The sequence below is a fragment of the Pongo abelii genome, chromosome 9 (genome assembly GCF_028885655.2).
Source record: "Pongo abelii isolate AG06213 chromosome 9, NHGRI_mPonAbe1-v2.0_pri, whole genome shotgun sequence".
Lineage (NCBI taxonomy): Eukaryota > Metazoa > Chordata > Mammalia > Primates > Hominidae > Pongo > Pongo abelii.
The window spans coordinates 69,034,804-69,105,120 of NC_071994.2; the positions used below are offsets into that span (position 1 = coordinate 69,034,804).

The 70,317-nt window shown below is 51.4% G+C and overlaps 1 protein-coding gene and 1 long non-coding RNA gene across 4 annotated transcripts; one reads left to right on the forward strand and one right to left on the reverse strand.

The window, feature by feature from the left end:
- Positions 1–4,380: 4,380 nt before the first annotated feature.
- On the forward strand, positions 4,381–50,720 carry LMO1 (LIM domain only 1). 2 transcript variants are annotated; one of them, XM_009246671.2, is made up of 4 exons: positions 4,381–4,741; positions 42,396–42,609; positions 45,835–45,960; positions 48,234–50,720. In XM_009246671.2, exons 1-4 carry the CDS (start codon positions 4,720–4,722, stop codon positions 48,337–48,339), a joined length of 468 nt encoding a protein of 155 aa, XP_009244946.1. In that variant the 5' UTR covers positions 4,381–4,719; the 3' UTR covers positions 48,340–50,720. The 2 variants fall into 2 exon arrangements, with proteins under 2 accessions (XP_009244946.1, XP_002822108.1); XM_002822062.4 differs by lacking the exon at positions 4,381–4,741 and adding an exon at positions 8,558–9,855.
- On the reverse strand, positions 23,423–43,315 carry LOC129048697 (uncharacterized). Of its 2 annotated transcripts, XR_010135483.1 has the most exons (6): positions 42,937–43,315; positions 41,816–42,284; positions 40,782–40,909; positions 35,231–35,480; positions 25,010–33,801; positions 23,423–23,688 (listed from the first exon to the last, which is right to left on the reverse strand). It is a non-coding gene; the product is annotated as an uncharacterized LOC129048697 (long non-coding RNA). The 2 variants fall into 2 exon arrangements; XR_008511254.1 differs by having other exon boundaries at positions 25,010–35,480.
- Positions 50,721–70,317: the final 19,597 nt, after the last annotated feature.

A 70,317-nucleotide genomic window follows, 5' to 3' on the forward strand; every position in this document is an offset into this window, starting at 1 on the left:
TGTGATAAAATACACATAACATAAAATTTACCATCCTTACCATTTTTAAGTGTACAGTTTAGTAGCGTTAAGCACATTCACATTGTTGGGTAACCAATCTCCAGAACTCTTTATCTTGCAAATCTGAAAATGCTATACCCATTAAATTCCCCATTCTCCCCTCCCCTGAACCCCTGCCAACCACCATTCCACTTTTTGTCCCTATGAATTTGACTACTCTAGGTACCTCATATAAATGAAGTCAAGCAATATTTGTCTTTTTGTGACTGGCTTATTTCACTTGGTATAACATCCTCAAGGTTCATCCATGTTGTAGCATGTGTCAGAAATTCCTTCCTTTGAAAGGCTGAATAATATTCTTCTGTATGTATCTATCACATTTTGTTTATCTATTCACCCATTGGGGAACACTTGGGTTGCTTCCACCTTTTGATTATTGTGAATAATGCTGCTATGGACATTGTGTACAAATATCTCTTTGAGAACCTGCTTTCAATTCTTTTGGGTATATTTCCAGAAGTAGAATTGTTGGAGCATATGGTGCCTTGTGATATTTTAATGGCATAGTTTTAATATCTTTTTAAATGTATTCTGTTTATTGGCTTATTTGGGATTTCAACATCTTCTATGCTCAGTTTTGATAATTTTCTACTTTGCTTGAAGTCATCCATTTCTTCTAGGTTTTCACATTTATTTTCATAGGCTTACTCATTGTTATAATTCTTTAACATTCTCTGTACCTGTGATATATCTCTTTTCTTATATCTAATATCATATATTCGTACTTTATTTTCTTAACTAGGTTTTCATGGAAGTTTTTTTTTTTCCATTTTGTTAGTCTTTTCAAATAACCAAGTGTTGGTTCTAATTTTCCCTTTTAATTACCTTTTCTATTACTGGTTTATTTTCTACTTCATTGTTTTCTGACTTCATTAATTTTCTTCTACTTTTTTGGTTCAGTTTGTTCTTTTCTAATTTCTTAGATTGAATATCTAGTTCATTTGCTTCCAGTCTTTTTAAAAAATATTTCAAGCATGTGAGGCTGTATTTCTTCCTCTGAGTACAGCCGTGTTCCATAAGTTCTGTATGATATGCTGTGTTTTCTATTTTCATTACTAGATTGGTAATTTCTGTTTTGATCTTACTTTGATCCAGCACTAATTTAATAGGATGTTTCTTAATTTTCAAGCAGTTTATGCTTTTAGCTTTGAAACTGGCTTTGTCTGACATTACTATTGCTGTTTCTACTCCCTCTCTGCTTGCATTTTCTTGGTATATCTTTGCCCATTGCTTTATTTTCAGTCTCTTTGTCACCTTGTTTTGGGAGTATTTCTTGTAAACAGCATTTGGCTGTATTTTATTTTTAACTTACTCAGACAATCTGTTTTTTGATAGGGAAATTCACTCTCTTCATGTTTAGTGTAACATACTGATATACTGACCTCCACTGCCATTGGGAAAAGCTGGCAGTTGCACCAGGGACAGCTCCCCTATTACTGTTCTGGTCCATTCTTGCTCACAGAGCCTTTCCCTTCATGCCAGTCATGCAGCTAAGACAGGTTGGAACATAAAGGCATAAAAAATGCCAAATACCAGATCCCACAATTTTACAGTAATTAGCCCCAAATTCTGATGTTCCAATTCTCCTCTCCAGGATCTTCCTCTCCAAATAGCTGTGAGACCTAGGAATGCTTACCCATGTGACCCAAGTGCCCTCTGGACACCACTAGATTTTGAGTTCTGGATAGTCATTTTCTCTCTAGCAATCCCAGGGTTGGGAGATGGGTGTTGATGGATTATGAGAAGAGACGCCGTCTGTATAATTAGAGCTGCTGCCTGATGCTCTTGCCATCTTGCCCGAGCTGCTGTTAATGCCACCAAGTTGCTGATCCCAGCTGCTCTTTTCCTCTTGGCCCAGCAAGGTGACACCTCAGCTTCTAATGACCAGCTGTTTCAGAGGGGGCTCCCATAGCCAAGCTGCAGGGCTCCTAGTGACCCAGTTTCTCATTTGCACCGCTGCCCTCTTCTTCTCAGAGTGCTGGTCAGGGGTGAGTTAGGCCCCACCTTGCACCATACTTGGAACTGTTGTTCCTCTAAAGTCCTGGCCTTGCTTCTCAGTCTAGTCCACCCATGAGGATCTCTTGTCAGGAACCTCATTGTCTCTCTGCCAGCAGGCCCCCGTTGAAGATCTCAGTCCTCATGATAGGTCTGTCCCTTCAACTTTAGCTTTGAAGTTGGCTTTGTTTGACACTACTATTGCTGTTTCTACTCCCTCTCTGCTTGCATTTTCTTGGTATACCTTTGCCCATTGCTTTATTTTCAGTCTCTTTCTCACCTTGTTTTGGGAGTATTTCTTGGAAACAGCATTTGGCTGTATTTTATTTTTAACTTACTCAGACAATCTGTTTTTTGATAGGGAAATTCACCCAGCTGTGGACTGAGTTCAGTGTCTTTCACCAGGAGTTGGGGCCCCATATAAATGCAGAGATAGGGTGGGGCATCTGCTTCATTATCCCTGATCACTCCATGATGTTTACACTCTCTGAAATTTCTCTTTCTCTCTATGAAAACCAGGAGGCTGGTCTTTTAAGAGCTCACACAGGCCCTTGCTGCAGGTGATGGTGGGAACAGGGAGTCTGGGTGCTTATGCCTCAGGCTGGCTTCTCTGAGTGTGAACTCTGGCCAAGCAGAGATACCCAACTGCAGAACCCCGCTAGTCTGTATGGTGCCTTTGTGCGAAGTAGCAAAAGGTGCCCTCTCTGGGTAGGTGCAGTCTGTGCCAGCTACATGGCTTGGAGGGTGGAGGGGTGCAGAATTTCAGGCCCTACTTGCTCTTTGACCAGATGCCTTAGTACATGGAATAGCCAACACCCATCTAGGCAGTCACTCCTGGGGAATTGAGAGCAGCTGATTTGGGAGATCATTCTGAAGAATCTCTCTGCACAGTCCTCTTTTCTTCACCAAATTGAATATAATTCATGCAGTCATTTCACAAACTTTCCCAGACACTATGTGGGTCTGTTTGGGAGGATAGAAGAGAGTGGGAGGAATCAGGATGAGCTCCCTCCCTTCTCTCTACCCCTCAATCAGAATGTGTTTTGATAAGTGGGGGCTTGGGGACAGTATAAAGGTGACTAACTGCACCTCCCTTACCAATTAAATTTTTTAAAAAGCTGCTATGGAAGGAGCGAATATTAGTTTCCTGATTTATAAAGCCAAATGGATTAAGCTCATTCATTGCCCGAGGAAACAAAAAGGAAATCTTCAATACCTCTGTGCACATTGAGAATAGGAACAATGCCGGTCTTTAGAAAGGAGAAACCTAATTTGGGGGAATCAATTACCCTCTGTGTCCTGCCTCTGTGGGCTCTCTCACTGGTTCTCTCAATAGATTTCCTGGGAGGTAAAATGTGGAGAAGTTGATCAACCACAGGCACACCCTCGGTACAGCCTTGAGACAGGAGGTGAAGAACTAGGCCTAGGGTGGGTGGAGTTGGGGGTTCCTGGGCACAAGGGTGGGGTGGGGAGGGTTTTGGGATAAAAGTTGAGAGTGGGGGCGGTATTGAGAGGGGCAGTGAGAGGGCAAAGTGGGTGGTGGTGGTGGGAACCTGGGGTTTATAACTGGGGGAAAGCAAAGCCCAGCTGATGCCTGAACAGGTGGCCGGGTGGAGAACACTGTGGCCGAGCCTGGGTCCAGAGTCACCACCGCCTCCTGATCCTCTCGGATTTCTCCTCTGTGATCTGCACTTTCACCCGTGGGGCTGAGCATGCCGCGGGGAATGGCTGGGCAATAATGAAAAAAGAAAGGGGATGGGGCACCTGCCACGGTAACCACGGAGTCACATTCACAAAGTCACACACAGAAGCACTCTCGCGATCTCATATACATTCCTGTGCCGGGTCCCAGCCCAGGCCCACAGTCCCCAGACCCAGAGTCACGCCCAGCCTGGCGCACTCATTCAGAATCACAGGCACGGAGCCCACACTCCCACCCGCACACACCCACCCGCAATCGCACGCGTCCCACCCCCACCCTTGTCTTGAGCTCACACAGTGGCTCACCACCCCACACAGACCTCACTCTGGCATGGGGACACACACACACACACACACACACACACACACAGCCCCTCACACGCACACACTCTGGCTGTGCTTTTGTGTTTTGTCAGAATTAATGAGAAAAGTTCCCGTGCCCTGCGGGTAATTAGTGTCCTTGGAGTTAAATAAGCTAATGGCGGGCACCTCTGGCCCAAGCAATTATGTTTGTGTATTGAATAATTGATTCAAAGGGGGGGAAGGGCCGCTAATCAGATCTGAGCATAATGAATTGATTTAATTAACAGGGGAATCTGAGGGGCCCTGGGAAATGCAGCCTTCACTCTGCTGAGGCGAGCGCGGCCGGCACGGAGGAAGGACGCGAGCGCAGCTCAAGCTCTGGCTGCGGCCCGGCCCGGGCAGCTGCTGCTCGCGAGGCTCCCGCGATCCCGGCCTGGCCGTCTCGCCCCCGCGCCCGCCCCCCAGTCCCTCCTCCTGCGCTCCCTGCCCGCGGGGCTGCGCTCCGGACCCCGGTCCGTCCGCCCCCGTCGGCGGTCGCGGCTCTCCGGACTCGGCGCCCGCGCGGGGCCGGCGGGAGCAGCGCAGGCGGCCGGCGGCGGGAGTCGGAGCCACGCGCCCCTCCGTATCCTCGGCGCTAGTCCGGCTGGAGCCGCCGGGACCATGGTGTTGGACCAGGAGGACGGTAGGTGCCCGGCGCGCGGTGCCGGTGCCCGGGGGCACGCGGGACGTGGGGCGGAGACTGCGGCGCTGGCCCTGCGGAGTCCACCCGCTAGCGGCGGCAGCGCCCTCAGCACCCGCGGGCCGCCTCCGGCTGATGGGTGGCTTCCCGGAAGCGCGGCGGCTGATGTGTGCGCCGGTGCCGGGGTCCGCGGTGCCAGCCAGGCTCAGCGCCCGGGCTTCGGTGGCGGGATTAGGAAGTCTCCCGGTCCCAACGAGGCCGCCAGCCCTGCGCGCTCCGGCCGAGAACTTTCTCACGGACTCTTGCCGCCTTGCGGGCATCCGGAGCGCCTCTGCGACCCGCATCACGGGCTTCCCGGCAGTGCCCACTGCCAGCCAGTCTCCCAGCCTCTCTGGGTGTCTGCACGATCCCCTTCCGCACCCTACTGCGGAACGGACCCCCGCGGGGTGGTGGGGGTGCCCACAGATCCTGCAGGTGCAGGGCTGAGGGTGCCGTCAAACCAGCACTGTCTCTGCGGTCTGGCACTCCGTAGCTGCGGGATGGGTGACACTGCCTCCGCCCCTGGCAGGGCTGAGGAAGGAACTGCCATCAGTTCACCCAGCCTGGCATGTTGGGAGGTGCCAGGCTGGCTGGGGTAGGTGGGTGGGCCACCTAGTCCAAAATATCAGGTCCAACTAGAGGCTGTTTTACCTTGAAGCTAATGAAGTTTAGGGTCCTTCAGGTTCCTTCAGCTGCCAGGTCCTTGGTGGTAATTTGGTATTAGTAGTCTTGTAGTCCTTTTCTTAAAGAGCCCCACGCCCAAACTACAGTAAGCTTTGGACCTCACAAAATTTCCATCCATCCCTGGTCCAACTCCTACCCTTTCCACTGCCAGTCTCTTGGAAGAACTCACAGCTCTGACTGACCCAGAGACCATCTGCCGAGGGTGGGACAATCCCTTAGTGCCTGAAGGATGAAGTGCTGGGGCAGGAGGCTGGAAGGTTTGGGGTTGAGAGGCAACTTCTGGGCTGCAGGGAAAGGGTCTGGCTGCCTGGCCTTCCTCTCTGGCCCAGCTGGTTCCTTGACCCATCCTACCACCACTCACTATAGTGATCAACTGTCCTTGTTTGCTCAGGACGATCTCAATTTTAGTACTGAACATCCTGTATCCTAGGAAACCCTTGAGTCACAAGGCAAACTTGGACAGTTGGTCAGTGCACACCCAAAACCTTCTCAGGGCTGTGGTGCAGGGGTAGGGGAGATTTCTTTGCTATGGTGCAGATTTGGCTTAGGCCTCCACAAGGCCTAACAATCTGTAACTGCAGCTTGCAAGAAGGCCTGTCCAGGCTCTCCAGAAACCAAAAGAGGAAAAGTTTGCCGACTGTGCACTTCTTCACTCCAGCGGGTTGCAAATTCCTGTGCGTTGGCTGCTTTTGTGTAAGTAGGGGGAAGGGAAGGGCATCTGAACATGGCCAGCAGGCATCCTGATTGCACTGCGAAGTCTGTAGGTTTACTCTGTCCTGTCAACTGTGGTGGCCACAGAGAAGGGGTCCTCATCACCCCAATACCTCTCTGAGCATCACCTGTGTGGCTAGCTTGTAACTCCATCTTGGAGGCAGCTGCATTGTGTTGGGAGCAGGCCCTCTGGCTGAGGCACATCTGACAGTCCCCACCAAAGAGTTCTGTAATATCTAGTCTGCCTGGGCCCTCAGGCCCTGGGTCCCACTATCTCCCACCCCCACTCCTAATGCAGGAACTCTTCCTCAGGACTTTCCTGCCAGGTGGAGGGGCAAATTGCTGGGACCTGCCCAGATATTTGTAAGACAGCCAGTAGCACCCACTTTCTCCTCAAACTAACCTTGGGGATTGATAGCTGTCCTCTCCCTGCCATTCCCAGAGGCATTTCAAGGGCATTTTGGAGCACTCTTGGCTTGTCGAAGTGAGAGTACATGCTCATCACCTGTGGAATGTGTTGGGTGAAAACTACCTCCCCCAGCCCCAGGGGATCTGAGGATTCCACTCTGGTGCTGTGGGCGTGTCCCTGGACCTAGAAGCAGCTTGGGTGGGGTGAGCATGGGGGTGGGGCGAGTATGGGTGTAGGAGTTACTTGCTTGTGCATTGGGTGGAGAGAGGCCATCAGATGGGATGAGTGATGTTCCTATCTGCCTCTGTCAACCCAGCAAGCCCCTTCCTGGCTGGAAGCTCAAGCCACCCAAATCCTCCAAGACTTGCTGTGAAGGTTCCTCTCCAGATCAGTTTGGGAGCACCATGCTCACAACTGGGGGTGCAGAAAGAGCCACCTGTGGGCACACACAGCACCAGTCCCCTGCTGGCATGCCCTACCTGCTTCTTCAGCCCATTGCTCAGCACCCCAGGCCTGCTCCAGTCCCTGGGTTTGGGGCACAGGGCCCTGACTCCCCAAAGGGATGCCAGTCATGTGGCTGCCAATTAGGTACCTTGGAGGCTGAGGTGAGCTGGTATTCAGACAAACTCGTGGACAAGAGAGTGGAAGAGTCACCACAGCTAGCCCAGTCCTGGTTTGTGGGTCAGGGCCAGCCCCTGAAAGTGAGGAGAATCTGCCCCTGGAGGTCAGTAGTAAGGCTGCATGCAGCCCTGATGGAGTGAATGCCTCCAGTAGCACAGAGGTTTCTACGGCAAGAAGCTGCCCCTTGCCAGCCTGTCAGGCCCTGTGCTTGCTACACTGTCTAGCCCCCAGCTCTGGTGGGTGTGAGGGGCTGCACCAAATATGCCGGTGGCACCGGTGCCAAAGCCTCCCTCAGACCCTGAGGGCATGGGTCTGGCGGCAGTGGCAGGGGAGAGATCAAGCTTGCAGTCCTGAGGCTGGTGAGTCTGAGCAAAATGATATATTTAACATCAAATATACTCAAGGACTATTAGGATTAAGTATTCAAGATGAAGGGGAAAGTGAAACCCTCTGAGCTGCAGATGAGGCATCTCATTAGAAGCAGCGCTTTTCTGTTTTCTCAAAGCCTGACTTCCCTGCCTAGCAGAAAGGAATATGGCTGCAGCCCCCTGCTCCCCACCCCTGTCAAGCATTGGGGCCTCCCAGGGTTTAAGGGGTAAGACCTAGCCTCCAGGTCTCCTTCAAACCAGATAATCTCCCCCTATCCCCCTGCATTGTCTGGAGTGCCACAGTTTACAAAGCACATTAACATGCATTAGCTCATCTGACCCCCACAGCAACCATAGATACAGGAAGAGTAGGTCTCCCACTTCACAACCAAGGAAACTGAGGCCCAGATAGAGAAAGAAACTTGCTAAGGTCCACTGTTGGTAATTGGCAGAGATGAGATGGAATCCCAACTGGTGGCCCTTCAGCCCCTTTCTCTTTCCCTGGGTCAAGTCCTCAGAAGTGATTGCCAGGACCAAGCCTCCAACACATCTGTCTGGAGCCCTCCTTGGGCTGAAGAAAAATCATTATTTGTATCCCACCCTGGAACTCTGTACTGTCTAGGCAAAGAAAAAAGACTTGGGATTTAAAAGTAGGTGGCCTTCCGGCCAGGCGCAGTGGCTCACGCCTGTAATCCCAGCACTGTGGGAGGCTGAGGTGGGTGGATCATGAGGTCAGGAGTTCGAGACCAGCCTGGCCAATATGGTGAAACCCCGTCTCTACTAAAAGATACAAAAATTAGCTGGGCGTGGTGGTGTGTGCCTGTAATCCCAGCTACTCGGAAGGCTGAGGCAGAAGAATCACTGGAACCTGGGAGGTGGAGGTTGCAGTGAGCCGAGATCACACCACTGCACTCCAGCCTGGGCAACAGAGCAAGACTCCAACGTAAAAAAAAAAAAAAAAAAAAAAAAAGAAGAAAGAAAGAAAGAAAGAAGAAAGAAAGAGAGGAAAAAAAGTAGGTGGGTAGGTGGCCTTACTAGGGCAGGCAGCCAGAACATCAGCCCCAGGATTCTGGGGAGAAGCAGGGTCCAGGAGAAGAGATGGGCACTGTCTCTTTTCCTGCCTTATGAGTTACAGAGCAAGAATCGTCAACTCCATAATAGCAGCAGGAATCTTTGTTTTGTTTAGTGCTGTATCCCCAGTACAGTGCCTTAGAACTGTGCTTGGCACATAATATATGCTCAGTAAATATTTGTAGAATGAGAAAAGCTTTCAAGGCCATGCCTGGGCTTGCTTCGAGAGAAGTTGAAATAAGCTGTCCCACTCCATGGAGTCAGGATGCTGTTGGGGGTGCTGCTGGGGTCAGGAGTAGTGCTGTAAGACTCAGGGTAGGATCGTTTGTGCCCTGAAGAGGGTTAACTTTGCCAAACAATCCGGGAAGCAACAAGAAACCCCGGGCAGAGCTGGTAGGAAGGAAAAGGATGTGATCAGAGAAATATTGCTCTGAAGAAGAGACAAAAATCAAGGCTGAGGGCCTGGGAGTAACAGATGGGGTGCGTCCTCCAGACAATCATTGAAGACCACGACCCTGAGATCGGAGCAGAGACGCTCACCGAGCTAGGACCTAGAGGCCTCCAGGTGGCGCTGCGGAGCCGGGCAGCCGTGCGTCTCCACTCCCCATTAACCCGGGAGGGAGGGGGCCTCAGGAAATGTGTGCATTTATTCAGTAGCAGGAGTGCAAACCTCATACATTGAGGGAGAAAGGCAGCGGGAGACGGCCGCGATATTCCCCCATCTCTTTGAATATAATTTTAGATTGAGATTCAGATTAAATCCGAGGGGAAAACACTTTATGAGGCTGAAAGCTGTGTCGTTGCCAGAGACAGGGTTATGAGCTATCAAATGCAATTACATTAAGACAGATTATATTGGGCAAATTGAGCCATTTAGAAGGTGAGAATCAAAGAAACGGCTCTGATTCTCTTTTCCCCCTTCTCTCTCCCTCTCCCTCTCTCTCTAAATTGCAGTTCGTAGTTCCTTGCAATTCTGAGGCACAAAAGTAGGTGAGACTGCTTTCGTATCTGCGAAGTGCTTCACTCCTGAATGTAATTCTAGCTGAGTGCAATCTAGGTTAAGAGCCGGACAAGCGGGTAATTAGAGCCCGCTAGCTGCCCGAGGACCGGCCGCCCCGCCAAAGCGCGCCCCGAGTCGGCGCCCTTCTCCCGGCCGAGCCTAGCTGCGGCTGGACACGGAGCGCCCGAGATGATGGTGCTGGACAAGGAGGACGGTAGGTGGCGGCCGGGGTCTCGACGCCCCTCACCCCCTCGCGCCCCGCAGCGGCGCGCAGGCACACACACGCGGGGACACAGGCGCACACCTGCTGGGCTGTGCGGGGATTGCGGGGCGGGCGGCGCGCTTGGGGCCGGGGCTGGGGCGGGGGGAAGCACCGGGGAACAGCCGGGCGGAACTTGCCGGGGGAGGAGGTGGGCGAGCCCCGGGTTGCACCCGCCCCGGGCCGCACGCCCCCCGGGTCCCGGCCGTGAGCCGAGGAGCTGTGCACGGGCCGTGTGCTGCGCCGCGGGGCCGCGCGGAGGCTCCGGCTCCCCTGCGATCTCCGTGCCGCGAAGGTTCGCTTTGAGCATTTCGTCTCTGCGGCTGCTGCTCTCACCGCAGCCATCACCCTCGCGCCAGCCGCCGCGTAACCCGAGAGGCGCTGAGCGCCGAGGAAATCAGCGGCTTCGGGGAGAATCGGGCTCCAGAGCTCGGGGCAAGCGGGAGCGCGGGAGGACGGCGCGAGCGCCAGGGTGACCTGCAGGCGAGGGGAAGGCGGGTTGGACCCTCCGGGGAACATCTCCATGAGCGTGACTCGGTGAGAAAGAGAGCCGCTCTTGTGCTGGCCCGCTAGCTCCCTGTCTCTCTGAGCGCGGAGGCGGGAGTTTGGCCCAGAGGAAGAAAGTGTCCCGCCGCCGGCCAGTAGCACTCGTGCGGGAGCGGCCTGCGAGAGTGGCACCGACATTCCGTGGTCGAGCCTCAGTGCGCCCTAGAAAACTGCAGGGCACGGGAAAGGTCGGAACAGAGAAGCCCATGGCTGCTGGAAGCCACTAGCAGGTGGTCCCATAGACCCCAAAGCCTTACTGGCAGGGAGTGCCCTGCAGTTAAGTGTCCTAGAAGGCTGGGGATCCCAGCCCCCTTGGGGGGAAAGCCAAGTGGGTGCCCTAAGATGAGTCCCCAGCGTCAGGAGAGAGGCAGTACCTTGGCTGTCCCAGGACCTCCTGCCCTGTAGGTGAGGCCTGTGTGTTGGTGTTGTAGGGGCATTTGTAGGTGACTTTGGTGCCCACGCTGCCGCCGGCGTTCTGCCATTGGTGAGGTACCGAAAGGGTACATTTGCTTTGAGTCAGCGGGAATCTTCTTAAAGTGACTGTAGTGGCCATCCTCTGCCCTTCCACTCAGGAGTCTCTGCTGGGCCCGAGCCCTCTGTCCCTGGGGCAGCATTGTTATTGATGTGGCCAGTTGGTGAAAATGCAAAGCTAAGTGACTTGGTCAGGGTCACACAGGATGTTCGCATTGCTGCTGCCAGGTGCCGATGCCCCCAGGCTGCTACCGCCTTCTGAGACATCCAGCAGGGAGGGGGAATTTGAAGTATCTGGCTTGGGGGTGGCATCTAGGAGGCCCTGTGGCTCTCTGTATGTGTGTAGGAAGAGGGAGGATGGGGGCAACCTCAGTGCTTCTGGGCTAGCTGGGGTGGGACATCATCTTCAATATGTCTTGTCTAATCACAGACCCCTTCCCTGGAGCCCCACATAGGCCATCGGAGAACTTCATATAGAATGAAAAGGAGAAGAAGGGGTCTGGAGTCAGGCCAGACAGGGAGGGAGGAGACCTTGATTTAGTGCCTTTCATCACGAACTCCCGGTGTTCACCGTCCCTCTTGGTAAAAATGAAGGGCTTGGAGAAGCCAGGGGAGAGGGTACTTCCTTGGTACCTGAGGATACTGTAACTATGGGGAGCATGCAAGGTTCATCTTTAGCAGAGGTTATTTGGCATACTTGGCTCCCCAGGCCCAAGCCAGGAATCCAGAAGACTCGGGCTCTGTACATGGGAGGCCTCAGGCTGGGGAGATTGGTCTCATGCCAACAAGATGACACCCCTTACCTGCACCCAGGATCTTGCTTTGCCCAGGCACCACATGATGCCTCTGGCTCTGAGATAATACAAAGAGTTTCAGATGAGCCTTGAGTGGGAATGGGTTTCTCGAAGTCATTTTAGCCAGCTCCCTGCCTCCAAATTGCAGTGTACCTCAAGCACCCTGGGCAGATGTTTCTTCTGGTTTCTGCTAGATCTGTGGAAGAGAGCTCCAGATGTCCCTCCATCCCCAGCCTGTCCAGTCTAAACAATATGGTGCCCACTACCATGGAGCTGCTGGGCTCTGGGGTCCATTACAGCACAAGCACAGCCACTGGGGTCCTAAGCAGCCACCTATTCTTGTCCTACCCAGCCTATAGCTGTCTTTCAAAAGCAACCTTTCTGCTCATGCATCTGCACTCCACTCCCCATTAAGGAGGAGTCTGGCCTCCACTAGTTCCAGGAAACCTTGAAGATGGCATCTTCAATTGGGGGAGGGAGAAAGGTTCTGGATCCACTCATCTGCTCCTCCAAACCAACCACCTAACTTCTTCCTGAACACTTCTGCCCTCTCAGCAGGTAGCTATCTGAACTGGGTGGCAGCATTCCCCCACCCTCCGGGTCCCCCAAAGGGTGCGTTCCCTGCATACGGCACCTTTTGTCTGGCTGCAGCAGGGACTCAGGGCTGCTATTAACCACCCCCAACGCCTTTTCTCCACCTGACAGCATCTTGTCGGGAGAGGCTGGGGCTCCTCTGGTTGAAGTCGGGTCTGCCAGCTGCCGAGGACCAAAGCGCCCGCTCTGCTGGGCTGCAGGGCTTTCATGTTGCACTTCTGAAAGATAATAAAATATCAATCGTTTTGCCGTAGCAACGGGTTTAAGAGACTTTCTGAAGTATTGAATCGTCAGAAAAAAAAAATTTTTTTTGCTTTTAAGCACAGTGCATTATTAATAAAGTAATCCATTAGGTCGAGCAGTGAAGGGTCACCACAGAGATGGAAAGATCTGTTTTGCAAACGGTTAAACTTCGGGTTTTAAGATTAATTGCTTTCATTTGGATGCTTGCTCTTGGCCTAGCCATCTCCACTTTACTGGAACTCAGGGTCCGGGCTTTCTAAATGCTGCTGGGTTTGCCTGTCAGCGAAAGGGAGCTGAGCTCCAACTTTCCAGGAGAAACAGCCCTTCTTCCCCTGGCACCTGCGGCTTGGGCTGGCACCAGGCAGTGGGCTTTTTGGGAGGGTTAAAGTCCCAGGGGAGCAAAGAGAGCTACAGCTCTGAATGCTACCCAAGTCAAATGAGCCCCTGGGCTGTTCGAGAAGAGGCCTTTGAGTAGGAGCAGAGAGCAGAGAATCTGAGAGGGCCCAAGAACAGTGAGAGCTTTGGTCTGTGGGGGACTGGGCAGGAGAGGATGCTGGGGCATCCAGCTGGGGATGCTGGGATGTTCTCAGGTGCTCACAGGAGAAGGGCAGGGCTGGGTATAAACGGCCTTTGCAAAGGCCCAGCAGGAAGGCGGGGGCAACCACAGGAAGCAGCAGGCAGGTTATGGAACTAAACACCAGACATGATTCCTAGAGCATTTTTAATAAGTAAAAATGCCCAAGAGAGTGAAGCTGGACTGAGGAGGACCAGACAGCGGAGTCTTCAATTGTTAATGACTGCTAGGAGCACAAATTCCACAGCTGACTCAGTTAATCCACCAGAGCCGGTGCATGGCTATGCTTGGGTACGAACCAGCCCTTGCTGGGCCACCAGTAGGATTTCCTAGGATAGACCCTCATGTTCTAGACCACAGAGAGTCCCAGAGGCCTCTCCTGGCAGAGTGTACTCAGGACCGTCCCAATCCTGGAGAAGGAGGCAGGCCCTGATGCTGTTCCATGCCAGAGACCCCAGCCCATCAGCAGGAAGGCAGAGCCAAGTGGACACTGCTGCCTGCTGAGGCCTGGTAAAGGCCTTGTGAGTCTGGCAGGGTGGGGACCAAATTGTGTACTTACCCAGTGCCTAGAAGCAGGGGAGCGGGAGGGTTACCATCTGCATCTACCATAACCAGCCCCAGTGGCAGCCCTCCTTTCTGCTGGGAATGAGGCATCACATCCTGAGCTGCACATACAGCCGCTTCCCCTTCCTGCCCAAACTTAGCCAGGCAGAGTGTCTGTAAAGATGGGTAACCCCCTCACACACACACACACACACACACACACACACACACACACACCCCTGAGCCTTGGGTGAAGAAGCAGGTGCTTCTCTCTGTTCCCTGCTCTTCCATTCATTTGCTCACACAGAGCCCCACTAAGGGGGGACAGGGAAACAACATAAATTGGTCTGTCGTCCGGAATCCATGTCTCGCTAATGTACCCAGATTAACTCAACTGTAAATTGTCTCCTTGGATGGTGGTGTCTTGCTAAAAGTTTCCCATATGATTCATGATTTGGATTGCTTTTAACGGCTATTGGCTAAGCAAGCCTGTGACTGTACAAGGTGATGCAATTGGCATTAGCGAGGGGAGGCACGGGAGCGTGTAATGCAGTCAATACTGCATTAACTACTGATGCCCAATTACAGGGAGCAGGAGAGGGCCTTTCAGGAGCATTAGGACTGGGGGAAGCTGAGATCACTGGCCACTGCTCGCCTAAAAGCTTCACCCTTTGGATGCCGGGGCTCAGTGCTGGCATGACCACTCACTTGGCCTCTGTGGCTGTGGGAACTGCCTTTTTCTCTTGCTGTCCGTTTCTGAACATGTCCCTCAAAGATGCCTTTAGCACATGAAAATGTATGTTTCCCTAGAGCTGGGACCCGCCTCTCATCCCTCCCGAGTAATTGATTCCTTACCCCCACCCTGTGTCACCCTGTGTCTCAGAGTCAGACCAGGCAGCTGCCCCATGAGCTTCCATTTAAGGAACTTCACAGCAGGCCCTACTTGTGGGCAGGACCAAGAGGAGGTCTATTTTGGTCTCTCACCCTTGGAACAGATGGATGATTGCCAGTGAGCACCGGCAGTTGACTCCCTGTGGTCATGGGCAAAGGAAACATGAGGTTCAGCCATGGCCCAGGGCGAAGCTGCCAGAGTTGGGAAGTGGCCATGGCTAGACGGGCTGGGCTGTCTGAACAGAAGACAGAGCTGTGATGGTGCAGCTAGGGAAGGCTGGGGGCGAGTGCCTTGAGCCATGTTGGGGTCTAGAGCAGATGCAGGCCCAGGGAGTTAGGAGCTCCCTCCAGAGCTGTGCCCCCATATAGCAGGGAGGCCAAGGCTGTTGTTGGATCCATCTCCAGGGTCCAGAGGGCCTCCCAGAAAGCCCTGATCAGGGACATTGAGAAGACTGGAAGATGTTAGGGCAGAGAAGGTAGAGGTGTCCCAGTGTGCCAGGTACTGTTTGACTTATTGCCACCTCTATCATTGCACTAAGCTATGTAGGTCCAATATGTCCACTGTGATTTTATGTTCCATGTCCACCCAGTGTAGAGGTTGCTTTGCTTCCAAACCTTTGCCTCTCTACCTTCTCATCTCTACAGTGAGAACAGCCATACCTAATTGGCAGGATTGTACTCAGGATTAAGTGAGATATTGTCCATGTACACATTTGATAAGCCAGAAAGCCTCATGGCTGTGTGGAGCAACATTGCTCCATGCTCAGTTACAGTATGATCTGAAATAACTCTGTGTCCAGTCCAGTGCTTTGTTTGCTGGCAAGCACTGGGTCTGCACCCTCACTCTGCCGGTTTATTTATCATGGCCCTTAATCATTGCTGCCTGGGAGGCAGGCTGACCTCACTACTTGCCCACGTCCAGATCACCAAGACAGGTGGCACCTTGGGAAGAGGTCTCTAAGACCATTCTTTGCAAGTTCGTCCATTTATAGGGGGAAGGTTGAGGTTTAAACAGGGCAAAAGGGCTGCCTAGGGTTCCATGGGGAATTGGAGCCTAGAGCATCAGCATCTTTTTGCCATGCCTTCTACCCTATCCCTGAGGCGTGATGAGGCTGGGTGGTAGAAAACTCTGATTACAGCAAACATCAGCTGGACTGGGACCACGGACCACGTGCTTGGGTGTCCCAGTTATGCCCTTGCCAGCCTACTGACAGCCCAAAAGATGCAGTTCTATCCTCAAATGTAAGGTGAAAGGTGCTGAGGGACACTCACCTGTCCTGGGCCTTCGGAAGTGGAGAAGCCCCAGAGGTTCCTATGGCATGTATCCCATCTTGCTTCCCTGTCCTGTCTGGAGTTGAAGGACACTGAGACATGCAAGGTGTCCTCCCATTTCCAGGCTTAGCTCTTTGTGGTGCTGCTAGAGTGAGTTTTCCTGGCAGGCCCATATTTGGGATTGGACTACACCAGTGGAGTCAACTTGTCCTGGCTTGCAAGAGATTCTGTGCATCTGTTCCCAACTCTGAGTTCAGAGACACTGCAGTGGTAGCTTGAAATCAGCCACAATGGGTATTTGTACCATGGACATTGGCAAACACTACAAATCAGGGCGTTTTCCCAAAGACTTGGTCGTTAAGCATGTATCAGCACGCCACTGGATTGCATTCATCTGGGCCTCTGGACCTACCCTTTTCTCCTCTGCTACCACCATTCTCATCTCACCTGCTATCTTTCTTCTGGTGCTCATTACAACCAGTCTGACCCAACCTCTGCTACCCTGGCATCCTGCCTGAGGCCTACTGCTGCTTTGACCATCACACTAAACTATGCAGGTTTAGTATGTCTACTCTGGTTTTGGGTTCCATGAAGACTCAGCATTTGCCTCTATTCCCTTGTTCCTATGTCCTCCTTGCCTGGCATGCCCTTTCTCCTTTAGTTGGCTGAGGCTTCTCCCAGACCATTCCAGGCCATGCTCAGAGACACATCCACCAAACCTAGCAACAAGCTTGTTTACTACTGGTGGGAGTGTGTTCGTTTTGTGTTCTGTCTAAGGCAGGAGTTCACAGTAGCTGACACAACTGGGGGCAAATTAAAAGCAGGTGGTGTGAGAGGAGTGAGCAGACTGGTCCAGGTTGCAGGGGCAGCTGCCCAGTGTGAAGGCCTATGGGCTCAGGTCACTAGCTCCTCCCTCCTTTCCCTTCCCCTGGAGGTCAAATGGGCTTTCTTGAGTGGCCTCCTGTCTTCAGGTGTAGTCCACTAGCATGATTCAGAAAACCTGGGTTTTGTCCCAGCTGACTGCTATGTGACTTCAATGCACTGGGCCTCAGTTTTCTCATCCCTACGAAGGGTGAAACACCTAACTGGCACTTTATGTCCAAGCACACACTTGATAAACCAGAAAGGTTCATGCTTATATGAATTGACATTGCTCTCTGTACAGTTACAGTATCATCTTTTGGCTTTGGCCTCTCAGTCTTTAGGAGTCATAAAACACAATAGCAATCATTACACTGAGCCCGTACTTAAAAGTGCGGCATTGTGCTATCTGTATGTATCAATTAGTTATTGCTGCATAATCAGTTACCCTAAAATGTAGAGCCTTAACACAATAAGCATTTATTTAACTCAAAAATCTGTGGGTCAGTGATTTAAGCAGGGCTTGGCTGAGCAGTTTTTCTGGTCTCAGCTGGGCTCACTCACATCTGGAGGATGGAAGATGGCTGATCAGTTGGATGCTGGGCGTGACAAGACTGCATGGTCCTCATTAGCCAGAAGGCTTGTCCGACTTGTTCTTATGGCAGAGACCGGTCTGGAAGGTGTGGAAGCACAAAAGGCTTCTCTTTTTTGAGATAGTCTCACTCTGTTGCCCTGGAGTGCAGTGGCACAATCACAGCTTCCTGCAGCCTTGACCTCTTGGGCTCAAGTGATCCTCCCTCTTCAGTCTCCCAAGCTGAGACTATAGGTCCATATCACCATGCCTAGCTAATTTTCATATTTTTTGTAGAGATGAGATTTCACTATGTTGCCCAGACTGGTCTTGAACTCCTGGGATCAAGTGATCCACCTGCCTCAGCCTCCCAAAGTGCTGGGATTACAAGCGTGTGCCATTGCGCACCACCGCACCTGGCCTACACAAGGCTTCTTGAGGCCAAGGTTTGGCACTGGGATCTTGTCACTTCTGCTCCATTCTATTGGCCAAAATAAATCATAAGGCCAGCCCAAGTTCAAAGGGTGGAGAAGCAGATTCTGCTCTTGAAGGTAGGAGGTGAAAAGTCATATAACAAATGGTGTGGCTATGGGGAAGGGTAGAGAATTGGGGCCATTTTGTAATCAGTCCACCAAGCATCTTCCATGTATAATCTCATTTAATACCCATAAGAACCTTAGGAAGAAGCTACTATTACCCTCATTTTACAGATGAGAAAATTATTGTACAAAGAGACTGAGTAATTGGTTCCAGTTCCTACAGCTCAAGAATGCCAGAGCTGGGCTGTGAACTCAAGCAGGCTGACTGCAGAGTCAGTGCGCTCACTCTCTGTGCTCTGTCTGCTCTCTTTTCCAGCTGTCAGACATGGGGATGGAGAGAAAGACACTCAGAGTTCAAGGAAGGGTGATGAATCTGTGAGAAGATGACTTGGGGTGGGAGGAAGGTTGCTGTGGGCAGTTTGAGGGCGGCTGCCATGGGAGCCCAGCTCCATTCCTCCCGGGGCCAGCCTTGGTGGGGAGGGACCATAATGAGGTCAGTCCCTGTTGCCTCTTTCAGGTTTTCCTCTCTGTCCTGCAAAGCCACTAGACAGCTTGAAAGGATGTGATGCTCTGTGTTCCCAGAGCTGACTTAGGCCTGAGCATATATGCAGATGCAGCCAGGTGAGAATCAATTCATTGGTTGGCCCCTAGCCTCAAAATGGGGTGGTAAGTGGGCTGGTGAGAGGCCTGTGTACATTCATAAACCAGCTGATTGAAAAGCAATATTTCAGATAAATACAAGCCAGCGATCTATCAGTGGTTGTAATAAAACCCAGGCTTCAGGCTGTGATTTTATTTTGAAATAATAAGAATTGCTTGATTCTTTTTACTTGAGTTACCATGGTAATTCCGGCGTGGAGCAGTGTTATATTGATTTAGAAAGTGGACAGTAATATTTCTTTTGTGTTATTCTGTTTCTAGGCCTTGATTTCTAATTTCCACTTGGAGATTACTTTTATAAATTTCTTAAGTCCTTCCACTTTTTTTTCCTCTCACAGTATAATTTTCCTCTCATACGCCGCTATGTTCTGAGCTTATTGGTTTGCTCTTATTTTAAATTAAACTTGCTGGTTTCAAATATTGAAATGACATCTTTGTCTGTGTCTGTACTTTGGTTTAGCAAAATATTACAGTCTGACGCTTTCTGCTTAATAATTTAAGGAGGCATTCTGTCGGCCCTCACTGGGTGCTGATAACTTATGACCCAACCAACGCAGGCCTTAAACTCCTGACATTTTAATATTGTGTGGCGGGAGTGGCTGCCCCTCTTCTCTGAGTCTCAGCGGGGAAAAATTCATGGGGTACCCCAGAAAGGAGTTTTAATAATTCAACTTTGCTGGTTGGCACGATGACTTGATAGAGAGCAGGAGGGAGACCCACTCTTGCTAGACAAGTGGGAGCAGCGCTGGCCTGGGCTCCTACAGTCCTGCTCCATCCTGCGTGTCCTCTCCCCTCGATCTTTAAAAACCCTAATCCTGATGACAGTATCCAGGAAGGACTGTGTGGGGCTACCTGTGGGTGCCATCAGAATGTTCAAACTCTCTGATTCTCAGTTTTCCTATTTGTAAAACAAATAGGAAATGGGCTTTGAGTCACACGGGTTCAAATCCTGCCTTTACTGCTAAGTCATTCTGATGAGTAAATTCTAATAATAACTCCAAGTAGTAAAATGGGTATGATCACGGTTACCTTTTAGGTCTGTCGAGACTTGAACAGGCAAAGCTTCTGACAGTCTTGTAGATGACTGGTGCCATTTCCCTGTCCTCCCTGGGGTACTGCAGGGGAGACAGGGGAAGTGGATGTGCTTTGGAAAGCTTGCCCTGCTCCAGACAGGCCTGGAGTTCCCAGCCCTGGGAGGATTGCTCTTTGGAAAGGATCCACGGCTGTGGCTCCTTAAGGACATGAGGCAGCTTCTCCCACTTTCCTCGTCTGCCCAGCTGAGGGCAGGGGGCCTGGGTAGGGCAGCTGGAGACAGGGCTCTGTCCTCTGGGCTCCTCTCCTCGAAACACTCCACATCAAGGCCTGTGCTCTAGGAGGAAGTTCACAACAACACAGGTTGTCAGGCAGAGAGCTGTCTGCAGGGCCCCTCTCAATGGCCTGGGGAGAGGGCCCTTCTCTACGGAGTATATATGCCAGTGTGGCAGTGTATTAATTATCTACAGCTGCGTAACACATTCCAACACACATTCCAAAATTAGCAGCTAGAAACAATACCCACTTATTCTCTCATTGCTGTGGGCCAGGAATCTTTACTGGGTTCTCTGCTCCGGGGTTTCTCTCAGACTGTGATCAAGGTGTCACCTGGGGCTGTGGTTTCATCTCAAGATTCACGTGGGGTTGTTTCAAGCTCAGTCATTTGGTGGCTGGCAGAATGCGGTTCCTCACGGGCTGCTAGACTGAGGGCCTCCACGCCTTGCTGGCCGTGGTGGCCATGCCGTATGGGCCTCTCCAACATGGCTGCCTGCTTCCTGAAAGCCATTGAAAGACAGTGTCTGCTTACAAGAAGGAAGTCTGTCTATGAATCACAGATGTGACATTCCATCACCTTTGCTGTGTTTCCTTCCTAGGGAGCAAGCCACTAGGTCCAGCCCATACTCAAGGAAGTGGGGCAGACGATACAAGGGTGTGAATGCCAGGAGGCAGGATCACTGCGGACCATCTTAGAAGGTGGCCTGCCGTGAGAGGCCAGCCTCTGGAATAGCAGCTGCCTCTAGAGAGAATGCCTCACCAGCTCCATTCCCAGGAGGATTCCTGGGTCACCTCATGCCAGGGAAGGGCACAGATGTCTTGGAGTCTTTCATTTCATCTTCACAACACCTTTGGGAGGCTAAGAGGACAAATACTAGCCCCATTTTGCAGAGGACTAGGTTATGTCCAGAGAGGAAAAGACACTTGGCTGGGATACCCCAGCAAGTTGGCATGTTGAAGCGTTTAGGCGAGAACCAGGCCCCGCCTACCATGAGCCTGGAGAGGTGGCGGTAAAGACACTCACAGGCCCTCCTTGGCTCTAGCTGTGGGAGGGATGGTGCTGAATATGTGTGGACACACACACATGCTCACATACACACTCACACACATTCACACACACACGCACACCCCCCCACACAAAGACGCACTCCCACATACATGCACACACACTACACATCTACCACACACCCACCACACACACCACACACCCCCATACACACCTATACACACACATACACTCACATACACACATTCACACATGCACACCCACCCACATAGGCAGACACATGCACTCTCTCACATACACAGACACTCCACACCCCTATACCCCTCCACACACACCACACACACACCACACCCCTATACTCCCCGATACACACCACACGCACACCTACCCGCACAGGCAGACACATGCACTCTCTCTCTGTCTCTCACACACACACACACCCCTGGACCAGGGCTGGGGGCTGCTGGATTTTGTTCTCACAGATGGTCAGTTTTCCAAGGCTGGGAGGGCCCTACAAAGCCGCCCTAGTGGGGTCTATCACCCCAGGGCCCTTCTCAGTCCGCAGGGATGATACCCGCAGAGGAGGTGAGGGTGGTTCCTTCCTGAGCCAGCCTCCCCGCTGCTGTTGGATTGAGGGCCCCACTTCTTTCCTGGCTGTTACAGGGGCGGTGGAGGCGGCATTTTTGAGGCAGCCTGGGCAAAAGTAGTGTTGGCAGTTCCTCACGTGGGAGCAGGGTGGAGGAGGCTCTCCTGCGGGCTGGAGCACTCCCGTAAACAGGCTGGCGAGCACGGGGCTGGGAGCCAGAACTGCTGCATCCACATCCCAGCTCTGCCATCACCTCACAGTGTGTCCTTAGGCTGGTCCCTTCCCCTTTCTGGGTCTTGGTTTCCCCATTTGCATTCCCAGGGTGGCTGCTGGCTTCATACCTTGTGGTGCCATATATGGAGACGTGACTGTTGGGGAATGGGTGTGGCAGGGCCAGGCCAGCAGAAAGGAACTCCCAGTGAGGTCTCTTTCTCTTTCACTGGTCTCCTGGGGTCAGGACACACAGTTTCCCAGGTGAGAGCATCTGTAGCCCTTAGCCCTCCACACTTGGTCTTGTTACACTCAAATCCAGGTGGAAGGACCTGTCCCCTGCTGTTTCCAGGTAGAGTCTCAATTAGGAGGCAGAGGGGACCCCTGGAGCAGGTTCAAAGCCTGGAGGCCAGTGAGTAGAAGTCATAGCCTAGGGCTGAGAGTACCCCAGTCAATTACATCCTTTTATGGTTGGGGAAACTAAGGCACTGAGAAGCGTCTGCTTCCTTTCTCAGCTGAGTGTTTCTGATATACTTTCTGAGTAGAAATGTCTGTGCCCAGCAGAGGCTGCATCCGACTGGCATGGGGCCTCGGGCTGCACCCCAGCTCTTTGCCTGTCAGTCAGAGGCTGTCTCTTCCAGGCAGCTGCTCTCCCCCGAGCCAGAAGCTGTTTCCCATCTGTGAGGCATCTTCTTGGCAGGGGCCAGGGCTCCGGGGAGCAGTGGGCAGTGGGCAGGGCTCCCTCAGGCACCTGGTTCCAAGCTGGTACTCCACCCAAATGCAGAATTCAATGCTTTGACCTGCCTTTGTGCCCTGAGGATGTTTTCATGCTATTCTTTGATCCTCAGAGTGCTTATCAGATCACTGCTAAAATATGCCTTCTATACGAGCATAAGATCTCATTAGTATTATTGAGATGGTATTCTAAAAAAAAAACTAGGAAAAAATTAAAATTGGTTGAAATAATTAACACAAAGTAAAACTGGCAACAACTAAGACTGCACCTGGTAAAGTATGTTATTGACTAAAAATTGACAGAAGAATCAAATCTTCCTGACAAAGTTTAGATCTGCAGAATTTGGCTCAGGAAACATTTTCTGGTATAAATAATTGCCAGAAAAGAAATCCCAACAACGGCAAAAACTCTAATTTGTGAGATCTATTGTGAGCCAAAAGCTGATCATAAGCCAATAGTCACCTTTAACAATTTAAAAATAATTGATCCTGATGAAAATAATCTCCACAAAATAAAAAAAAATGGGGAAAGGTGAAGAAATGGTTTAACATGAATGAATAGAAAAGTGATCAAGGAATTAAACTGACTTAATGAAACTCATTAAGAGTTACTTTCTTGATGAAAAATCCTCAGTGTTGGTATAATTTTTATCAAAATGTAGATGTTAAGGGCTAGCGCCTACTAGTAGATGCTTAGTAAGTATTTGTTGAGCGGATAATGAATGAATGAGTTTACAGGTGAAGGAGGTCAGGAGAGGATCAGAGAGAATCATAAGGATTCCTTTGTCTCAGAGAGAGGACAAGGAACCCCAAGTTCAAGACTGCAGAGGCCACTGTGACTGGAGCTTGGGGCATCATCAGTGAGGCTGCAGAGTGGTCAGGGTTGGCAGCGCTACATTGTGCAGAGCCTTGCAGGCTGTGGGTAGGAGTTCCGGTTTCGCTACATCCTTGGGGCACATGTGCAGGTTTGTTACATGTTACATGGGTATATTGCATGATGCTGAGGTTCGGGGTATGACAGATCCTGTCACCCATCAGTGTCCGTTGTTCCCATCTTTATGTCCATGTGTACAACAGGACACCTTTGAATGGCTTTAGGTAGAAGCAAGACTCATGCTCAAATTTACATTTTATTAAGACCATTTGGTTTACTCTGTGGCGAGCAAATGGGAGGGGATAAAACTAGAGGCAGAGAAAGCAGCATATGATGGGGAGGGAGGGGTTCTTTTTCAGCTTTACAGATGGACCTCTCCTCATCCCTCCGGCTTCAGATGGCCCCACACTCCTGTCTGCCTCCCTTCAGTTTCCTCCAGAGCTCGCAGTCTGGGTCTGTGCAGGGTGAGGCAGGTGGGGGTCTGGGTTGGTCAGAGGAGGCAGTTGAGGTCTAGGAGAGAAACTGTGCTGAAGCTGTGGCCTTGGGAATGGGAGCTCATCTGAGGTCTCCTGGTGGTTAAGATCCTGGCTGGAGCTGCTCAGCTCCCCGTAGCAGGGCTTGAACTTGTGGCCAGAGCTGGAGTTGAGCTCCAGGGAAGGTAGACCAGAGCCCCTGGCTGCAAGCCTGTCCTTGCCCAGCTTTGTCCCTGAGGCCTTTGCTTGCCCAGCCCAGCTTTGGCCTGAAGGCTTCCCTGACCCTTCACTTCCCCCTCTGCTGCTGTCATGACTGGACCACGATCCTGGCTTTCTAGGCTCTGAGGGAGGGAGCCAAAGACCGTGGGCCTGAGGCAGGTAGGAGGACCCCAGGACTGGGAGGCAGCAAGTCTAGACCTCTCCAGCCACCCGTGGCTGTCCCTGACTCCTCTGGCCTCCTCTGATCTGTCTGTAAAGTGTTTCTTGGCCCTCCCACTCTGGGCCAATGTTCTTTCTCCCGACTGGCTTTCATGAAAGCTGCTGATTCTGGGAAAGAGACGTGGCTCACGGTCTCCCTACCCTTACCTGTTTCTACTCCAGTCCACCCCCAATTATATTCAACTAAGATCAGTCCAGAGAAGAGCAGAACTTGTCTGAGGCTGCAGAGCACCTCCGTGTAGTCTGGGAACTATGCCTAAGGTCTTGCCTCTGCAATGAGCTGTCCCTCAGAGGAGAGGTCTGTATAGTGGTCTGTCTGTAGACTCAGGTGTCTATGTGGTGCATGGGCACCACTCCTGCCTGGCTGCCCAGGGCCTGGAGACCCACCAGCCCACTCCATGCTGTCTCAAGGGCACACACTCTTCTCCATGTGGTCCGTACTACCAGGAATCCTGCCCTCCCTTCCATGGTAAAGGCTTTGGACTTGCTCTCCCAAGGAGAGAGAACCCCCAAGAGCACCAGCTCAGACACATGCAGATGTGAAATCTTTAGAATTCTTTGAAATTGACAGCAGCGGCGTGAGGGCCTGACCACTTGCTGCAGGGGTAGCTGTCTTTTGACTTGGGAGGTAACAAGCATGGGCTGTGGTCCTCTGACTGTGAGATCACGGGCAAGTCTTGCTCTACCACCCACTGCTGTGTGTTATTGGGCAAACCACTTAACTTTTCTGAGCCCTGGTCACATGAGTTAAGACCCAGAACATCCTCCCTGTCCCCTGCACAGAACTCAAATGAGAGAAAATGTTTTCATGTGTTTTGCCAGCCAGGCAGCACTGTGCCCACCTGAGGAGGTGTTGGTGAGAATGCAGTGGCTGCATAAAGGGAAGAGTACTTGCAACATGCACTCCTGCCACCCCTTACCTTGAGAGATCTTCTCAGCCCTGGGCCTCATAGAACTTTGGGAGAGAAATTTAGAGAAGTTCAAGGGTAGTTTCCCTAAGGGGCAGCTTCCCAAGACAGCATTTCATGTTGAATCCGTGTAGACTCAGGGAACTGAACTAATGACTAGAAAATGAGCATGTGTCCACTTGCTTCAAGGCCCAGATAGTCCTTTCAAGTGACCAGAGTTGTCCTGTCCCCTCCATAGGGCTCTCTCCACTGTGGGGGGATTGGAGGCTGGTTGCCTCTGCAGAGATGAGGCCTGAGCTGCTGTGACTACTCTCGGTCTATCCCCGCTCATTCCCAACTCTGGGGCAGGCAAATGCCCCTGCCTCAGTGCGGCCCCAGCTCCCCTTGCTGGCCAGGATGCTTCATCTTTTTGGGTCATCCTCTCAGATTAGCTACAAAGGGTGCTGTCCCTAGTCTGGGCATGGTGCTCTCCCCCTCCAAAGGCAGCCTCGTTGCTTTCCTTCCTAGCCTCGTGGCCTGGATCTAAGCTGGCACATCCCTGTGCCAGGTGGGGCTCACAGGCCCTGGGAGAGGGCAGCATCCCTTACCCAACCCTGCCTGGGGGGAGTCCTCACTATGATGCTATTCATTATGTATGTAGCATTATGCACATACTGTTATGTACTCATGGTTTCCAAGGTAGGACAAGCTCAAGGTCCTGAAAGAGGGACCCCTCTGCCATGGGCATGCTCAGTTTGCAGATAGGGCATAGTCCTTGAAGGATGCAGAAATTTCAACAAAGAGAGACTTGGGAAGACAAAATGATAATGCAGTTGTGGAAGCAGATGGGCCAAGGAGAGTGATGGATCCAGTAAGGTTTGAGTTTCCTGGGGAGCAGGGCTGGAAAAGTGGATGGAGTCAGATTTATGGATGTGGGGATCTGGGGAAGGAGGTAAGGGGGTGCTCTTGAGCCCTTTCATCCCTTTCATCCCAGCAGGGGGATGGGGTGACCAGGGCCTGCCCCCTGTGATGCTGGCCATGGGGCCTCCCAGGTCCCCCCACCTGGCAGCTTCTAGCTGCCACAGGTTATTGCCCCCCCATGCTGACCCCAGGACTGAATATTTTATGAACTGGTTTCTCCTGTTCTCAAAGGAATATTTATTTGTTTTTGTTTGTTTTGTTTTATAATAGCTTTATTGATTTATCATTTGCATACCACAAAATTAACCTTTTTAAAATATATACTTTAGTGGTTTTTGGTATATTCACAGAGTTGTGCAGTCATCACCATTATCTAATTCAAAAACATTTTTATCACCTCAAAAAGAACCTTCAGCCCATTAGCAGTCACTCCCCATTCCTCCCTCCCTGGCAACCACTAAACTACTTTCTGTCTGTATAGCTTTGCCTATTCTGGACATTTCATATAAATGGAATCATGCAATATGTGGTTATTGTATCTGCCTTCTTTCTTGGCATAATGTTCGCAAGGTTCCTTCATGATGTAGCGTATGTCAGTACTTCATTTCTTTTTGTGGCCAAATCATATTCCATTGTATGTATATACAATGTTTTATTATTCATTTGTCAGTTGATGGACATTCGGGTTGTTTCTGTTTTTTGGCTGTTGTGAGTAATGCTGCTAGGAACGTTCATGTACAAGTTTTTGTTAAGACCTATATTTTCATTTTTCTTGGGGATATACTTAGGAGGGGAGTTGCTGGGTGATATGGTTTCGATGTTTGTCCCCTCCAAATCTCATGTTGAAATGAGATTCCCAGTGTTGCAGGTGGGGACTGGTGGGAGGTGATTGGATCACAGGGATGGCTCCCTCATGAATGGCTTAGCACCATCCACTTGGTGATGAGTGAGTTCTTGCTCAGTTCACTCGAAATCTTGTTGTTTAAAAGAGTGTGGCACCTCCCCCATCTCTCTTGCTCCCAGTCTCGCCATGTGACTTGCTTTTTACCCTTCCTCTTCTGTCATGATTGGAAGCTTCCAGAGGCCTCACCGGGAGCAGATGCTGGAACCATGCTTGTACAACCTACAGAACTGTGAGCCAGTTAAACCTCTTTTCTTTACAAATTACCCAGCCTCAGCTATGTCTTTATAGCAATGCAAGAACAGACTAACACACTGGGTCATATGAAAACTCTGCGTTTGGGGATATTTGTTTTTAAATTCAAATGAATAGTACGAGTGTTTAGGAGAGAAGCCATCCTTGGTTGTCTGAACTTCCGGAAGGGAGGCTGCCCTTAGCCTGGTACTTCCCCAGTGAGATCCTGGGGTTCATTGGCACTTTGGATAAATCTTTTGCCTGCTGGCTTCAGTTTTCTGATCTATGAAGTGGAGTTAGTACTGATCTCTGCTCATCTCAAGACTTCTGTAAATAACTACTACTTGCCTAGCATATCAAGGATAGCAAAGGACTTCTGCTTGCTTTAGGTACTTTCATTCTTCAGCCCTGCGAGTTGAATGTTATTGCTCTAGTTTTGCTGATGAGGAAGCTGAAGCTCAGAGAGGCTAAATGACTTGCCTGAGTTCACAGTGTGGGTCGATGGCAGAGCCTGAACTTGAATCCGGGTTCACCAGAGTCCAAGTCCCTGGCCTGAACCCTTGCCTCAGATGTGTCTCTAAGCAAGGCAGGGCCCAGACATGGCCAGTTGTAGGCTCTGAAGCGGAGCATGCTGTAGGAGGGAAAAGGATGCTACAAAAGTCCATTTTTAGCTGTGTGACTTTAGATAAGTTGTTCCACCTCTCTGAGCCTCAGTTTCCACATCCACAAAATGGAAGCAATAATTACGACTTATAGCACCACAACAAGGACTTGGGAAGATGCTGTACATGAAGTGCCGGGCATGATGCCAGGCACAGAGAAGGTACTTGGTAGAAGGTTATAGGGCACACGAGGAGGGCTGAAGAGGATGCAGGGTACTGTGGAACCATCGGGGAGAAGTGGCTGGCTTCTGGGCTGGTCAGAGCAGGCTTTAAGGAGGAGACCTCGCTTGGGCTGGCCAGGAAGGTGAGCAGAAGGTGGAGAGTCCCCTGGGAAGGCCCAATGTTTTCTGACCTGGTGCTGCTGAAAACCATGAGGGGTTTCCAGGGTTCTCGAGAGATCTCCCATGTTGGGAGTTTGTGGACAGGCTCTGCTAGTACCTCCAGCCCTTACCCCCAGGCCAGCCTGCAGATGCCTGAGAGGGGGGCTCACATGACTGCCTCAGTTAGCCTGAGTGGTAATAAAACACTTTAAATTTATTGTGACATTTGGATTTAATTAAAAAGTACACACTTAGGGAAGTAGAACATAATGGGGAGAGAGGCAGGGTGGCTTTTCCCCTCCTTTCTTCCCCAAACTAATTAGCATTGTATTTTAAATTGTTTATGTGCCGCTAATCATCGTAATAAATCATTTATACCGAAAAAGACACATACTCGGCTGTGCCCGCCGTGCGGGTTCCGCTCACAGGGCTCTATCGTGAACAAATTGATCTGGAAGTGAATTTATTAACCACTAGGGAAAAAATCATTAGTGCTTTCTCTAAACATTCCCCAGGTACGCTTTATTGCCGCAGTTTATGCTGTAACTAAGAGGAGCATTACCCAGGCCCATGTTGTAATTTCCTTGCAAAGCCAGCAGCCCACTCCCAAGCTGGGGGCTAGGAGGGGCTGGGGAGTCCCTGCCTCCTCTCCTATACGTGATCTGGTGACCCCAGCCTCCTTTCCCAGTGCTCCTTATTCCAGAAAGGGCTCCCTGTGAAGCCCCTGCAGGCCCGAGGCCTCGGTGGCTGCTTTCTGTTGTCTCTTACCCACAGGGTGGTTCACACTCATTCATGTTTATGTGTCAGGAGTATGGCTTAAAGTTGGGAGCTAGCCAGGGGTTTGGAAAACTCTGGGGCTGGGGCTGAGGGAGTCAGTGATCTCAAATAATCTTGTCATAGACCAGCTTCCCCACCCAGAGATGGGGAACACACGTACTGTGAGCTGATGATAGGCTGGGAGGCACAAATGGGGCTCAACAGGGACCCAGGCAGGAGTGGGGGGCTGCAGCCGAAGCTGCCAGGAACATCCTCTGTGGGCTCATGCCTCCAAAGGCCTTCCTACTGTGGGCCTGGGGCCCTCTCCAGGGTTTGGCTAGAGCAGTCTATTCTGGCTTGGTGAGGCCTACTGCCCTGTGCCTCCTTGTCCACCTCACCTGGGTCCAGGGCCCAGATGGTACTTGTACTCCAGACATGGTCTGATAGATGACAGACAGCATGGCTGTCAGCTCCCTGGCTGCAGACTCTGTGCTCTGGATAATGCAGCCTGCGGCCACACCAGCTTACCCAGCAGCCGGCCCACCCTGCTGACTCTCACACAGGATGACACTTTCCCTTTGCACTTGGGGGCTTCAGACCACTCTCACTTCACAGGGGCTGCACTGCAAGACACTCACAGCAGGCTTTCTCCCACCAGGTTTCCAGAAGAGACATTCACTTCTGAACAAGGATCTTCTGCCTGGGAGCCCATGACTGGTTTAGGATACAGATCCCAAACTGTCTGATTCCAAAGCTTGTATTCTAAACAGCTTCATCTACAGATGCTCCCTGAACCTCCTCAGCCATACAGGGGGCTGAAGGGAAATCTGGCTCACGTGGGCCTTGCTTTCAGCGTCTCTCTCTTATCCAGGTCTGCAAAGAAGGGCTGAAGCAACCCCCAGGGCCTCAATAGGAAGCCCCGGGGCAATGCCTCAGGCAGGCATCCCAGAGGCAGTGCTGTCTCAGCCCCAGCCAAAGGGGTTTCCATCCCTGCCGCTCCTGGGGGTGGGACCTGGATTCTCCCTCCTAACCCCCAGCCCTTCCTCCCCTCACCCAGCCCTGTGGCTAGCAGATGGGCTCTGGCGGCTAGGTCCAGCTTGCCGGTCCAGCTTGCCGGGAGGGTCCCCTCTTTGCGCCTGGAGAACACATTTAAAAGTTTGAATTCAAAATTGATTTTGAAGGGCCCTAATCTCCCATCCCCTGGTGCTCATGGTGTGTCTGCAGCTCCTGCCAGACTCTCGTTTTCTGGTTCAGCGCGCTGGTGCTCACGTCCCTGATGCTGTGAAATTGAGACTCGTCTGAGAGTCCATGTCCTCCTCCTCTGTGGAGATTGCAGGCCTCTTGGGAGCCCTGTTTCATTAGATGGGTGATGCAGGCTTTGCGGGTGCCCAAGGAGCAGCTGAGTTGCTGTCAGGGGAACACAGCTTCCAGATGCTCTCCACCGGTCCCCACAGCTGTGCAGCTTCAAGCAGCATCCTGTTAAGGAACCTAGGGGCTGGATCCAGCAGCCCAGGATGGGATGAGGGTTGGTGGAAGCTACAGACTGAGAAAGGCTTGGGCCTGGGGCTTTTCTGTAGCAAACTCCAGGGGCCGCTTCCTCCCACTGGCCCCCAGAGACTCAGACTATGCTGACAGGGAAGAGGAGTCATTTTTGTAAGCCAAAAAGACCCTCAGGTAGGGAGTTGGGGAGGCTAGGTCTGTGCCAGAGGTGACAGCCACAGCTGCTGGAATTACAGAGATACCCACTACTCCCTGAGGGCTGAGATAGGTATTTATGTGTAAAGGGAGGCATGCAGTGGAGGCAGGGGCTAGAGGATGCGTTTTTGCTGCTCTTTTATCTAAAGGATAAAGGGTTTATATTTGCATGAGAGCTGTCGTTCCTCAGCTGGAGCCCTGGGAAGGCTTCTCAAAAGCCTGGATTGTGGCAGCCATGACCCAGGAGCTGCTGTGGTTGAATCTGCTTTGTTTGTTAGGGCCACATAGCTACAGGTACTTAGGGGGTGTGGCACAGGGGCAGCAACAAGCCTGATTAAAGCTCCATCTCTAGGGGCCCTGCCTATCTGAATTGGCCCACTCTGGCCAGCAGATTCTTGCCAGTAATATCTGGATAGATTCCATTCAGTCTCTTCATTCATGAATTGAGCTGATGGCTAAACAATGACAGCTGTGGGGCTCAACACTGGGAAAATAATAGTGGACAAGACATGTAGGGCCCCAAGAACAGCCTTCATGGGGCTTTTGTTCTTATGAGAGTACCCAATCAATCAGACTTTTTTTTGTTTTTTTTTTTTTGGAAACTCACAGAAAAGTAAAACAATTACAAATTGTGATGAAAAACTCCGAAGGAAGTTACTGAGGTGTGGGGAGCTCATTTAAATAAGGAAATAAGGAGGTCAAGAAAGGCTTCTCTGAGGAGATGACATTTAAGCTGAAGCTTGAAGATGAGAAGGAGTCAAGTATATGCAGAGGCAGAGGCAGGGAAGGGTGTTCTGGGAAGGTAATAGCATGTGCAAAGGCCCTGAGGCAGGAAGGAGTTTGGAGTATGACTGGAGCACAGTGTGGGAGGGGAAGGCAGACACCAGACCACATGAAGATGTTACAGGCTGGATGAAGAGTCTGGATGTTATTCTTAGGCCATTGGATGTTATGGAAGGGTTTCAAGTTGAGCAGTGACCTGCCCTGGTTTATCTGGAAGATCTCTCCAGCTGCCGTGTGAAGAATGGGCTGTGGGTACCAGACATCATGCCATGCTGGTAGTGCGTTGAGAGATGGTGATGGCTGTGGAAATGGAAGATGCAGGTGGGATGAGGAGCAAGAGTTGGCAGTGAAAGGGGTGAGGAGGATGGAAGTCTGAGGACGACACTTAGTTTCTGGCCAGAGTGCTGGGTGGATGATGGTGTGGGAGGGAGGAAGTCTGGGATGAGGGTACAGGGGCCAGGTTTGGGGAAGAAATCAGGAATCCTGCTTTGGACCTGTTGTTTTTGAGCTATGTCTGAGGCTTTCTAGAGACAACCAAAGAATGGAAAGAAAATGCCAATACCCATCCTGGAGAAGGAGAACACATTACAGATAACTATGCAATTAACGTAAGCCTCATTCCAAGTGACAAACTCCAGTGAGCACATGCAGCTTCTGATGTTTCTAAATTCCCACCACTAAAGAACCACAGAAAATTATCTGAGGCTGTGAGAGCAGACTGCATGTACACCTGCTCCAGAATCACTATGCTCCAGAATCACATCCAGGCCTTCCTGCAAGCTCTCTATGATCTGAGTATTTGTGTCTCCCCAAAATTCTTATATTGAAATCCCAACACCCAATGTGATAGTGTTAAGAGATGGGGCCTTTGGGGGTGATTAGGTCATGAGGGCAGAACCCTCATGAATGGGATTGGTGCCTTCTTAAAAGAGACCACGGAGAACTTCCTTGCCCCTTCTGCCATGTGAGGATGCAGCAAGAAGATGGCCATCTAATGATCCAAGAAGCAACTCTCACCAGACACAGAATCTGTTGGTGCCTTGCTCTCGGACTTCCCAGCCTCCAGAACTGTGAGAAATAAATTTCAATTGTTTATATGCCACCCAGTCTGTGGTATTCTGTTATGGCAGCCTGAACAGATTAAGACAGTCCCCTTAGGCTGTTGCTGTTGCCCCAAACCAGACTCAGCTTCCCCCAACAAGGAAGATCTGTGGGGGATGTGTGGAAACTCCTCAGTCCCTTTATGTCATGGTGAGTTCAGGCTTTAGATGCAGTATTCCTAAGGATAGGTTATTCTTCACCAAAACGCACTGCAAAAATGTAGCATATGAAGCTTCCTGCTTTGTACTCCTGCACAGGAAATGGCCCCTCTGGGGAGCTCTGGGGATCAGCAGCCCAACCTTTCCCTGACAAGGGGTCTTTTGTATTCCTGCAAGGAGTGTTTCAGAGCCATCTTCTTTTGGTAGGGTCCAGATTGGGTTCAAGTGAAAGTTCACTTTCCCCATTGCTTGGGGAAAGGATGATGTGATGCTGCCTCTGGCCCTGGGACACAGCAGGCAGGGCGTGGATGCCTCCTGGCCAGCAGCCTGGATCTGCAGCCTCGCTTTGGCCACTGGTGGCTTTACCCTTGGGCAAGTTGGTGAGTTCTCTGCACTCAGGGTCATGACAAGCATATGTTCCTGGTACAGAGCAGGCACTCAGTAAGGGGTAACGTGGTTTACTGTCATCTGGTTGAATATGACTACGGTGGCTGCAGATGCTGGGGGTGAGACTGGACAGTGCTTCCCTTAGGCCTTCCCTCCTGTGGTGAGCTCTAGCGTGCAGGAGAAGCTTGGCACTTAGAGCAGGCAAGCATTGCTGGACTTCACCCTGAACCAGGCCCCTCTCCAGGACGTCTTCTGCTCCAAATGTCTCACCCTGAGCTGGGCCTGTCTCCAGGACCTCTCTGCTCCCCGCCCTACCCATCCCCTCGTTCACACACAAGGCCCTGGCTGTTGGTTGAGGCTCCTGCCATCATTATAGCCCTGGGTCTGGAGTCCCCAGCCCAGCCTCCTCCTAAGGACATGTGCCATCTCAAGGCTTCTTTGTCCTTCTCAAAGCTGCAATGCAGACATCTTGGCTCTGCTTCTACATGGCCCTCTGCTCCCTTCCCAGCCCTGTGCCCTCTTTTTACTTAGTTTCTGGTCCATGTCCCCTTGCTGGCTCTGCCCAGAAGCCCTTTCAAGATCCCACAGCAGTCATAGCATTTGAAGGACCAACAGATGAGTGGGTAAGTCCTGTGGTCCACCCAGAGACAGTGCCCTGCATGGACAGTCATTCCTCTTGGTTTTAGCCCAGGCCCTGATCTAAGCATGGCCCCAGCCCCCACCCCAGCACCATCTGGCATCCAGGCTGTACTGGAGAATCCAGGCTGTGCAGGGAGGCCCTGGGCGTGTGCTGGATGGGAACTTGAACTCTGGAGTCTGACAGGCCAGGATTCCAATCTCTGCCCTGCAGCCTTCTAGCTGCATGACCTTGCATGACCTGAAACTTCCCAGGCCACTGTCTTCTCATCTGTGAAATGGGGGTAATCATTTAGTGCATCAGAGTTAATATGAAGATTCATTGAGATAACACTGTAAGATGGTTAGCCCAGCACCTGGCACAGTGACTGCTGAGTAAATGGTGGGGTTTATGAAAGGCATACAGAGCTCTGATGAGGGCATCTCCATCTCAGCTCCTTTTTTAAATTGGGTATCGCATATATGCAGTTAAATGCTCAAAGCTCAAATGTTCAGCTCAGTGAATTTTTATACAGGTATGCACCCATATGAACACTCAGATCAAGACATAGGACATTTTCAGTATGTTGGGCTCCTCGTCCTCCTCTCAGTTGATAATATGTCCTCCACCTCACCCCAAGTAACCATTATTCTTTTTTTTTTTTTTTTTTTGAGATGGAGTCCCACTCTGTCGCCCAGGCTGGAGTGCAGTGGCGCGATCTCGTCTCACTGCAACCTCCGCCTCCCAGGTTCATGCCATTCTCCTGCCTCAGCCTCCCGAGTAGTTGGGACTACAGGCGCCTGCCACCACGGCTGGCTAATTTTTTGTATTTTTAGTAGAGACGGGGTTTCACCATGTTAGCCAGGATGGTCTCGATCTCTTGACCTCATGATCCGCCTACCTCGGCCTCCCAAAGCGCTGGGATTACAGGCGTGAGCCACTGTGCCCGGCCTCCAAGTAACCATTATTCTGACATCAGATCAGTTTTGCCTGTTTGGGAACTACATATAAATGGAATTATACAGTATGTACCTTTTTGTGTCTAGCTTCTTTCATTCAATATTATATTGTCTGATTCATCCAGGTAGTATGTATTAGTAATTCATTCTTTTTAATTGCTACATACTATTCCATTGTACGAATATACCATAATTTATTTTGTTTTACTGTTGATGGACATTTGTGTTGTTTTCAGTGTGGGGCTATTAAGAAGAAAACATCTATGAACATTTTTGTGCATCTGTTTTGATGGACATAAGCTCTCATTTCTGTTGGGCATATACCTAGGAATATAATTGTTGGGTCACAAGATACAACTAAATTTTCTCAGCTAATTGCTTTATGCTACTATGCCAAACATTGTTATAACTATTTCATGTTCATTATCCAATTTAATCCTCAATCCTTTAAAGCAGGCTGTCCTCATTTAGCAGGTGAGTAAATTGAGGCAGAGCTGGGAAGCGCCAAAGCCAGAATTCAAGCCGAGGCTGTGTGTCTGCAGGGCCCACAGTCTCAGGGCCTACATTACCCTGCCTCTTCTCACAAGCTCCCTTGAGGGGTGAGCAGCACCAGAGTCAAAGCTGCCAGTCCCTCCACTGAGCTGACTGCCACCCCATGGGCTGAGCCCAGCCTCTCAGCCTTCCTCTTCCTGCCCTCGTGGGGAGCTGGAGGCCATAGGAGCCCCTGCCTCTCTCCCTCATCCTCACAGTGAACACGTTACCTGCAAGTGGGTGTGCAGAGGGGCGGTAATGAGCGTGCTCTGGGTGGCTGTGGCCGCGCGTTTCCACAGTTGTTCTCGTTGGCTTTTGATTCCAAATGAGTAGGAAATGCTATTAGTTCAGGCCTCGCCTGCTGCATGGCAAGGCCCTGGAATAGGAGTGCAGTGAGACGAGAAATTGTGGAGATAAAACTGGTGTGAAATGGAGGCCTTCTCACAAGGCTGGATGTGTCCGTGCGAAATGAAGTTACTTCTGAGAAAACGAGATTTAAAGAGATTCTGCAGAATTAGATTACACTTTCAAATTTCCTTATTAAAGAGGATTGATGCCTAGGAGGGGCTGCTGGTAGGCTTGGTTTGGGATCCTACTCTGCAGTTCCCAGGCCCAGGTGTGGGCCCAGGCAGGCAAAGCACCTTACAAGGTGACAGGGACCCAGACCCCCGGGACCCAGAGAGTGAGTCTCCCCACCTCCAGCAGCTGAAGCAGGCATGAGGATTGTGGGATCAACTTCTGGGTAATGTCTGACATTGCACGTGGGTCCATGAGGGTAACACTAGAGGGTTCATGCTCTTCCAATTCCTTCCATCTTCAGGCCTCTTACTTGTGGGTTTTGTTGAAATCAGCTTGATTCTAAGCTCTGATCCACTTTTTGACACTGTAGTCTTTTAAGAGACTAAACGTGCATGAAGCTGCTTGTGCATATGTGTGCATCTGTGCATAAGTATATATTTATATAAGCATACCCAAACACATGCTCATACACACACATGCATGTGTGTGCTTAGATGCATGGGTATGTATTTTCATGCAACTTACTGAGTACCTACTGTATGCCAGCATTGTGCTGGGTACTGAAATAAAACTTGTGGGGAGAATAAAACAGACACAGTCCCTCCTCACATGGACCTAGTGTACTTGTGTGATCATGTGGACATGGAGAAGTATTTGTGTGCTGCTGTGCATGTGTCCTGCAGCTGTGTGGTGAGCGTCTGCATGCTCTCCATGTGTCTTCTAAGCTCTGTGAAGTCTCCTGCTTGGGTCTCAGCCCCCCTCAGCATGCAGCCCTGCAGCACAGCATGTGAGTCAAGTACTTTGGCCCTAGAGATAGACTGCCAGGGTTCACATGCCAGCTCTTTCTCCTACTAACCCCAGCACTTTGGGAAGTTGAGGTGGGAGGATTGCTTGAGCCCAGGAGTTCAAGACCAGCCTGGGCAACATAGTTGAGACCTTGTCTCTAAAAAAAAAAAAAAAAAAAAAAAAAATTCCTCCCCCTAAAAATTAGCCTGGCTTGGTGGTATATGCCTGTGGTCCCACCGATGCAGGAGGCTGAGGTAGGAGGATCACTTAAGCTGGGAGGTTGAGGCTGCAGTGAGCTGTGACCACATCACTACACTCCAGCATGGGAGACAGAGGAAGACCCTGTCTTTAAAAAAATAATAATAATAAAATAAAAAATACCAAGGCTACACCTGCCTCCAGGGCTCTCTCCAGAGCAGCCAGAGGGTCCTGGAGCTGTCACCCTCTGAGTTGCCACAGCAACTGCTTCCCATGTGGCTGGTCAGTGGAACAGCCTGTTGGACAGATAGGGAGGCTTCCTTCTACACATACTTGCACTGACCACTAGACTGGCCTTTGGGTGGAGCTGGACTATGGCCAGTGCCAGGGTGACTTTAACCACAGTAGAACAATCAAATCAGTTCGTCGCTCCTCAAAATAAGTGTCTCTCACTATCCCGTTTCATATGTTGAGGAGAGTGACACTAATCAGAGTTAACGTTTTACTGTGGCCTTAGCACATCACATAAATTAACTCCATTCTTTCTCATGGAGACTCTGAAATGAGTGCTGTCTTCATACCCATTACACAAAAAAGAAAACCGAGAAAATGGTAATTAAGGTCACACAGTCAAAAGTGTCAGACAAACCCACATTGAGAGATATTCCATGAAATGACTGGCCTGTACTCTTCAAAAATGCCATTGTCTTGAAACACAAAAGAAAGGTTTGGGAATTCTTCCAGATGTAAGTAGACTAAACTTGACAACTGAATGCGATGCAGGGCCCAGGATTTTTCCATAAAAGATATTTTTGAAGAAATTGGTAAAATCTGAATGAGGTCTATAGATTAGATAATAATGTTATGTCAATGATAATTTTCTGATTTCAATTATTGTACTGTGGTTATGTAAGAGAATGTCCTTGTTTTCAGCAAAGCATTTGCAAACCAAAAGTATTAGGAGGTATAGAGGCTTCCTGTTTGAAACCAACTCTCAAATGATTTAGGGAAAAAATTATAGGTAAGTAGGTAGAAAGATGGAGGAGAAATCAAAGGTGGTAAAATGTTATATGTAGGGAATCTGGGTGAAGGGCTTACAGGAATTTTTTCTACTATTCTTGCAAGTGTTCTGAAAGTTTGAAATTATGTCAAGAGACAAAAAGTTAAAAGAAAAAGAAAGCAAGTGTCCAAGCAGAGATGGTATCCTGGGGTGACTGTTAATACTATCAGTTCCTGTTCACTGTGCCCTGGGCACCAGAATCTGTGCTATGGCCTCATGTGCATAACCTCATTCTATCCTCACCACATTCTGAGCGGAAAGAGACCATTGTGGCCCCCAGTACACACATGCCAGTCAGAAAGGTGAGGGGATTTAATCTAGGCCCCCCAGCTCCTTGGAGCAGTTCCCAAACTTGAAACTAGGCTCCCCGACTTCAAGATCTGAACTCTTAGCCTCAGTCCCACTCTTGACCTCAGTCCCACTCTTGACCTCAGTCCCACTCTTGACTCTGACCTTTTTGGGAGAGTGGGGATGGGCAAGACAAAGGCGTTTCTTCCTGGAGTAGTAGCAGAGTGAAGGCCCTGGGACACAAGCAAACAAGATCCATTTGTGGGAGGGAGAGGAGCTGTGTTCCAGGATCCTGCAGGGAGCAGAGCCAGCAGTGCCAAGCAGGACACACTGGCGTGTGGGAGGGGCTGCAGATGCCCAGTGGAGTTGTCAGGAGGTGGCCACAGTGGCTCCCAGCAGGGGAGCCACAGGGAAGAGCCTGCAGTGACCTGGAGCTGGGTGAGGTAGACATTCTGGGCTGGAAGACTGGCCTTGGAGGAGCTCACTGGGGTAAGCGTCCCCCAGGCTGCCATCCAAACCAGAGGCACCAGTAGTACTGGAGCCTGTGGGCTTGGCAGTTTGGGAAAGTCCACGTGCTGGAGCTGAGGGGCAGCTGGGCTGGGACAGGTGGGCAGGAGTTGCTGGGGACTTGGGTCTGGCCTAGTGGACTGCTCTGAGGTCCATGTGAAGATGAGGGCATTTCTCCTCCGGGCTGGAGGGAGAGAGCGGAAGGAGCGGGATGACCTCTGGCAGTGCCTCCCCATCACCTGGACTGTCTGGCTTTCCCCCAGATTAAAGAGCAGAGGGTGAGTGTCTGGCAGCCAGATGAGTCAGACTGGGAGGCTTCTTTCCGAGCCTGGCTGCCTCCTTCCACCAGCAGCCCTGCCTCCACCCCCTGCTAGAGGTAGGGGTTGGAGTTCAGCCTGTTTCCCCTCCAATGTTGTGCCCCCCACATCCTGAGACTTAGGGCTGACCCTGGGTTGAGTGGACTGGTTTATTCTGCTGGGCCCAGCGCATGCATCTGAGTGTGTGCCCAGGCGTGCGTGTCGGCACAAACATCATCCGTTGTAAAATATCAGTGTTTTCATGGGTGAGTAGTAATTACTGGGTAATGCTTTAAAACCTTTCCTGAAGGAGTGCAAAGCCATTTTTTTCTAAAGTCAGGAGTACATTAAAAGGATTACCATGTAGATTTGATTTTTAGATAACACTAAAATGGATCCCAAATGGACTTCAGCAAAGGGATGCTATCTCCTTAATGGAAAGTGCATGGCCCGAGGCTCAGGTCCCAGAGCCAGGCTGGGGAAGGAGGGAGGGAAGAGGTGTCTGCAGGGGGGCAGGCTGGCAGATTGGGTGGGGGGCTAGGTGGGAATGGGGGAGGCAGAGCAGGAGGGAGGGCCTGGACCCTGTGGGGAGCTTATCCCTCCATCTGGGGAGCAGGAGACTGCAGAGCCTCTCCTGAAAGCCCCTCCACCTTTCCAGGAGTGTTTTCAAGTCTCCTGGACCAGCCCGGTGGGAGCAGACACAGCATGGATGCCCTATGAGGAAGGAAGGCTGTCTCCACTGTTTTGTTTGTTTGACCCCCAGAGCTCTTCCACTCTCCTGTGAGAAGCAAGGGATTGCTTCCATTTTTCTTATGGGCAGATGAAGGAAGTTAGGCCCAAAGAGACCAGGGGCATATGCTCTGGACCCCATAGCCACAGGACTGCAGACCTGGAGTGTGGTCCCAGGCCCATCCCATGGGGCTGCCCTGGCTCAGGCTTCCCCCAGAATGCCAGCCTTTCTCATGGGAAATCTCTAGACCCAAGGGTCTCTAAACGCTCTGGGGCCTTCTCAGCCAGGCTGACCCTGGTGTTCCATGTCTTGGTGGACATGGGACACTTTGGCAGAAGCTGTGTGGCTTCTATAAGAGTTCTCCAGAGCCAGGAATCAGTTCAGCACCCTAGAAAAGGGGTGTCCAGGTCTTAAGGTAACCTGCCTATGCAGAGGCCAGCCTGGGCACGGGCAGTGGGGAGGGGGACCTGTGGCAGCTGGCAGCTTCACCCCTCATGGTTTCCACAGGGTCCTCTAGGTGCCAGATCCCTTCAGTGAAGAGATAGTCGACTAGTGCTGGAGTTCACAACCCTGCAGGAGCCAGGACAAACATGCTGGGGTCTGAGCTTGGAAGACCAGCCTGTCCAAGAGCCAGGGTAGATGGAAGAGAGAGTGGGACAGCTGCTTCAAGTGCTGGGGTCTCTCACTGTTTCCCTTCGTTTTGGGCTATAATTTAGTGGGCTCAGGTCTCACCTGAGTACGGAGGTTCCAGCCATTCACCCATGTTCTGGTAACAGCCCAAATATACAGCCCTGGGAGGGGTTCAGGACCACTGGGAAGGGAGCCAGGCCTGCTGCAAGCCTGGCTGAGCAAAAGGAACGTGAGCCTTATAGGCGCTGTAGTCGGGGCCTGGCCCAAGATTTTCCCAGTCGGTTTTTGAATGCGTAGCTCTGCTGGCTGCATGCTCCCTGCACAGGGCCTAGGGACAAGTTCCTGCCCTTGGAGCCCTACCCTGGTCCAGGTCCTACCCTGGGAGGCCCCTCATTTCCCCATCCAGCTATTTTAACTCCTCTCCCATTTCCCCACACTTCCCTGTAGGCCAGGACTTGGAAGGAGCCTCACAGACCCCTTCAGTTCTCAGGGGTATCTGCTCCCCAGCTGCCCTCCTTGGGCTCTTTCAGAGCTCTGTGCCAGGCTGGGCCCTGCTAGAAGAGACACAGGCAGGCCCGAGGACAGAGTCATCCTGTGCCCCATCCCTCTCTCAGACCAATTAACCTTTAGAGCTGCATTAAGGAAATTAGGCAGCAAACTCACCAGCTAACAGACAGACCCTGCAGGGACTGCAGGGAGGAGGAAGCGGGAGCCCACTGGCCCTGCGCACTGTAGCCTGTGGGTGGGCGCCTGCTCCCCAGACTCACCTGTCCAGGAGAAGTCTAAGGAGACAGCTGGGCTGACAGCGAGCACAGGAGAGGGGAAGGAGTCCTGGGGCCAGCTTGATGGTGGCTGACTCAAGCCCCTATAACCGTCTGAGCCTCAGTTTCCCCATCTGTAGAATGAGAGCATTTAACTGGAAGAACTCTGAGGGCTCTTCTGACCTTACATCTGTGGATTCTGAGACCAAGGCCTCTTGTGCCTGGTTCTCCCCTAATGCCCAAGGAGGAGGGAAGCAAAAGGAAGGGAAGCAGCCCAACTGTTCAGACTCTGGGCTGGGGGCAGTGAGGAGGGCTGGGAATGGGAGGGACACCAGGGGATGGGAGGAAGGCCAGAGCCCTGGAGAGAGCAGGGGTCCTTTGGAGAGGACGGGGCCAGTAGAAGGACAGACTCCAGGGGAGTGTTGGAAAGCCGGGGAGGTGGGGAGGGATGGGCCCCTATCCAGCTGCACCTTGGTCAGGAACGGAGCATGCACACCCTCCCTGTCTTCACAAGGTTTCTCAGGCAACTCCCACAGGCTCCCACCCTGTAAAGTCACAGAGCAGGGCTTCTGAGGTCCTCTGCACTTCCCTCCTAGCCTCACGGGTCCACATGGATGTCCAGGCTACTGGACGACATCTGCCCCCATCTCCTCCTCAACGGTCCCTGTGGTCCCAGGAGAAGGGACTAGGAACCCGTGCCTCTGTCACTTCATGCCCACACCTGCATGTCGTGCCTGTGTGTGAGGGGTGTGCGTGAGCGCACATGCTCGCCTGCCGCGACGGAAGACTCTGCCCTGTGGTGAACATCACGTTGGGCCCTTTGTACTTGGTGCCTGTGTGTATGTTGGGAAGCCGGTATGGAAGCCGGTATGGGCCCTGGGAGGGGCTGATGGCTGAGAGATCCTAATCCTGGTAGAATGAGGAAGGATCCAGAGGCTCAGAGCCTGCCCTCCCCCAGGCCAGGGCAGGTGAGGTGTGACACCGCCTGAAGCATTCCCAAGGGGAGCCCCAGCCAGGCCCTGCCAGCTGCCTCCTCTTACCTGCCAGGAGCCCCAGAGCCTCTGCTCCCTCCTGGGAGTGTCCCAGGGGCGTCTCACTTCCTTCTTGACACCATCACAGCTCTACATGGATAGACCAAGAGGCTGTAGCATTTCAGCTGGAGAAAGACGAGTTGGCAAAAAGATCTGGGGGTTCTAGAGAACCTCATAGGCCTGAGGAGACTACATTTCTTAGGCTTATTGCTGGAAGAGCCAATGTGATGGTGGCTTGGCAAGGAGAGCTTCAGGCTTACTCCAGATGAGACCGCATAGGGGATAGAGGCCAGGGTGGAGAGGAACAGCTCAGGGAGGCCAGGCCTGGGGTCTGTGTGTGCCTTGGAGCAGAGCAGCCTCTGGAGGGACCTTCGCAGGGCCAGGGAAACAGGCTGTGCCATGTAGCCCAAAGGGCAGGACCCAGAGCCCGGGGAGGAGGTTATTGGGGAGAAAGCGAGGGCTCCTGGGAGCCCCAAACCTAGAGGGGGCGACAGAGAGAAGCAGTGAGCTCCCCATTCTTGGGGGATATTCCTTGAGGTCCAGAGCTACAGGGCCCATCCTGCGTTCCTGTCTGTCTGTCCATCTGCAGGCGTGCCGATGCTCTCCGTCCAGCCCAAAGGGAAGCAGAAGGGCTGTGCGGGCTGTAACCGCAAGATCAAGGACCGCTATCTGCTGAAGGCATTGGACAAGTACTGGCATGAAGACTGCCTCAAGTGTGCCTGCTGTGACTGCCGCCTGGGCGAGGTGGGCTCCACCCTCTACACCAAGGCCAACCTCATCCTGTGCCGACGCGACTACCTGAGGTGGGCTGCCGACCCCTGGCCTCCCAAGCCCTTGTCCTGCTCAGAAAGCTCCCCATCCTCAGCCCCAGCGTGACTGTGCCCCTGGCCCTAGACCCAGTACCCTGTGTGTCCTCTCATTCTTGACTGTCCTGCCCCTGCCCTGCTTGCCCCAGATACCTGAGAAGTCACCTGAGGGAAGCCCCAGGTCGTTATGCCCTTGGACTCGGTGCCCAGCACAGGTCCAGGGCAGGCATTTGTAACCTGGGGCCCCTAAGTTAAGCTTTCCAAGGGCCCCAGCCTAGCTCTGCACCCCGCACCCCCCGCCTTGGCCAGGTGCTTCTGACCCACCTGATCTGGAATCTGGGAGGGGATACCTCAGAGGGGCTTTGAGAACAGGTGTGGAAGCTTTGACTTCCCCAGGACCCTCCTCCCTAATGCAGTCTCTTTCCATCTCCCAGTGCCCAACTTTCCTTTCTAGATGGTCCTTGGGAACAGGCGTCCATTTGCCCAGGGAAACTGGCAGTCAGCCATATCCTAGGAGCAGGGCCAATGATGCTGGAGCTTCAAGACCTGGGTTGGAACTAGCTGTGAGCCTTTGGCTCCTAATCTTCTCCCAGCCTCAGTTTACTTCCCCGTGAAGGGTGAAAGAATGATACTTCCCTGCCTTGCATTCCTCTGAGCTCTAACTCACCCTCCCTACAACTTGGATCCTATTCCCTGGGGCCACCTCCCCCAATTAACCCTCCCTGAGGCCATTTATGACATCAGCAAGGCTGGAAGGAGGCCACAAAGCAGGGCCTTGGCTGAGACCCAGCACCTGCATTTGGCTCTGTCGCAGGCTGCTGGATGGTTGCCGGGCTTGTGGGGAAGGAGGGCCCATCGCATTAATTAACAGGTCGGGGCAAGGGCTTCATGGGGCTCCGTCTGCCCAGGTCTGGGCATGTTGCAAGGGGGAGGTTATCAGTGGAAGTTCCCCCACTTCCCCAAAGATCCTTTGACTGACCTGCCTGCACCTTTTAATACCTACATTTAAAAGTGATGCAGTAAAACAGAATCTGTGACTTAGTGCTCCTTGCCAGGGCTGGAGGGGAGAGGCTGAGACCAGGAGCAGGGGTTAAGGAAGAATGTTCAGGCTAAGCGCGGTGGCTCATGGACTGTAACTTCAGCACTTTGGGAGGCCGAGGCAGGCACGTCGCTGCAGCTCAGGAGTTTGAGACCAACCCTGGGCAACATGGTGAACCCCCGTTTCTCCAAAAAAAAAAAATTAGCCAGGTGTAGTAGCTGCATGCGTGTAGTCCCAGCTACTCAGGAGGCTGAAGTGGAAAGATTGCTTGAGCCCAGGAGTTTGAGGCTGCAGTGAGCTGTGATTGCGCCACTGCACTCCAGCTTTGGTGACAGAGCAAGACCCTGTCTCAAAAAAGAATGTTCCTGGGGATTCACCCCTTGAGGACCTAGAAGGGGCCTCCATGTCTGGAGGTTTAGGGCATCACCTGGGGGCTGACCCTACCAGGTTAGGATGATGTGGCAGACCATCTGATGGGTCCACAGGACTTGGAGAGAGAGGCCCACAGTGCAGGATGGGCTTATCAGGAAAAAGCACCCACAAGCATACAGGGCCCTGCCAGCTACTAGGGATGGAAGGTAATTTTTTTTTTTTTTTTTTTTTTTTTTTTTTGCTCTGGCAGAGGCAAGGAATGACCGTAGGACCAGCTAGACCAGTGGGCTGGGATGGGAGCGTGGCTTCCTTGAGCTGCTCAGGCCTGGAGAATGGCTGTCCAGAGCCTGCGCCCTCTGAAGCAACTGTTCCTGGGCTGATGGCAAGAAAAGCCCCTCATGGCAGGCAGATGCTGTGGCCCAGCCTTTGTCTGCCTTAATCTGAGCCACCAGGCAGCTCAAGCTGATGAATAATGGAGCCAAGCTCATCTGCAGGCGCCTGAGCTTGAGCTGGACAAATGGAGGATTAGAGGGGCCCCCCACCCTCTTCTCAGCCTTCTTGCCTCACTTGGGGCTTGCTCCGTCTGTGTGCAGGAAAGAAGCAAGGAGGAGCTGGGATGGCTCAGACCATTGGGACACCCAGCCAAGGGCTGGCCTGCATGGGGAGGGAGTAAACTCCCTGTCCCTAGAGCTTTACAGCCAGCGGCTAAGAGGAGGGGTGCCTGCCTCAAAGAGGCATTTGTGCCAGATGTCCTTGGCGCTTCCTTTGGGCATCAGTTCTGTTTTACAGCATCTTTGAATAGGATCATCCATCCCTATTTTACAGAAGGATAAACTGAGGTTCAGAGAAAGAAAAAAAGGGACTTAGGCAAGTAACACAGTGAGTTTGTCATGGAAAAAAGATTTAATAAAACACTTTAATTTTGGCAAGGCACAGTGGCTCATGCCTGTAGTCCCAGCACTTTGGGAGGCCAAGGCAGGAGGATCACTTGAGTCCAGGAGTTCGAGAGCAGCTGCCCAATATAGTGAGACCCCATCTCTATTTTCAAAAAATCAAATAATAAACACTGTAATGTTAAAGGTGGGAAAAGCATGTCATGCAGTGGTTTAGAGCACGCCTTCTGGACCAAGGCCCTGTGACTATCCAGGTTGTTTCTCTGTGACTCATTTTTTAAATCTTTAAAATGGGGAATAATAATAGTACCACCTCCTAGGTTTGTTGTGAGGATTAAGCGTTAATCTTTGTAAAGCTCTTAGATTAGTGGCTGAGACATAGTGAACACTACCTAGGTGGTTGCTTAATGAGTTGTGACTGAGAATTTACAACAGGTTTCACAACTACCCCGTGAAGGGTGTGTTTCAGGCTTTGTTTTACAGATGAGGTAAATGAGGCTCAGAGAGACTCACTGACTTGCCTGAGGGCACACAACCCAAGATTCAGTCTGCCCCTGAAATTCAGGCTTGTGTGGGTCTGGAGCCCTTGCTCAGGACCCAGCCTAGGATTCTCTTGTTGGCTCCAGGGCTTGAGGACCCTTGTGGGAGCCTGGGAGGGGGCCTTGGGATGGGCAGTGACAGCCAACTCCTGACCCCGTACACACCCTCCCTGGAAGGGGATGTGCTGATTTCTTGGCAGCCTGATCTCTGGGCGGAATCTAGATGCAGCCCTCAGTGCTCTTATCCTATTGTATGAGCCCACCTGCCGAGCCCACAAGTTGGAGGATGGGAAGGACCCTGGATGGAGGCAACTCCTTTCCCCCTGCCCACCCAGCTCCCCAGAATGCTGCTGAGTCCTCTGCATCCTTCCCTCGGCAGGCTCTTTGGCACCACAGGGAACTGTGCTGCTTGCAGCAAGCTGATCCCAGCCTTCGAGATGGTGATGCGGGCTCGGGACAACGTGTATCACCTCGACTGCTTCGCCTGCCAGCTCTGCAACCAGAGGTCAGTGCTGGACTGGCTGACCCAACACACTCCCCAGACGCCAGCCTGAGGCCTGCTGGGATGGGCCAGGAGCACGGGGGAGGCGTGCAAGCAAATGAGGGTTGCGTGTGTGTATGTGGTGGTGCGTGCAGGTTATGAGCATGCATGTGCTTTATGTGTTTTGTGTGTGTGTAAGCTTGGTAGCCAAATATGTGCACTTTAATATTGGGTGTGCACATCTGTGTGGCACATTTCTGTGTGAATATAATGAAGGCGTGCATGAGTTTACTGTGTATGCATAGTTGAGTGTGCATGTGCATGTGTATTTGTAAATGTACAAGTGGGCACATGTGCATGATGGAATTAATATGCATCTGTACATGTGTTTTTAAATGTCTGGGGGTATATGTGTATGTGCAATGTGTGTGCATGATGAGGTGAGTATGCATGTGTATATACATGTTTTATTTTATTTTTTGAGATACAGTCTCACTCTGTTGCCCAGGCTGGGGTGCAGTGGTGTGATCTCACAGTCTTGGCTCACGGCAACCTCTGCCTCCCGGGTTCAAGTGATTCTCCTGCCTCAACCTCCCAAGTAGCTGGGACTACAGGCGTGTGCCACCATGCCCGGCTAATTTTTATTTTTATTTTTGTATTTTTAGTAGAGTCGGGGTTTCACCATGTTGGCCAGGCTGCTCTTGAACTCCTGATCTCAGGTTATCCGCCCACCTCAGCCTCCCAGATTGCTGGGATTACAGGTGTGAGCCACCACGCCCAGCCTGTATACGTGTTTGAAATGTGCATGTGCATGGGATAACATATCCTCCCACCCGCGTACCCAGTGCATAGTATGTGTATGTGTGTGCATGTATATTCCAGTGAGAAGGGGTTCCCAAATCTGGAGGGCAAAGTCCCCTCAGGGAGTGGCCACTCTCTCCTCACCCAACCCTTGTGATTCTGGTTCCAGCCCAGCTTCTTTTCTGGTCTCTTGGCCCCAACTCTGTGCCCTAGCCCTGTGGGAGTCCCTGGGGACCTAAGGAGCCACAGCCCTTCAGCCCTGGCTGGGGCTTAGCACCAGAAGGCAGGCGCTCTTCTCAGGAGCCCCCAGGTCAGGTAGGAACGCACACAAGTGCTCCCTGAAGTGAAGTTCAGAGGGACCTACAGGGAACGCTGGTCTGGCTGGGGGCTCTGGCCGGGCCTGCTGTTAGGAGGGCTCAGTGAGCTTACAGCGCCACCTGGTGGTTGGACTGGGATCTGCTGGAACTAGGCCAGCGATCTTGGGGTCTCACTAAAGGCTTCACCCACCCTGGGGACATCTTTAGGGAAAGGACCGGAATCTTCCATTACTTGGGGAGGACTAGGAGACCAATGAAGGGCCTTCCTTGGGTAGGAGAGGAGATAGTGGAACAGGGTTACCTCCTAGAAGGATGCTCTAGGTAACTTATCAATTTTGTTTAGAGGAAGAATGCCCTGTACTAAGCCATCCTCTTAAATTGGGGAGAGGGATAGATGGATGGAAAAAACAACCATTTTATCCCTCCTTCCTTACCCATCTCTGCCTTTTTATTTATTTTTATTATTATTATTGTTTTTTTTTTTTTTTGAGATGGAGTCTTACTCTGTCACCCAGGTTGGAGTGTGGTGGCATGATCTCGGCTCACTGCAACTTCCGCCTCCTGGGCTCAAGCAATTCTCTGCCTCAGCCTCCCAAGTAGATGGGATTACAGATGCCCACCACCATGACCAGCTAAATTTTTTTGTATTTTTAGTAGAAATGGGGTTTCACCACCTTGGCCAGGCTGGTCTTAAACTCCTGACTTCGTGATCCACCCACCTCAGCCTCCCAAAGTGTTGGGATTACAGGCGTGAGCCACCGCGCCCGGCCCCATCTCTGCCTCTCTCCATCTGTCTCCCCCCTTGGTCTTTTTCTGTTTGTCCTTTCCGTTTCTCCCTCTCTGGGACTGGGGTAGGCTGTTCCTGCACCTCTCCACCAACCGCCCTAACCCTACACTCACCTCCACAGGAGACCTGACTGTGGAAGCCTGTGGCCCAACTGTCTGTCTGTCCTACCACCTCAGGCTACAGGGCCTGGCCAAGGTTGGGGCTGGCCTGGGGGAATTGCCCAGGTGTGCTGTGGGGACTTTTGGCAGTTCCCTCTGGAAGGTTCAAGGAACAAACTCCCCCCACCACCTCCCACATAGCTCACCTCCTAGGCCAGGCCGGCTTCTGTCTGCAGCCCCCACTTACCCACTGGGACCTTCCCATGGCTTCTCTCTCTCGCTTGGATTTTCTAGATTTTGTGTGGGAGACAAATTCTTCCTGAAGAACAACATGATCTTGTGTCAGATGGACTATGAGGAGGGGCAGCTCAATGGCACCTTTGAATCCCAAGTTCAGTAACGCCCGGCGCCTGGCCTCCAGGCCCGTCTGTCCATCTGCCCGCCTGCCCACCCGCCTGGCCGGCCAGCCAGCCACTCTACCAGTGCAGGCTGGCCAGCCGCTCTCCTGCCACATTAGAACTTCTCCGTCCTCGATGGGAGGGATGGCCCTTCCTCCTCCACCACCGCCCGTCTTTGTGTGACCCCTCCTGGGGCCAGGCCGGGCCTGTACAGTCTGTCTTCTGTATATAAATGGGAACATTTATTTTATGAGAAATGTAATGCGATTTTATTACTGGCGTGGATTAAACTTATGAATGTTTCCGGGAGGTTACTCTGCGTTGTTCACATGACTGACACAGACCTGGGGCCCCTCCCCTCTGCCTCTCAAGGGCAGGGCACAGAGCAGGGTGGGGGCCTCCAGCATGGGCTGTTGCCGGGCAGGGGAGCAAAAGGTTGGCTTTAGGGGAAGAAGCTGGGAGGAGGGAGAAAACTCAGAGCCTCCAGCCCCAGCCAGAGGTGAGACCTGGGGTATCTTCCCTCTGGGAGAGCACACAGTCTGGCCCTGAGTAGGTCCCCAAGAAGAGGGGAAAGATGAAGCCTTCCCTACCCTGTGTTCAGCCCCTCTGTTGAGACCCCAGACTGACTGCACAGATGGGGACCCAGCTCTGACCTTTTCCCCAGTAGGACCACAAATCTTGTGTCCTCTGCCATGGGAGCACCATGATGAAACCTGTCTTCCCTTTTAGGGTGACAGACAGCACTTGTTGTCTCTGCCCAGCAGCTGGGGCCCAGCTTTCTGCTCTGAGTGAGCAAGAAAAATCCTGTTTCCTTTCGACTCAGCCCATGCAGTCTGGAGGCATCCATTTATTCAGTCAGCAAACCTCAACAGACTCTGTGTCTCAATCCCATGCTGCAACCGGGGGTGTCCTGGAGCAAATCAGATGTGAGGATAAATCATAGATCAGACACCGTCCCTGCCCCTGGGGAGCTTGCTGTGGGAGTGGAAGGCAGAAGCTATGTTGTGGGGAAAGCCAGGAAAACAAAGCACATCATTGTGAGGACGGAATGCTGTGCGGAGACCTGGGACAGGCCAGTTCCCTCTAGGGGACACGAGGCCACTTGTGATGACTTAAGAAAGTCATAGATGAACGAGTCAATGGACACATGGTCAGACAGACATGTGCTGCAGGCAGGAAGGACGGACACACAAGTAGACAAGTGTGTAGGCAGAGACAGACAGGAGAGGCGGAGGTGGTCAGGCCCCATCACTCAGCTCCAGCCAGAACTGCGGCAGACAGGCAGACACCAGGGCGTTTTCCACCTCCCCCGCTGAGCTAGATTCACTCAAGGCAGCAGGGGTGCTGTCTTGGTCTTGGGTGCAGCCACAGCGCCAAGCACAAAGCCTGGAACTGTAAAGGTACCTTCTCACGGGGCAATATTAAAAACAGAGGCTTCTTGAATCCCCAGCCTAGACAGAAAAAGTTGCACAGACAGGCTCCTTCACAGACAGGCTCCTTCACTATCAGGCCACTCCCTCCTCCTTCCCAGGGGCTATTTTCACCCTAGCCACAGCCCACAGCCCACAGCCCAGGGCAGATGGAGCCAGACTACTGCCTCAAGCCCTGCCTGCTCCTGGGCAGGGAATGGGCTGGCCTGGGCTGGGCTAGGCTGGATTCCCACCTCACCCTCCCCAGGCCTACTTCTCTACTTGAAAGTGAAAGGATGGCTGGGCGCTCCTGGGGGCTTGCAAGAGGCTACCTCTCCAAGTTGTGGTTTTGCGGTCATTGGCCCAGTTTGTGAAAAGGGATTGCTAGGGCCGAGGATCTTGGGGCAGAAGTTCTCAACTTTGGGGACATCCAGTTTCTGTGAAGGAGCTGCACCCTGTATGTGCTAGAAGAGAGGCAAAGGCCGGTGGATCTGGCTGCAGTGGGTGTTTGTATGAGCCATGGGTCCAAGGGGACAGTGAAACTGGGAGCTGTCTGTATGTGAGCACGTGGGATTGTGAAGGGGCTTGCGTGAGGAGAGACACAGAGGGCTGGAGTTTATAATGAGGAATTTTCTTGTTCAACATGAAAAAGCAAATGATTTTCCTGCATTGTAGCAGAGTCCCCAGTGCCAGACTCTCCCTGGACCCTTAGGTCTAGGATGGCTGTGCCCAACCCAAGGGCCCCAACTCTTACTTCAGAGTTTGCTGGAGATAAAGTTATAACACAAGTTAATGACATGGTTATCGAGAGATAACGGAGCCACTTGAATGCAGTTTCTGGGCAATTACAATTGTTTCCAACAGAGTTACCATATTGCAGCCGTGAAATAACATGTCATTTTGCAGTAATTATGTAATTAACTTGTCTCACCACTCTAGGTTGCACAACAATTAATTCACTCACAATGAGATAGAGTCAAACTCAGGCAGGCGGGGTTTGCAAGCCCCCAAGAACAGAGCTGGCCTTCTAAGAAGACCCCAGCCCCACCCTGCCCACCCCAGACCTTGTCAAAGGGCTTCCCCAGCTCAACATGGCATGGAATTTGCCAAGTCTGGCATCATGGACCCAGTTATTGCCCTCTCACCATCCTCATCTGGGAAATGGGGATGATCTGATTCCCAGGTCAGCCACGGGCCCCAGATCTACACTGTGAAGTGCTGTGGTTACATGAGATGCAGTCAGCATCATGAGATCCTGAGTAGGAGACCCTCACCCAGAAAGTCCAGTATCAGCCCACAGATACCCCCAAGAAGAGGCCACGTGGGCCTCAGCAAGTGTGAAACTGATAAGAGGGTAGGGGGGAAGCAGAGAGAGACCAAGCTCACTCTGTAACAGAGCAACTGGGGTGGGGCAGGAAAGGCTACCAAGGTCTGGGGATTATGCACTTGGAGAGAATTCACAACACCCAGGAACACCCAGGGGTGACACGGGAGAAGCCTGAATTCCTCCCCGGTCACTGCAAAGGAGAAACTTGGTTAAGTGTAGGGCATGAATTGTCTGGGCTTGGCTCTCCTTGGGGGCTGCACCCGCCACAGATGATTGGTGCAGGGAGGGAGAGCTGAGCATGAACTGTTAGATGCTGCAGCAGCTTGCACCTCAACCTGGGGCATGTGGGCAGTGGGGAGTGTAGGCCGGCATTGAACCATAGCTGTGCACAAATCTCCCCTTCCTCCAACCAGATCTTGGGACCTCATCCCCTCTCCCTGCCTTCCTTGGTGGCCTGGGGAAGAGATACCCTAACAGGGTGCCTGAGCCCATGAAATATGGCACGTGCTTATGCTCCCACTCCTTGGCCTGAAGCTGGACTGCACAGCCCATGTTTGGAAAGAAGTTTGATTCCAATCTTAACACTGCTGCAAAGCCCATCATGAAATCTACTATGAATCCTGTCGCCTCCTGGGCCTGCTCCCAGAAACCTTCCCCCACATCATGAGACATGCGGAGGCCACAGGCAGAATCCACATGACATTCCTGCCCGGGAGATCTCATCTCTACAAGGAGACAATTGCTCTTTCCCTTAAAGCTGTCAGAGACCGTTCATGGCCAGGGTTTTTATTCTAGGGCAGTGTCCTTCTCCTTCATGAGAGTTGACGGAAAGTCTCTTGTGTGCCAGGGTTCCCCCAAACACCAGTTTCTCCCTCTCTTCAGATGCCCAGGCTGCACAACACTCAAGACTTCCAGTGGGTGCTGCCTAGACCCCAGCTGTCTGAGCTCATGTGCTCTGAGCCCAGGACAAACAGCCAGGTCCTCGGACTGTCCCCCGGCACTGGGTTTTGCAGAGCTTATTGCCTTTGCCAAGAAAGTCTGGGCCCCTCAGAGGTTCCAGAGCCCACTGGCTACCTGTGGCACCTGGGCTGGGGTCTGCGCTTCCATGGTCCCCATGCCCTCTCCAGGACACCACATTCCAGAGAGGAGCTGGTTCAGGAGCTCCTGCCTGGGGCTTTCTTTGCAGACTCTTACCTCCTGGATCTGCTCTGGAAGCACAGTGAAGCCTGTTGGGGTGGGGGGTAGGGGACAGCTCTGGGGTTTCCTGAAGTTCCGGCGAGTCCAGTTTTGTCTTCCAGAGCTGGAAGGTGCTAGGGAACTGAGGCGGTTCCTGGGCCACATTTGTTGTTCTAATGGGTCTGCCTGCTGCACTGGGGGAACTGAAGGGCTCTCCTGACAAGGGGCCAGAGGGCTCCTCATGATTACTCAGGCTCCCTTTCTCCAGCTGCCACCCTGATCCCTGAGCCCCCGGCCCATCTGCCAGGTACTGGGTGGGATCAGGGATCAGAGACAGAGCACTGAGGCACAGAGGGACAGAGGAAGAGATGAGAGCGGATAGGATGTGGTGCGGTGGAGGGAGAGAAAGAGAGATGGAAACAGAGGTGGAGATGGAAAGAAATGAGGCAGAGGGCAGGAGAGGAGAGAGAGGGAGGGAATGGGAAAAGCATCCCAGAAGAAGTTGCTAACTTAGGGAAGGCATGAGGTGAGGGCAGTGTGGTGGAAAGGGCAGCGTGGCATGATGGTTACGTGTACAGGCCCAGGAGCCAGATTATGTGAGCTCAGATCCTAGCTCTCCACTTGGCAGCCGCAGAGCCCAGGGCAGCTTACTTAGCTTTCTTTCCTCATCTTTAAAGGGGACTGATGATAGTGCCTGCACCTCAGGCTGCTCCCAGCGGTAGGTGAGCCATCACGTGGGAGGTGCTCACAGCTGCAGCAGCTCCTGGCGAACACCAGAACACGTAACTGCTGCTGGGAACCTTCACTTTATGCAACCTGCGCGAGGTCTGCTGGTTTGAGGCCTGGGCTCAATTCCAGGGCAGGAGGCCTGGCTCACCACAGCAGAGTCCTGCGTCACCACCACAGGCGGTTCCTGGGCATCTGAGAGCTCTCAGGAGGGGGGTGCTGCGTGCTGGCAGCAACGGGGGAAATCCAGCCCAGACAAACAAGGCAGGCTTTCATAAAAACATGCCCAGCCCGCTTAAGCCTCTCCGCAACTCTATCTCCATTTTACAGTTGAATCATCCCCATTTTACAGTTGAAGAAACTGAGGCTCAAAGAACCGTTCTAGTTAAGTAATATTCAATAGCATCTGGACTTGAATTCGGCCTGGTCTGACTCGAGTCCATGCAGGTAACTCCCATGTGAAACTGCCACCTAGAGGCTGCTCTGGGCAGTGGAAGGATCTGCGAGTCCAGAAGTGGATTTTATCCTCGCTAAACCCCCAGATCCTCTCTCAGTCTGCACCCCCTTTTCTCTCTACAACTCATGCCCTAGAGAGGGCTTGATCCACAGAGAGGAAGGGTCCTCGGACACTTATGTTCCTCACTGCACATCCTGCATGAGCATGTCACCGGGCCGGGCCTGTGCTGGCCGCTGGGTGGGATGAGCAATTCCAGATGCTGAGCAGAGGTGGTGCAGGCAACCTGTCCCATGCCTGAACCGGAGGTTTATCAGTGCGGCAGGCCCCAGTGCATCATTGCTCTGTCAGTCCGTCACAGACATGACCGTGCTATACGCCAGGCACGGTGCTGGAAGCAGGCTATGGGATGGAAACACCAGTGAACAAGGTCATTCTCTGTGTGGTTTACAGTCTAGTGAGGGAGACAGACAATAAACAAATAAAAAGATCAATAACAGGCTAAAGACAGTGCCGGGTGGCAGAGAGAAGCTGGAGGGAAGCCTACTCAGAGAGAGTGGGCAGGGATGAGAGTTTCTTGCCCATCACCCTTAGAGACCATCTTATCCGATGGGCTCACTTTGGGGAAACTGGGGCCCAGAGAGGAAGTGATGGCCAGGGGCACACTGGAACCAGCTGGGTTGGGAGCCTGGGTTCCTGGCCCTCAGCCTGGCCCAGGGCTCTGTCTCCTACACCCTGTGACTTGCGTTCCAGCCAAGGATCCTCCTTGGGCACACAGTGGGTGGAGGAAAGGAAACTCCACTCAGCCCTGACACCTGCTCAGTGCTTTTCTTCCTTTGTTTTCCACTTAATAAGAAACATTACTCCTTAAAATGCCAAGAAATTGGGTTTGGGTTCTTGGCTTCCACCACCAGTCTCTCTGCCCCATAATGCCACCAACTTGGGACACATTGACTAGATCCATGGCTTCTGGGGATTCCAGTGGGATTGTTCCGGACACTTGGAGTGCCTGCCCTGTATAGCGTATGCATTAAGAAGGCAGGATTCTCTGCAGACTCAGCACGAGTAGTGTTCTGGGGAAAAAACAATTCACTGTAAAAGCAGGAATGTGCAATGCCCAAAGGGCCGCAGGACGCCAGGAACTGGCAGGACCAGCTCTCCTGTTCCTTTTCTCCGGCCGTTGCCTCTTTCAGCTCGGCTGGTTAGTTCTGATAGGGGAGGAGCTCTGAGCTGAGGCTCAGCTTTGGGGCCTCTGTTGGACCTTCCTGGCTCCCAGGGTCCAGAGGTGTGCCGAGGCAGGGAGAGGTGGGCCGAGGCAGGGAGAGGTGGGCCGAGGCAGGGAGAGGTGGGCCGAGGCAGGGAGAGGTGTGCTGAGGCAGGGAGAGGTGTGCCGAGATAGGGAGAGGTGGGCCGAGGCAGGTGGGTTTCTCTTAGCTGTGCATCACAGGCCGAGGTGTGGTGGCTCCTGTCTGCTGCCAATGACATGCCCATTAGGCACGCCCTGAGGGAAAGGTTGTTTTGTCTGGGTCCGGTAGACTCCCCTCCCTGCTTCACCTGGGCTTTCAGGGCTATGGGTTCATGAAATCAGTCAAGGTGATGGTAGGGCCCCTTGCTTCTGGTCCAGGGACATCAGGCCACCATCCATTCCTAGCCTCTCTCACAGTGAAGGAGTGAGGGTGACTTTGCACAAAGTAGGGTTGGGGTAGGCACCCCCTTCTCTGAGTTCCTATGGGCTGCTGCCCCTCAGCTGGGGGCTCTGCTGGCCCAAACCTGTCCTTCACCCTCCCCTGCACCTGCCTTCTTATTTAGGGCCTATCTGGAAGCTAATCCCCGTGCTTATTAGATGACCCCTCCTCCTGTCCCTCTGCTTTCATTAGAGACAAGAGAGCTAATTACCGGCCCCTCTGAGGCCCCACTACAGGCCATTTTAGAGCTGAGGCAGCCCTTAAAATGATTTAAAAATCCCATTTCCCTGCAATGAAATAGACTACCCTTCCCTCCTCATTAAGGCTAATTACAAAACATTTCCCACCTGAGAGGGGCCTGTTCTTGTCCTCCCACCCACCCCCACCTCCAGCGGTGGCTCCACAAAGAAGCCTCCCCAGGCTGGGAAGGGAGGCAAGGGAAGCATCAGAGGCTCTTCTCCCTCCAGGCAGACATCCCAGTAAGTTCTGGAAGGCTGAGCCTGAAGCAGCCGGAGGCAGGATGCATGCAGTTTGTGGGGGTTGGATGGAGAAATGTTGAGAAGGGGAAAGAGAAAACCAGGTTTGAATGGTGGGCACCACCCCTTCTAGGGCCGTCATGCTGCAAAACTGCAAAACTTCCCCCACCAAGTCCAAAACGTGAGCATGTCCTACAGGAAGGAGAACCAGGTCAGGCTCTCAGGACTCACTGAAGCTCTTTGTGGTCCTGGAGTTTCCAAGATGGAGCCCTTGGGCTCATCAGCAGATACACAGTGTGGAAGAGGTGGTGGAAAGCACGCCCAACAAATACGGCGTGGCCTTTCCCTGGAAAACCAGCACTCACTACCTCCAGAAGCAGCTCAGCTCTTCAAAGGGGGCCTCCGCCCAGGTGCCTCAGACTCCAGAAAATGATTCTGACATTATCCTTAATTGTCTTCTTCCCCTCTGCCCCCTGCCTGGGACCAGCAAAGTGGTAAAACCAAATTAAAAACTCAGGCTATCAAAAAAGGAGCACTTTAAAAATTTCAGCATATATATATGTTTGTCATATATATGTTATATATAAAGGTTTGTTTCATTTCAAAAACATAACTTTATTTTGCAGTTTAGATATTTTTATTTTAAATCGCATAGGGGTTGGATGCCCTCATCTTTTTTCTTCAGGGTAGGGCCTCTAACCTAGGCTCTGGACTCCATTTAGCTCTGCTCTCTCTGTATGCAGCATGGCGCTGTGCAACGTAATCTTTGAGGTTCATCCCTCTCCCACATTCTTGGAAACTGTGAGTCCCATTCCATGAGACATTTGGTGTGGACTGTTTCTGCATGCTTTCTTCCCAACCCCACCTTTGGTAGGGGGCTGTAGATTGGTGGTGTGCAGTAGATGGACCCCAATGTTTAGCTCACAACCAAGCTTTGTCAAAGGGAGAATATAAGGCAAAAAAGTGGCATGATCTATTTTGTTGGGGACCCCAAGGCCTTCCCAATGTGATCCCTGGGCCAAGCAGGAATAGACTCTGCGTTCCACCACTGAGTTTGTCTCTGGTGACCCTCAACACCAGCAGCACTTTGAAGAATGGGACACCATATTCCTCACTCCCCTTCAGACACTCTCCTAGTCTTGTGCACCTTCAAGCTTTGCTTTCTGATCTTTGCAGAGAAACATTTAGGCCAGGATAAAGACTTCATATAAAGGAAGGGGCACAGGTTCCAGAGTCCCAAGACAGATGCAGATTCTGGGCTCCTGATCCCATCTGGGTAAGGACCAGATCCCCATTATACTTCTGGTTGTCTTTATTCCCTGTTAGAATGCACACTTCCACCTTTCCCCACCACTGACCAGTAGTCCTTTGTCCAGCAAAATAATGCCCTTGGGCCTGAAGAGATCTTAGAGGCAGAATATCAAGGGCCCCTTGCTTTTAGTGGGCAATGTACGTTTTTATATTAGCGGTCACAGGTTTCTACCCTCTAGGAACTTACCCACCCAGTGGGGCCAAAGACAACAACCCATTATAGAAATGTTTCTGCTTATTAAAGCCCTATAACTCCCATTGCTATATTTTGTCTCCCAGCCTCCCTGGGAGTACACAGGTTAATAGTCCCAGTTTACAGGGAAGGACATAAAATATATTGTAATGTAGTTAGATCATGCAGAGGACAGAAAAGGAAGGAATCAGCTCTCCTTCCTCTTGGGACAGGGTGCCTGCTCTGTACCTTAGTGTAGACCACTAATAGAAGCAATACATGGTGAGAGTGGATGAATGGATATCGCGTTGTGAGAATTCTGAAGAGGAGATGGCCATGTGGCAGAAAATATCTGAGAAGAGGCAAGTACTGAGCTGCTTCTTACAGAAAGACGAGCTAGAAATATGAGGGACGGCCTTACAGGTACAGAGGGAAGCCTGTAATCTTGACTTGTCAAAACAGAAGAAGGGACACTGGGAAGTGGAGTGCACCTAGAATTGAAGTGGGGGACAGGAAATTGGAAGCTGAGCAGAAGAGTTTAAGCCTTTATGTAGCAGGCAATAGAGAGCTTGCGTTATGAGCCGGGCATAGCACACACGTCCACTGCTCAGTTTTCTAAGTTGTGAATCTTACGGACACTTGCAAAATGTATTTTCCTGTCGGTACCATAGGTAACCTTACTGGGTCTCGCTTATCAAAGCCTTACCTCCGTAAGGGCACAGTGACCTGCTGTGAAGCAGGAGTATCAAGGAAGAATGCTTTTGGTGGCTCAGGCTGGGGCCCAGGGAGCAAAACTGGCTTATTTGAGCTGGGGCTAGGATTTATCTGGGTGGAGATACAGAGAAAGGACACTTCAGGCTGAGACAAAAGCAAATGTAAGACCTAGCAGTGCTAGGGGGGCTCAGGGAGGAGCAGGCAGCCAGATGTGCTGGGAGGCGAGGGGGCTTATTGGAAGTAGTGAAGTGGTCTATGGGTAAAGGGAGTAAAGTTAATGGAGATATTGGATGGTCTGTGTCCTGGGGCACAGGGACTAGAACTGGGGTTAAAGAGCACTGTTTATTGGGGAGGACTTTGAGGCCCAATAGACCAGAAAGGTTCAGCAGGTGGCAGAGTCTAGCACAATGGTGTGATGTTTTGAAACGCACCTCTGCCAAGGGGTAATAATGCTCACTGCAAGTGGAGGTGACCACTCTCTTGGCTAAACATTGAGCATGATATGGCCTGGGGCAAAACCCTGTGGCTGGCCATGCAGTACTTCCTATCAGACTACCATTACTTGGTGTTCTTTGGGGAGTGATTCTTCAAACAGTGGAGTAATATCGTGTCAGACGCAGTTTTCCATCACAGGCATGGATGAGGTTATGAAGGAACTTACCAAGAATCCAGACACTGAAAAGCATCCCTGAGAGCAGTCTAGTGACCTAGGCAGAAAAAAAAGTGATGTTGATTTAATTCATCCATCAAACCTATCCATCCATCCATCCTTCTTGCCATTCTTCCTTCCATCCAGATTTCTGTCTATCCAAGGTATGTCAAGTGTGTAATGTAGTATAATGCAAGAAAGGTGAAAAGACAAATGAAGCAAAGCCCCTGCCCTCAAGAAATCTCACAGAAAGGAGGGGAGTCAGGAGCCAGCCTGTTAAAAAGTCATAACTCAGTGTGATTGGCATCATGTCGGAGCTCCGAACAGAGGCTTCAGAAAGAAGGAAGAGAAGGTGACTAACTTTGCCTGGGAGAAGGGAAGGTTTCAGAGGAAAGGACATTTGAACTATCAAACATGGGAGGATGAGTATGCCTGGCAGCAGGTAAAGGCACAGAAGTGGGAGACAGTGGGGCTTAGTTGGAGGGTGACCAAGCACTCAATGCACCTGCAACCCAGAATGCAGAGGCCTTGGAGGAAAGCAGCAAGCCTGCTGGCAGGGGCTCTCGTGCCAGGCCAGGGAGATGGACCTTTACCCTCGAGGCAACCAGGAAATGTCAAAACTTTGAAGTGGAACAAAGGCACAATCAGGCCTGAACTTTTTGGGAAATCACTCTGCAGTGATATAAAGAGTGAATCATGGCAGGAAGTAGTGGCTTACGCCTGTAATCCCAACACTTTCAGAGTCTATGGTGGGAGGATTGCTTGAGTCCAGGAGTTCAAACCTGAGCAACATAGCAGGAGGCTGTCTCTACAAAAATAATTTTAAAAATTAGCCGGGCATGATGGTGTGCACCTAGCTACTTGGGAGGCTAAGGTAGGAGGATCACTTGAGCCCAGGAGGTCAAGTCTGCAGTGAGCCATGATTACACCACCACACTCCAGTCTGGTAGTAGACACCAGGAATGGGGACAGAGCAGACAGCAGGGGTGAGGACACCTGCAGCTTCTTCTATTGTACAGATGAGGAATGAGTTTTTCATGACTTGCTCTTCATGAGCCTTTGCCAGACTTTTTTGTTTTTCTCTCCATTCAATAAGTACTAGAACCCTCTTGGGGATAGAGAAGGCAAGTGCTTCCATCCAGTCATTGCGTCCTAGGCCTGCTTTGAGTTTTATCCACTCTCTGCTCCCAAGGCATCTTCAAGCACAGAGAATAAAATGGCCAAAGGAAAGGTGTTCACATTGGGCAAATAATTTCTTATGAGATGAAGTGAACTGTGGTTACCTCCTCAGCCCCCCACCACCAGGGTATTTGGGGCTCATTGAGAAAGGAATTGAGAATGATGCCAATATCCCAAATGGCTCATATGGGGCATTTTCTGTTAGTGGAAGGTCCCTCTACATTAAAAACAGGTTCAGAAATGAGGTAAACACTTACTTTAGCATAATAATTCCAGGTAATAATTATTGGAGAGAAATTAAAATCAGGTAACCAGGAGGAATATGTATTCCTCTGGTAATAATTAGCTTTGAATTTTGTGAATTTTGTGAATTTCTGTTAGGTAAATCCAGGAGGAAGCAATGCATCCACGTCTGGTTTAGAGGTTGAACTAGAGCCAAAGCATGAGCGTCTTCCTCACTCACAGGAACAAGACAGCATCTACCTGAGACACCCTCTGTAGTGGACATTTAGGGGACTTGGAAGCTCCACTCCACAGATGATTAGTCCAAAACAAAGAAGTGTACCTGGACCCTATTAATGGTCTAGGGTGTGTAGGCATCCAAATTATTCTTATCAGACTAAGGACTAATATCCCATGACAGGATGAGAGGTTTCCTATCTTTCTATATGTGAATAAGGAAACAGGTGGTTCTTTTTGTCACTGCTAGCCATCATGACCATAAAGGAAACCAGTCTTAGGATGAAGATTGCACCAAGGAAGGCGGAATGGGGGAATGGAAAAATCTATGTCCTCAATGGCTTCATTAAACTGCTGGTGGTATACACTTTGGGCCCACCCTACCTCCAGATGACTCCATTGTTTAAGTCCCTTTGGATCTGGGGTTTCTGTTACTTGCAGCTCAGAGCTTCTTTACTAATACACCCTACAAAGGACTCCAAAGGTAAAGTTGTATATGCCTTGTTGCGGTACGAGGAAACTTTTTGGCTGTATAAACTCACACCCTGGTCTTTCCAACTTCCTCTATGGATTTTATGGGTGCCTAGTTGAAGCCTTCATTAGAAATGCTTATGCCTCCATCCACTGGAGTTGAGCATATATTAGACCTGGGGAAATTAGGTATAGTGGCACTCAGAGAAAGGGGCAGGACCTTTTCCTTAAACTTCTGACGGGGCCCTGGTCCTGCCTTTGAGAGTTTAATAGCCAATATTCTGGTTTTCCTCGCAAGAGAATATTAGCAGATCATGCACTTGTCTCACCTGAGGGCCAGAAGGGAGGGCCTTGCGCTGCAGACTAGTAGTGGCTGTCCTCTCCACACCCAGCACTGTATTCCTCCCCACCCACCCTTGTATTCTCCTCCCCTCCTCACCCTATTCTTGAGGAGAGGGGCTGTGAATATGGGAAGTGGTAACTGGGACCAGAGTCTAGCTGAGGCCCCACGGCAGTGCTCCAACTAGCAGGCAGGCAAAAACTGGAAGCCCTTCTTTCTCTAGGGCTGAAGCACCAGCTAGGAGAGGCTCTGAGAAGCAGGACCTGAAGGTAGCATGTGCAGTGCAGCCTGCTCTGGCTCCCAAGGCATGTCCTAGTTGGGACTGCAAGAACCATCAAAGCTGTCCTCCCTTCCCTCCCCTGCCTTGGATGACACATGAAAGGGACTCTGATGCCCTATGCTGGTGGCTTTGATGTCCAGCCTTGCCCATTGAAAAGCCCTCTCCCTGGCAATATTCTCTGTCTCTCCTCTGTGACTCTTTCCCTGTGTCCTCCTTGTCATTCTCTCTCTCCCTCCCCCTCCTTTTTTGCCCGTGTCTCCCTCTGACCATCCCCATCTCCATCCACCTTTCCCTGCTCCTCAAGCTCTGTGTAGCTAAGTCATTTTTCCTGAAGTAATATCTGAGTCATCCTGTGTAAGACAGTTGGGTTCATTGAAGAATGAACCCAAAGGCCACGGGGCCTTTGCTAGACCAAGCCTGAAGCTACTCACCCTACTCTCTTTTCTTAGAAAAGACGAGTCCCCTGGTAGTTGGATGCTTGCAGCTGGTCCTACCTCCAGAAAAAATGGAAGCCTCTCTGTGATCTGGCAGGGCTCCCTAGACCCCAGAATATCCCCCAACCCATCTACCTGGAGCCCAAAATTCTACTATTATTAGTTATCCCATTGGGAGCCCCTTGACATTGTGCACCAGTGGTTTCATATGTGAGTCTCACAGTTTTTCTCTGAAGGGTCCCAGTGATCAGAGGTATCAGGGAGCATTGGAATGTGGTCTGCCATATCACAAGATTATTTTTAAGATTCAGGTTTTGTCTTAAAAGTTCACATGCGTCTGTTCTCACTCATAAGTGGGAGTTGAACAAGGAGAACACATGGACACAGAGAGGGGAACAACACACACTAAGGCCTGTTGGGGGTTGGGGGTTAAAGGGAGGGAACTTAGCGGACGCATCAATAGGTGCAGCAAACCACCATGGCACACGTATGCCTATGTGACAAACCTGCATGTTCTGCACATGTATCCCGTTTTTTTTTTTTAGAAGAAATAAACAAAATAAAGTTCATATGCATCAATGTATTCCAGTTTATAACATATCCCCCAAGTTCTCAGTGCCCCCTTTCAGGTTACCAAATGTAACCTCTATCCTGCCAGTTCATAATATATCTTTTCAGGCTGGGCGTGGTGGTGTGGCGGCTCACACCTGTAATCCCAACACTTTGGGAGGCTGAAGCAGGAAGACTGGTTGAGCTCAGGAGTTCGAGGTCAGCCTGGGCAACATAGTGAGAATTTGCCTCTACAAAAAAATCAAAAAAAGTAACCAAGTGTGTGGTTGTGTGCTCCTGTAGTCCCAGCTACTCTGGAGGTTGAGGCAGGAGGATCGCTTGAGCCTGGGAGTTTAAAGCTGCAATGAGTTATGATTGTGTCACTGCACTCCAGCCTGGGCAACAGAGCGAGAGCCTCATATATATATGACATGTAATAAGATTTCTTTTAAGATTCAGGATTCAGGATTTGATCTCTCTCTATATATAGACCTATATACAGAGAAATCTCTCTCTCTCTCTCTCTCTCTCTCTCTCTCTATATATATATATATATAGAGAGAGAGAGAGAGAGAGAGAGAATTGACGGTTAAGGAATTGATGGTCATAAAGATGTGACTTGCCCAAGGTTGCTGAGCCTGTGAGTGGTGACTCATGGACTGGGGACTCCTGCCCAGGTCCCATAAGCCCTGTCAGTGGTGGCATTCCCAGATGGACAGAAATTTGCTTGCTGGAGCCTGGGTTGTCTTGTCCGATGAAAAGATTCCTGTTGAGAGCCTTGAGAATATTGAGTTAGGAAGATCCAAGAGGCAGGGGATGGGGTTTAAGCAATACTGACTCCCAGGACTTGGCCATGGAAGGACTGCAGGACTTCAGGCAGCCTGACTGGGGTGGCCAGTAGGCCAGTAGGTGTCCCTTCCAGAGAATCAGGCTCTGAGAGGGATGACATTAGTCCTCTGAGCCAAGTATGACTGTTGGCTTCCCGGATCCCTGATCAGACACTCACCTGGCTCTTCCCTGGGGACAGAGGAGAACAGGGCATGGTCTGGCCCCCTCAGTGTGACTGGGTGAACTTGGGCAGTTCTCTTCCTGTCTCTGAGCCCCAGTCCTCTTTGCAAAATAAGAAACTGGAAGGAATGTCTCCCAAATACCCAAGGGGTGGCTTGCAATCCCCAGGGTGGCCAGCAGGAGGTGCTGGTGTCCTGATGGGTCACTTTCACAGAAGGGAAGAGCCAGGTCTGTGCAGCCTCACCAGCCTCTGACTTGAGGCCTCCCTCTCTTAGTAACTCCCAGAGGAGGGCTCCAGCTGTCAGCTCACTGGGATCAAAGAAGGAGTCCCTGGCAGATTCTGGAGATGTAGGAAAACCTGCTTGGGGAGGATCAGACCAAATTCTGCCAAAATTCTGAGGACTGGAGAAGGTGATTTGGGGGACTCCTTTTCAAAACAATAAGTCTGAACCTCGGAGGGTAAGGGGGGGCTGTAGAGGGGTGCAACCCCTCACCAAGAACTTTATCACCAACCCAGGCTGCATTAACAGAGTATAGTATCTAGAACATGGAAAGGAACAGGCTCTCTTCCAGCCAGACCGCCTATGGACTTTGGGCTTCAGGAGGAAGGTCCAAGGCAGCAAAGGGAAGGGAGACCCTGTCAGATGAGGAGCACCTACAACCTCTTAGCTTGTCTTCCCCGCAGCAGAGCAGTCTTAGAGCCATGGCTTTCCAGACTGTGGAGCAGAGAGGTCAAACGTGGGGGCACTGGTATCCAGCAACGTTGGGTTGGTGTCTGGCGCTGTTACTTTCATCAGTGACCTTGCATAGGTTACTTCACATCTCTCTGCCTCAGAATCCCACCTACCGGCCGGGCGCGGTGGCTCACGCCTGTAATCCCAGCACTTTGGGAGGTGGAGGTGGGCAGATCACGAGGTCAGGAGATCGAGACCATCCTGGCTAAGACAGTGAAACCCTGTCTTTACTAAAAATACAAAAAAAAAGAAAAAAGAAAAAAAAAGAAAAGCTGGGCATAGTGCTGGGCCCCTGTAGTCCCAGCTACTCAGGAGGCTGAGGCAGGAGAATGGCATGAACCCGGGAGGCAGAGCTTGCTTGCAAGCGAGCTAAGATTGTGCCACTGCATTCCAGCCTGGGTGACACAGCCAGACTCCATCTCAAAAAAAAAAAAAAAAAAAAAAAAAATCCCACAAAGACATGAGAAAGACTAAATGGGATAATGCATGAAAGTACCTAGAACAGTGTCTGGCACATAGTAGTTCCTCACTTCACGTTAGGTATTATTATGGTTGTTACTATTATTAGCTGAATGGGTGTCATGAGCAGAGGGAGACTATATGGGTGGGGTACAGGGAAGAGCATACAGACTCTGTGTAAGGACGACCCTTCTCCATATGAAAGCTTTGATGGTAGTGAGCTTCCCACCCTGGAGGTGTTCAGAGGCTGAATGACTCCCCTCCCCAACTCTAAGGGCCACCTTCAGTTCTTAGACTTTTGGGGTCCCTTCTACAACTTTAACTGACAGAAAAAAAAGGATGCATTTACCATGTACAGCATGATGTTTTGAAGAATATATACATTGTGGAGTGACTAAATCTGGCTAATTAACATACAGATTATCTCATATAGTTTCTTCCACAAGTTTTGCACCTGGAGGAGATTCCCAGGACAGTCTGTCTGTCTGCTGGATTCTATTCCAGAGGAAAGGAAATGGGTGGTCCCAGCCAGTGCCTACAGAGGAAGACTTAAGAACTCCTTCCTGACTCATCTCCCTGCTCACAAACGCCCTCAGAATTCCTCTTTTTGAGCACAAACAGCAGGATAGGGACAGGGATGAGGGCAGGAAGAGGCAGCTTAATAAAAAATCCCAATAAAGTTCTGCAGCCCCCGGCGGCCAGGGGCAGGTCCTGGGCATGAGCCTTCCTTAGACCCACCCACAGGGGGGCCCTGACTAATATTCCTGGAGCCTCTGCCTGCCCCTGGCTTCATTAATGATGCTGAAGAAGGGTCTACGAGGTCCAACGGGGCTCCCCAATGCTGCCTGACAATATTGCTATGCCGCCAATGCCAGCCCCATCCCAGCACACATACCCTCCCTCTTCTAGACCCTCTGCAGAGGAATGGGTTTGATTCAATCAGCCATTTGCCTGTGGGACCGTCTGGTTCAACTTATTATGGGCAGATGCCAGCTCCAGGGAGTCAAGCAACCCTGGTGTGGAATTTGGAGCAAAGACTTATTAAAGAGCAGCAGAGAGGCTCTGGGATGGGGGCTCTGTTCCCCCAGAGCCACCAGACCCAGGGTGGGCTCCAGCTAGGAAAGGCAAGGGTGGGATAGATAGGGACAGGAACCCAGGCAGAGCCCACCAGGAGTGCTCCCCAGCTGGCCAGAGCTCCTCCCCTGGCAGTTCAGGGCTGGCCTCCCTCCACCGGGAGCTCGAGGTGGGACAAGCTCGGGTCTTGTTCCCTCTATTTACTCCCTAATAGAAAGCACAATGCTTTAAGAAGTTCGGGCTGAGAAAAGCTAAATCTGAGTACTTTGAAGACAGCCAGACAAAGGGCTGGTGGGGACAGCACGGAGTGCCGCGGCCCTCAGCTGCCCACAAAGGGAAGGAAAAAGGAGTGCAGACGTTGCAGTTCGGCTTAAAAAACAAACCTGTGAAACAGAGACAGCCCCCCTACTTTCCTCTCGCTCCAGCATTAGCAGGAGGGGCTGAAAACATTTGTTCAGAGGGAGGGTGGGGGGAGAAAACCCTAAGTGCTTCTGCTTCCTTTTTTTTGCCAAATCATGCAGAAGATGCTGGCAGCTGCAAAGATTCAATTATGCACAATGCGAAAAATCATTTACAAAAATAATGGCACTCGAAAAAAAATGGCCTCTCTAGAAATGGCGTGGAACAATAAATCCGTTAATTAGCTAATTAATATTCAATTGGGGTCAGTGGGCTTAATAGAACCTTTCTTGGAGACCCAAGAAATTCTAAACTGCCGCGAGGCGCCTGCCCACTGCCATTATCTCGGGCGAGCAGGCCCTTATCGGGCTGCCAGCTGTCCCCGAACAATGCGGGCCCTTATCAGCTGGGGCAGCAGCCCTGGCCGCTCGCTCCGGCTCCCTCCGCCCAGAGGAGCACGCAGCCTCTTGGTAATTGATAATATGGCGCAGCTTTGTCTGAGGCTGTTTGCTCTGCTGGTATTTAAGGCAGCGCGGGCCCCCTGATTGATTGCCATTGGCTAAGTTTCTGCTGTCAGTGAGGGACCAGCCAATGGCAGCGGTTAACACTCTTGATGGCCCAGCCATCTAGGCCAGGCCAGAGGCCCCACATGCAGCAACAAGGCCCGCTTCGGTTTGGCCTAAGTTTTGTTGTCCTCCTAAAGTGGGAAACTGAGCCCTCAAAGACTTGGGTGTGTGGGTGGGCAGCTGGCATCCCCTGCCCTGCTTTGCTCTCAGTTCGGTCTTTCTCTCAGGAAAATGGGAGGTTGCATCAGACCCTAGTTACTCTAAGTGTGGTCCATGGACTTGCAGCATCCAGCATCTGGGAGCTTGTTAGAAACACAAATGCTCAGGCCCACTTCAGACCTCCTGAATCTGAGTCTCTGGAAATGGGGTCTAGGAGCCTATGTTTTATTAAGTGCCCTAGATGACTCTGATAAGGGCACACTGAAGTTTGAGATGCAGTTATCGAGATCAGGGTTCCCACCCTTGGCTGTGTCTTAGAATCACCTGGGAGAGGGAGAATTAAATATACAAATTCCTGGGTACTGCGGTGTAGGGTCATTTTCCCTCAGCTGTACCCTGAGCACAACGTACTCTGGGATCACTAGAGCTGGCCAGCAAAGAGACAGGGATACCGGCTGCCATGGTCATGCCCATGGGGGTCCTGCCCAGCGTGGAACAAGGTTGCGCATGTCCAGCAGTGTAGACAAGTTCTGGCTATACAGGACTTGGGCTCCAGAAATCCACAGGGAGTTAGAATGCATTTTCTATTTTTTTGAATCAGTGTCTTGCTCTGTCACCTAGGCTGGAGTGCAGTGGTGTGATCATAGCTCACTGCAGCCTTGAATTCCTGGGCTCAAGTGATCCTCCCCTTAGCCTCCCAAGTAGCTGGGACTACAGGTGCATGCCACTATGTCTGGCTAATTTAAAAAGAATTTTTTTGTAGAGATGGGGTCTCACTATGTTACCCAGGCTTGTTTCAAACCCTGGCCTCAAGTGATCCTCTTGCCTTGGCTTCCCAAAGTGTTGGGATTACAGTTGTGAGCCTTCCAGATGCATGTTTGATAGAAACAATGTTCCACATGGGAGGTGGGCTCCCAGGCTAGCCCCTAGATACCGTGAGACCCATAGCAAAGCTGAGTCTCAGAACATCCCCTTAGCAAATGGACGGAGAAGGGAGGAGAAGAAAGAAAAGGAAGTTAGGGAAAAAGAAGGTGGAGGGGACTTTATTGTCTTACTAGGGCTCAAAGCATGGGGTCAGGTTTTCTGAGTGTTTCTTCGGTCCCCTACATTCTTGTCCTGCCCCATCTTCTCTCACTTCACCCCACTGGCCCACTCTTTATTACTGCATCCTTCCTGGCCTGCCTTCTCAGAATCCCACGGCTCTGCCTTCTCCCAACCCAGCCCCACATGTTCCAGCCGCAAGTCCTTGGGGACCAGCTTGGTCATGCCTCTGCATATGAATGAGCAGGACTGGTTCACTGAGGCAGGAGAGCTTTGGTGGGATCTGGACTTGGAGTTAGCTTAGATGAGTTGGGTAGGGAGAGTCCCCCATCCTGACTGCACTCTACCTTCTCTCAGGTGTTGAATAAGAGCCAGTCAAGCAATAGGAACAAGGAGGCCATAATGTAAGGGGCAAACACCAGGCATAATGCACCCAGCCTCAGTGCCCCTCATCCAACACAGTGGAGCCTGGTGAGAGGAATTCAAGAGCCATGCTCTTCCTGGAACAGGGCCAGGTACAGGGAACTCTGGGTATCAGCAGGTGACAGGACCTCAGCCACAGGGGCCATGGGGGGTTAGTGGGGCAAAATTGGTCTAAACAAAGGGTGGCTCTAAACTTAGGATTATGTTGTCCTGGGCAGATGACTGGGCAGGGCCTTGAACCCCAGAGCACATTAGGATGAAGTTATCAGGTCTGGGGTTCCAGGCAAGGACCAGATGGATGTGATTCTGAGTGAGACCAGAGTGAAGGGCTAGAGCTACTGAAGCTCTTCCTGCCTCCTGGGCCACATCCCAAGATGGCCAGCTAATGTGATCAGTTCCTTCATCTCCACTGTGAATCAGCAGCAAGGGCTCCATGTGATGTTCCTCCTGGGTCATTTACTTCTTTAGCAACAAGGGGTTTTCAGTGCACCCACTGCATGGGAGGATTACCAGGCACTTCTAGAACTGCCCAGGCCTCAGGGGAAGCTCAGCCGAGTAGACTAACTGGTGCGGACTGTCGGAGTCACCAGCAATCAGCATGGGGAGGAGCAGAGCTGATGCTGCAGTCCTAACCAAATGGCCCTTTCATCTGTGCCCTCCCCGGGGCTCTCAGTGTATCAAAAGGCTGTTGAAGAACATCAAAGGCAAGCAAACATTATCCATCACTCTTCTAGGTTAAATAACTTCCATATTGATGTGTTCATGAGACTCTAATGAGGAAAATAGCCTTCTGTTAAGTAAGCAAACCATTGACCTAAGAACCCATGGGTTAGCCCAGGCCCTCACCTACCACGTGAGCAGTTAGCTTCTAAAGCTGCCCAGACACCAAAAATACGCCCTTCCCCGCCAACCACATATGTTCATACATGTGACTTTGGCTCTCGTGGGGCTCCTTGATCCCTCCCTGAGCAAGTCTGCTCCTTTGGACAACATGGGTTTGGCCCATCTCACCAAATCCTGGAAACGGAGGCCAAAGGTGTTCTCGTCCAGGCTGGAGTCTTGACCCTAACTCTCTGAGGGGTGCATGTGTGATCCCAGATCGTGGATATTGCCCTGCACAAGCTGGTGCAAGAGCAAGATACCCTAGTCTTCCTTTCCTAGATCAAATCTGCTCTGGTCGTGTTTCAGGAGGCCACTGGGTGCTGGCCCACCCTTGGAGTTGCTTCCACAGCCAGCTATTGGTGGGAGGGAGTGAAAGGCAACAACAGAACGTGGACATGGAGAGAGAGACATTGAGAGACTCAGATACACACTTAGGAGAGAGGCAGAAAGAGAACTCGAGAGAGCCGGTTGGTTTGTGTGAGAGTGAGGGAGAGCTCTAATCATTGGTTCAATTATCTGAGACTCTACTTTGACAGCCATAGAGACTTCACTTTGACAACCATAGAGACTTCACTTTGACAACCATAGAGACTTCCTGTGCCTATGACAACAGTTGCCAGGATGGGAGTGGTGGTAGGTTGGGAGTGGTGGTAGGTTGGGACTCAAGGTCCTGTTCTGACCTTGAGTCTCTGGTTTCCTATGAGCTCAAAGTGGGTTCTTCCTTGAGCTCCTTCCTTGAGAGGGCTAAGCTTGCTCCCAACTCCCTTTGTCACCTGTTCTCAAAACACCAGATGATTGGGACCCTCAGACCAGTGTTCACACCAGTTTTATAGATGAGCAAACTGCAGCTCAGGGTGTAACCGCTGCCAAGTGCACATTATACACATGAGTTAGGTGCTGGGCCATGGCAGTCCAGGAATGGTCTCCCCGCTTTACCATTAGTTATCTACCTGCTGCCCACTCCCTCACTCCCCTTACTCAATAGTCTCTGTGCCAGGGCAACCAGGCCCTATCACCAGAGGAAAGAAAGTTTCTGCTAACCTGAAAACAAGCCATAGGAGCAGGAGGACCTGAGTGTGCCTGCGGAGTTTGGAGCTCCTTCAACTTCACGACTAATTGCAGAGAGGCAGTGGGCGGGCTCTTGGCAAGCGATTAGCTGTCCCACTGCATGAATAATTTGCATAGAAAATGCTTTATTTTGGCAATCTATTAAAGGGCCCACAGTGCTGTGGCTTATCTCAGTCTCACAGCAAGGAGAAGGCTTGGCTATCTCGTTAAGTTCTGTTGATGCATAACAATTTGAAATGGGCACAAGCTAGTATGACATTTAAAGATGCCTTCACTTAATTATATTACACAAACATAGAGTTGTTTATCCTTGGGAATAAAGTCTTTTTGAAGTCAAAGTTGGCATGTGCATAAAG

Bases quoted from the DNA above. Each gene is read 5' to 3' on its own strand.
- LMO1 (XM_002822062.4), top strand. From the start codon at position 9,831: ATGATGGTGCTGGACAAGGAGGACG. The intron at 9,856-42,395 runs GTAGGTGGCGGC...GTCCATCTGCAG, and splicing joins GGTGCTGGACAAGGAGGACG to GCGTGCCGATGCTCTCCGTC. The intron at 42,610-45,834 runs GTGGGCTGCCGA...TTCCCTCGGCAG, and splicing joins TGCCGACGCGACTACCTGAG to GCTCTTTGGCACCACAGGGA.